This window comes from Stegodyphus dumicola, chromosome 11 (assembly GCF_044657685.1).
Source record: "Stegodyphus dumicola isolate Sdum_Otavi_A_Nest chromosome 11, ASM4465768v1".
Lineage (NCBI taxonomy): Eukaryota > Metazoa > Arthropoda > Arachnida > Araneae > Eresidae > Stegodyphus > Stegodyphus dumicola.
The window spans coordinates 26839295-26911383 of NC_140778.1; positions in this window are offsets into that span (position 1 = coordinate 26839295).

The following is a 72089-nucleotide window of genomic DNA, read 5'->3' on the forward strand; positions in this document are numbered from 1 at the left end:
AAAATGTTTTTCTGCACAACGTTGCCATTGCTCGTTTTGAAATCCTTGAGCTTGTTAATCAAAAATTCGTCAAAGTTTTAAAAAATAGGAAATCGATCATAAAAAAAATTTCAAATTTGTTCTTCCACATGCTCATATTCGTTGGAGGATTACGTTATTCAAAATTCGATGACTCTATGTACCGTTATTTTATGACAATGGGAGAAATATACATACATTTACGCAGATTTTCATTATTTAATTTCTTCAAATACAATGCAGGAGTCTAACATTTTATGGCAACAGTTTGAAAAGTGAACCGACATTTATGAGTCGAACGCAAAATGGCAAAACGAAACTAATAGTCCTTCGGGATTCAAATCTTTTTGGACCTAAAAAAAAAAAAAAAATCTGAAATGTTTCAGATTTTAAATTACATCCAAAGGGGCGTTATTTAACATTTTGTGTGTTACCTTTCTTTATTAAATATCATGTTCCTCGCACTTAAGCCATAAGATACAGTGCAACAGCAATATCGCAAAATAGTTTTAAAACGAGCATATCTTTAGAATTTCCGATACAGAGACTCAAGCGCTGGAGATAAAAATGTTTTTCTGCACAACGTTGCCATTGCTCGATTTGAAATCCTTGAGCTTGTTAATCAAAAATTCGTCAAAGTTTTAAAAAATAGGAAATCGATCATAAAAAAAATTTCAAATTTGGTCTTCCACATGCTCATATTCGTTGGAGGATTACGTTATTCAAAATTCGATGACTCTATGTACCGTTATTTTATGACAATGGGAGAAATATACTTACATTTACGCAGATTTTCATTATTTATTTTCTTCAAATATATTGCAGGACTCTAACATTTTATGGCAACAGTTTCAAAAGTGAACCGACATTTATCCGTCCGACGCAAAATGCCAAAACGAAACTAATAATCTTTCGGGATTAAAATCCCTTTGGACTAAAAAAAAAAAAAAAAAAAATCTGAAATGTTTCAGATTTTAAATTATGTCCAAAGGGGCGTTTTTTAACATTTTGTATATTACCTTTCTTTATTAAATATCATGTTCCTCGCACTTAAACCATAAGATCCAGTGCAACAGCAATACGGCAAAATAGTTTTAAAACGAGCATACCTTTAGAATTTCCGATACAGAGACTCACGCGCTGGAGATAAAAATTATTTTTCTGCACAACGTTGCCATTGCTCGCTTTGAAATCCTTGAGTTTGTTAATCAAAAATTCGTCAAAGTTTTAAAAAATAGGAAATCGATCATAAAACAAATTTCAAATTTCAAATTTGGTCTTCCACATGCTCATATTCGTTGGCGGATTACGTTATTCAAAATTCGATGACTCTATGTACCGTTGTTTTATGACAATACGATAAATATACATACATTTATGCAGATTTTTCATTATTTAATTTCTTCAAATATAATGCAGGACTCTAACATTTTATGGCAACATTTTGAAAAGTGAACCGACATTTATCCGTCCGACGCAAAATGCCAAAACGAAACTAATAGTCCTTCGGGATTCAAATCCCTTTGGACTAAAAAAAAAAAAAAAAAAAAAAAAAAAAAATCTGAAATGTTTCAGATTTTAAATTATGTCCAAAGGGCCGTTTTTTAACATTTTGTATGTTACCTTTCTTTATTAAATATCATGTTCCTCGCACTTAAACCATAAGATCCAGTGCAACAGCAAAATCGCAAAATAGTTTTAAAACGAGCATATCTTTAGAATTTCCGATACAGAGACTCACGCGTTGGAGATAAAAATGTTTTTCTGCGCAACGCTGCCATTGCTCGCTTTGAAATCCTTGAGTTTGTTAATCAAAAATTCGTCAAAGTTTTAAAAAATAGGAAATCGATCATAAAACAAATTTCAAATTTCAAATTTGGTCTTCCACATGCTCATATTCGTTGGCGCATTACGTTATTCAAAATTCGATGACTCTATGTACCGTTGTTTTATGACAATACGAGAAATATACATACATTTATGCAGATTTTTCATTATTTAATTTCTTCAAATATAATGCAGGACTCTAACATTTTATGGCAACATTTTGAAAAGTGAACCGACATTTATCCGTCCGACGCAAAATGCGAAAACGAAACTAATAGTCCTTCGGGATTCAAATCTCTTTGGACTAAAAAAAAAAAAAAATCTGAAATGTTTCAGATTTTAAATTACGTCCAAAGGGGCGTTCTTTAACATTTTGTATGTTACTTTCTTTATTAAATATCATGTTCCTCGCACTTAAAACATAAGATTCAGTGCAACAGCAATATTGCAAAATAGTTTTAAAACGAGCATATCTTTAGAATTTCCGATACGGAGACTCACGCGCTGGAGATAAAAATATTTTTTCTGCACAACGTTGCCATTGCTCGCATGGAAATCCTTGAGCTTTTTAATCAAAAATTCGTCAAAGTTTTAAAAAATAGGAAATCGATCATAAAACAAATTTCAAATTTGGTCTTCTACATGCTCATATTCGTTGGAGGATTACGTTATTCAAAATTCGATGACTCTATGTACCGTTTTTTTATCACAATACGAGAAATATACATGCATTTATGCAGATTTTTCATTATTTAATTTCTTCAAATATAATGCAGGACTCTAAGCTTTTGTGGGAACAGTTTGAAAAGTGAACCGACATTTATGAGTCCGACGCAAAACGCCAAAACGAAACTAATAGTCCTTCGGGATTCAAATCCCTTTGGACTAAAAAAAAAAAAAAAAAAAAATCTGAAATGTTTCAGATTTTAAATTATGTCCAAAGGGGCGTTTTTTAACATTTTGTACGTTACCTTTCTTTATTAAATATCATGTTCCTCGCACTTAAACCATAAGATCCAGTGCAACAGCAATATCGCAAAATAGTTTTAAAACGAGAATATCTTTAGAATTTCCGATACAGAGACTCACGCGCTGGAGATAAAAATGTTTTTTTCTGCACAACGTTGCCATTGCTCGCTTTGTAATCCTTGAGTTTGTTAATCAAAAATTCGTCAAAGTTTTAAAAAATAGGAAATCGACCATAAAACAAATTTCAAATTTCAAATTTGGTTTTCCACATGCTCATATTCGTTGGCGGATTACGTTATTCAAAATTCGATGACTCTATGTACCGTTGTTTTATGACAATACGAGAAATATACATACATTTATGCAGATTTTTCATTATTTAATTTCTTCAAATATAAAGCAGGACTCTAACATTTTATGGCAACATTTTGAAAAGTGAACCGACATTTATCCGTCCGAAGCAAAATGCGAAAACGAAACTAATAGTCCTTCGGGATTCAAATCTCTTTGGACTAAAAAAAAAAAAAAAAATCTGAAATGTTTCAGATTTTAAATTACGTCCAAAGGGGCGTTCTTTAACATTTTGTATGTTACTTTCTTTATTAAATATCATGTTCCTCGCACTTAAACCATAAGATCCAGTGCAACAGCAATATCGCAAAATAGTTTTAAAACGAGCATATCTTTAGAATTTCCGATACAGAGACTCACGCGTTGGAGATAAAAATGTTTTTCTGCACAACGTTGCCATTGCTCGCTTTGAAATCTTTGAGTTTGTTAATCAAAAATTCGTCAAAGTTTTAAAAAATAGGAAATCGATCATAAAACAAATTTCAAATTTCAAATTTGGTCTTCCACATGCTCATATTCGTTGGAGGATTACGTTATTCAAAATTCGATGACTCTATGTACAGTTATTTTATGACAATGCGAGAAATATACATACATTTACGCAGATTTTCATTATTTAATTTCTTCAAATATAATGCAGGACTCTAACATTTTATGGCAACAGTTTGAAAAGTGAACCGACATTTATGAGTCCGACGCAAAATGCCAAAACGAAACTAATAATCCTTCGGGATTCAAATCCTTTGGACTAAAAAAAAAAAAATTTGAAATGTTTCAGATTTTAAATTACATCCAAAGGGGCGTTATTTAACATTTTGTGTGTTACCTTTCTTTATTAAATATCATGTTCCTCGCACTTAAACCATAAGATCCAGTGCAACAGCAATATCGCAAAATAGTTTTAAAACGAGCATATCTTTAGAATTTCCGATACAGAGACTCACGCGTTGGAGATAAAAATGTTTTTCTGCACAACGTTGCCATTGCTCGCTTTGAAATCTTTGAGTTTGTTAATCAAAAATTCGTCAAAGTTTTAAAAAATAGGAAATCGATCATAAAACAAATTTCAAATTTCAAATTTGGTCTTCCACATGCTCATATTCGTTGGAGGATTACGTTATTCAAAATTCGATGACTCTATGTACAGTTATTTTATGACAATGCGAGAAATATACATACATTTACGCAGATTTTCATTATTTAATTTCTTCAAATATAATGCAGGACTCTAACATTTTATGGCAACAGTTTGAAAAGTGAACCGACATTTATGAGTCCGACGCAAAATGCCAAAACGAAACTAATAATCCTTCGGGATTCAAATCCTTTGGACTAAAAAAAAAAAAATCTGAAATGTTTCAGATTTTAAATTATGTCCAAAGGGCCGTTTTTTAACATTTTGTATGTTACCTTTCTTAATTAAATATCATGTTCCTCGCACTTAAAACATAAGATTCAGTGCAACAGCAATATTGCAAAATAGTTTTAAAACGAGCATATCTTTAGAATTTCCGATACAGAGACTCACGCGCTGGAGATAAAAATGTTTTTTCTGCACAACCTTGCCATTGCTCGCTTTGAAATCCTTGAGCTTTTTAATCAAAAATTCGTCAAAGTTTTAAAAAATAGGAAATCGATCATAAAACAAATTTCAAATTTGGTCTTCCACATGCTCATATTCGTTGGAGGATTACGTTATTCAAAATTCCATAACTCTATGTACCGTTGTTTTATCACAATACGAGAAATATACATACATTTATGCAGATTTTTCATTATTTAATTTCTTCAAATATAATGCAGGACTCTAACATTTTATGGCAACAGTTTGAAAAGTGAACCGACATTTATGAGTCCGACGCAAAACGCCAAAACGAAACTAATAGTCCTTCGGGATTCAAATCCCTTTGGACTAAAAAAAATAAAATCTGAAATGTTTCAGATTTTAAATTATGTCCAAAGGGGCGTTTTTTAACATTTTGTGTCTTACCTTTCTTTATTAAATATCATGTGCCTCGCACTTAAACCATAAGATCCAGTGCAACAGCAATAGCGCAAAATAATTTTAAAACCAGCATATCTTTAGAATTTCCGATACAGAGACTCACGTGCTGGAGATAAAAATGTTTTTTCTGCACAACGTTGCCATTGCTCGCTTTGAAATCATTGAGTTTGTTAATCAAAAATTCGTCAAAGTTTTAAAAAATAGGAAATCGATCATAAAACAAATTTCAAATTTGGTCTTCCACATGCTCATATTCGTTGGAGGATTACGTTATTCAAAATTCGATGACTCTATGTACCGTTATTTTATGACAATGCGAGAAATATACATAAATTTACGCAGATTTTCATTATTTAATTTCTTTAAATATATTGCAGGACTCTAACATTTTATGGCAACAGTTTGAAAAGTGAACCGACATTTATGAGTCCGACGCAAAATGCCAAAACGAAACTAATAATCCTTCGGGATTCAAATCCCTTTGGACTAAAAAAAAAAAAAAAAAAAAAAAAAAAATCTGAAATTTTTCAGATTTTAACTTACGTCCAAAGGGGCGTTTTTTAACATTTTGTGTGTTACCTTTCTTTATTAAATATCATGTTCCTCGCACTTAAACCATAAGATCCAGTGCAACAGCAATATCGCAAAATAGTTTTAAAACGAGAATATCTTTAGAATTTCCGATACAGAGACTCACGCGCTGGAGATAAAAATGTTTTTTCTGCACAACGTTGCCATTGCTCGCTTTGAAATCCTTGAGTTTGTTAATCAAAAATTCGTCAAAGGTTTAAAAAATAGGAAATCGATCATAAAACGAATTTCAAATTTCAAATTTGGTTTTCCACATGCTCATATTCGTTGGAGGATGACGTTATTCAAAATTCGATGACTCTATGTACCGTTGTTTTATCACAATACGAGAAATATACATACATTTACGCAGATTTTCATTATTTAATTTCTTCAAATACAATGCAGGACTCTAACATTTTATGGCAACAGTTTGAAAAGTGAACCGACATTTATGAGTCCAACGCAAAATGCCAAAACGAAACTAATAGTTCTTCGGGATTCAAATCTTTTTGCACTAAAAAAAAAAAAAAAATCTGAAATGTTTCAGATTTTAAATTACATCCAAAGGGGCGTTTTTTAACATTTTGTATGTTACTTTTCTTTATTAAATATCATGTTCCTCGCACTTAAACCATAAGATCCAGTGCAACAGCAATATCGCAAAATAGTTTTAAAACGAGCATATCTTTAGAATTTCCGATACAGAGAATCACGCGCTGGAGATAAAAATGTTTTTTTCTGCACAACGTTGCCATTGCTCGCTTTGTAATCCTTGAGTTTGTTAATCAAAAATTCGTCAAAGTTTTAAAAAATAGGAAATCGATCATAAAACAAATTTCAAATTTCAAATTTGGTCTTCCACATGCTCATATTCGTTGCAGGATTACGTTATTCAAAATTCGATGACTCTATGTACCGTTATTTTATGACAATGCGAGAAATATACATACATTTACGCAGATTTTCATTATTTAATTTCTTCAAATACAATGCAGGACTCTAACATTTTATGGCAACAGTTTGAAAAGTGAACCGACATTTATGAGTCCAACGCAAAATGCCAAAACGAAACTAATAGTCCTTCGGGATTCAAATCTTTTTGGACCTAAAAAAAAAAAAAAAAAAACCTGAAATGTTTCAGATTTTAAATTACATCCAAAGGGGCGTTATTTAACATTTTGTGTGTTACCTTTCTTTATTAAATATCATGTTCCTCGCACTTAAGCCATAAGATACAGTGCAACAGCAATATCGCAAAATAGTTTTAAAACGAGCATATCTTTAGAATTTCCGATACAGAGACTCAAGCGCTGGAGATAAAAATGTTTTTCTGCACAACGTTGCCATTGCTCGTTTTGAAATCCTTGAGCTTGTTAATCAAAAATTCGTCAAAGTTTTAAAAAATAGGAAATCGATCATAAAAAAAATTTCAAATTTGGTCTTCCACATGCTCATATTCGTTGGAGGATTACGTTATTCAAAATTCGATGACTCTATGTACCGTTATTTTATGACAATGGGAGAAATATACATACATTTACGCAGATTTTCATTATTTATTTTCTTCAAATATATTGCAGGACTCTAACATTTTATGGCAACAGTTTGAAAAGTGAACCGACATTTATCCGTCCGACGCAAAATGCCAAAACGAAACTAATAGTCCTTCGGGATTCAAATCCCTTTGGACTAAAAAAAAAAAAAAAAAAAAAAAAAAAAAAAAAAAAAAAAATCTGAAATGTTTCAGATTTTAAATTATGTCCAAAGGGCCGTTTTTTAACATTTTGTATGTTACCTTTCTTTATTAAATATCATTTTCCTCGCACTTAAACCGTAAGATCCAGTGCAACAGCAAAATCGCAAAATAGTTTTAAAACGAGCATATCTTTAGAATTTCCGATACAGAGACTCACGCGCTGGAGATAAAAATGTTTTTTCTGCACAACGTTGCCATTGCTCGCTTTGAAATCCTTGAGTTTGTTAATCAAAAATTCGTAAAAGGTTTAAAAAATAGGAAATCGATCATAAAACGAATTTCAAATTTCAAATTTGGTTTTCCACATGCTCATATTCGTTGGAGGATGACGTTATTCAAAATTCGATGACTCTATGTACCGTTGTTTTATCACAATACGAGAAATATACATACATTTACGCAGATTTTCATTATTTAATTTCTTCAAATACAATGCAGGACTCTAACATTTTATGGCAACAGTTTGAAAAGTGAACCGACATTTATGAGTCCAACGCAAAATGCCAAAACGAAACTAATAGTCCTTCGGGATTCAAATCTTTTTGGACCTAAAAAAAAAAAAAAAAAACCTGAAATGTTTCAGATTTTAAATTACATCCAAAGGGGCGTTATTTAACATTTTGTGTGTTACCTTTCTTTATTAAATATCATGTTCCTCGCACTTAAGCCATAAGATACAGTGCAACAGCAATATCGCAAAATAGTTTTAAAACGAGCATATCTTTAGAATTTCCGATACAGAGACTCAAGCGCTGGAGATAAAAATGTTTTTCTGCACAACGTTGCCATTGCTCGTTTTGAAATCCTTGAGCTTGTTAATCAAAAATTCGTCAAAGTTTTAAAAAATAGGAAATCGATCATAAAAAAAATTTCAAATTTGGTCTTCCACATGCTCATATTCGTTGGAAGATTACGTTATTCAAAATTCGATGACTCTATGTACCGTTATTTTATGACAATGGGAGAAATATACATACATTTACGCAGATTTTCATTATTTATTTTCTTCAAATATATTGCAGGACTCTAACATTTTATGGCAACAGTTTGAAAAGTGAACCGACATTTATCCGTCCGACGCAAAATGCCAAAACGAAACTAATAGTCCTTCGGGATTCAAATCCCTTTGGACTAAAAAAAAAAAAAAAAAAAAAAAAAAAAAAAAAAAAAAAAAAAAAATCTGAAATGTTTCAGATTTTAAATTATGTCCAAAGGGCCGTTTTTTAACATTTTGTATGTTACCTTTCTTTATTAAATATCATGTTCCTCGCACTTAAACCATAAGATCCAGTGCAACAGCAAAATCGCAAAATAGTTTTAAAACGAGCATATCTTTAGAATTTCCGATACAGCGACTCACGCGTTGGAGATAAAAATGTTTTTCTGCGCAACGTTGCCATTGCTCGCTTTGAAATCCTTGAGTTTGTTAATCAAAAATTCGTCAAAGTTTTAAAAAATAGGAAATCGATCATAAAACAAATTTCAAATTTCAAATTTGGTCTTCCACATGCTCATATTCGTTGGCGCATTACGTTATTCAAAATTCGATGACTCTATGTACCGTTGTTTTATGACAATACGAGAAATATACATACATTTATGCAGATTTTTCATTATTTAATTTCTTCAAATATAATGCAGGACTCTAACATTTTATGGCAACATTTTGAAAAGTGAACCGACATTTATCCGTCCGACGCAAAATGCGAAAACGAAACTAATAGTCCTTCGGGATTCAAATCTCTTTGGACTAAAAAAAAAAAAAATCTGAAATGTTTCAGATTTTAAATTACGTCCAAATGGGCGTTCTTTAACATTTTGTATGTTACTTTCTTTATTAAATATCATGTTCCTCGCACTTAAAACATAAGATTCAGTGCAACAGCAATATTGCAAAATAGTTTTAAAACGAGCATATCTTTAGAATTTCCGATACGGAGACTCACGCGCTGGAGATAAAAATGTTTTTTCTGCACAACGTTGCCATTGCTCGCTTTGAAATCCTTGAGCTTTTTAATCAAAAATTCGTCAAAGTTTTAAAAAATAGGAAATCGATCATAAAAGAAATTTCAAATTTGGTCTTCTACATGCTCATATTCGTTGGAGGATTACGTTATTCAAAATTCGATGACTCTATGTACCGTTGTTTTATCACAATACGAGAAATATTCATGCATTTATGCAGATTTTTCATTATTTAATTTCTTCAAATATAATGCAGGACTCTAACATTTTGTGGCAACAGTTTGAAAAGTGAACCGACATTTATGAGTCCGACGCGAAACGCCAAAACGAAACTAATAGTCCTTCGGGATTCAAATCCCTTTGGACTAAAAAAAAAAAAAAATCTGAAATGTTTCAGATTTTAAATTATGTCCAAAGGGGCGTTTTTTAACATTTTGTACGTTACCTTTCTTTATTAAATATCATTTTCCTCGCACTTAAACCATAAGATCCAGTGCAACAGCAATATCGCAAAATAGATTTAAAACGAGCATATCTTTAGAATTTCCGATACAGAGACTCACGCGTTGGAGATAAAAATGTTTTTCTGCACAACGTTGCCATTGCTCGCTTTGAAATCTTTGAGTTTGTTAATCAAAAATTCGTCAAAGTTTTAAAAAATAGGAAATCGATCATAAAACAAATTTCAAATTTCAAATTTGGTCTTCCACATGCTCATATTCGTTGGAGGATTACGTTATTCAAAATTCGATGACTCTATGTACCGTTATTTTATGACAATGCGAGAAATATACATACATTTACGCAGATTTTCATTATTTAATTTCTTCAAATATAATGCAGGTCTCTAACATTTTATGGCAACAGTTTGAAAAGTGAACCGACATTTATGAGTCCGACGCAAAATGCCAAAACGAAACTAATAATCCTTCGGGATTCAAATCCCTTTGGACTAAAAAAGAAAATTGAAATGTTTCAGATTTTAAATTACGTCCAAAGGGGCGTTTTTTTAACATTTTGTGTGTTACCTTTGTTTATTAAATATCATGTGCCTCGCACTTAAACCATAAGATCCAGTGCAACAGCAATTTCGCAAAATAATTTTAAAACCAGAATATCTTTAGAATTTCCGATACAGAGACTCACGTGCTGGAGATAAAAATGTTTTTTCTGCACAACGTTGCCATTGCTCGCTTTGAAATCATTGAGTTTGTTAATCAAAAATTCGTCAAAGTTTTAAAAAATAGGAAATCGATCATAAAAGAAATTTCAAATTTCAAATTTGGTCTTCCACATGCTCATATTTGTTGGAGGATTACGTTATTCAAAATTCGATGACTCTATGTACCGTTATTTTATGACAATGCAAGAAATATACATACATTTACGCAGATTTTCATTATTTAATTTCTTTAAATATATTGCAGGACTCTAACATTTTATGGCAACAGTTTCAAAAGTGAACCGACATTTATCCGTCTGACGCAAAATGCGAAAACGAAACTAATAATCCTTCGGGATTCAAATCCCTTTGGACTAAAAAAAAAAAAAAAAAAAAAAAAAAATCTGAAATTTTTCAGATTTTAACTTACGTCCAAAGGGGCGTTTTTTAACATTTTGTGTGTTACCCTTCTTTATTAAATATGATGTTCCTCGCACTTAAACCATAAGATCCAGTGCAACAGCAATATCGCAAAATAGTTTTAAAACGAGAATATCTTTAGAATTTCCGATACAGAGACTCACGCGCTGGAGATAAAAATGTTTTTTCTGCACAACGTTGCCATTGCTCGCTTTGAAATCCTTGAGTTTGTTAATCAAAAATTCGTCAAAGGTTTAAAAAATAGGAAATCGATCATAAAACGAATTTCAAATTTCAAATTTGGTTTTCCACATGCTCATATTCGTTGGAGGATGACGTTATTCAAAATTCGATGACTCTATGTACCGTTGTTTTATCACAATACGAGAAATATACATACATTTACGCAGATTTTCATTATTTAATTTCTTCAAATACAATGCAGGACTCTAACATTTTATGGCAACAGTTTGAAAAGTGAACCGACATTTATGAGTCCAACGCAAAATGCCAAAACGAAACTAATAGTTCTTCGGGATTCAAATCTTTTTGCACTAAAAAAAAAAAAAATCTGAAATGTTTCAGATTTTAAATTACATCCAAAGGGGCGTTTTTTAACATTTTGTATGTTACTTTTCTTTATTAAATATCATGTTCCTCGCACTTAAACCATAAGATCCAGTGCAACAGCAAAATCGCAAAATAGTTTTAAAACGAGCATATCTTTAGAATTTCCGATACAGAGACTCACGCGTTGGAGATAAAAATGTTTTTCTGCGCAACGTTGCCATTGCTCGCTTTGAAATCCTTGAGTTTGTTAATCAAAAATTCGTCAAAGTTTTAAAAAATAGGAAATCGATCATAAAACAAATTTCAAATTTCAAATTTGGTCTTCCACATGCTCATATTCGTTGGCGCATTACGTTATTCAAAATTCGATGACTCTATGTACCGTTGTTTTATGACAATACGAGAAATATACATACATTTATGCAGATTTTTCATTATTTAATTTCTTCAAATATAATGCAGGACTCTAACATTTTATGGCAACATTTTGAAAAGTGAACCGACATTTATCCGTCCGACGCAAAATGCGAAAACGAAACTAATAGTCCTTCGGGATTCAAATCTCTTTGGACTAAAAAAAAAAAAAATCTGAAATGTTTCAGATTTTAAATTACGTCCAAAGGGGCGTTCTTTAACATTTTGTATGTTACTTTCTTTATTAAATATCATGTTCCTCGCACTTAAAACATAAGATTCAGTGCAACAGCAATATTGCAAAATAGTTTTAAAACGAGCATATCTTTAGAATTTCCGATACGGAGACTCACGCGCTGGAGATAAAAATGTTTTTTCTGCACAACGTTGCCATTGCTCGCTTTGAAATCCTTGAGCTTTTTAATCAAAAATTCGTCAAAGTTTTAAAAAATAGGAAATCGATCATAAAAGAAATTTCAAATTTGGTCTTCTACATGCTCATATTCGTTGGAGGATTACGTTATTCAAAATTCGATGACTCTATGTACCGTTGTTTTATCACAATACGAGAAATATACATACATTTATGCAGATTTTTCATTATTTAATTTCTTCAAATATAATGCAGGACTCTAACATTTTATGGCAACAGTTTGAAAAGTGAACCGACATTTATGAGTCCGACGCAAAACGCCAAAACGAAACTAATAGTCCTTCGGGATTCAAATCCCTTTGGACTAAAAAAAATAAAATCTGAAATGTTTCAGATTTTAAATTATGTCCAAAGGGGCGTTTTTTAACATTTTGTGTCTTACCTTTCTTTATTAAATATCATGTGCCTCGCACTTAAACCATAAGATCCAGTGCAACAGCAATAGCGCAAAATAATTTTAAAACCAGCATATCTTTAGAATTTCCGATACAGAGACTCACGTGCTGGAGATAAAAATGTTTTTTCTGCACAACGTTGCCATTGCTCGCTTTGAAATCATTGAGTTTGTTAATCAAAAGTTCGTCAAAGTTTTAAAAAATAGGAAATCGATCATAAAACAAATTTCAAATTTGGTCTTCCACATGCTCATATTCGTTGGAGGATTACGTTATTCAAAATTCGATGACTCTATGTACCGTTATTTTATGACAATGCGAGAAATATACATAAATTTACGCAGATTTTCATTATTTAATTTCTTTAAATATATTGCAGGACTCTAACATTTTATGGCAACAGTTTGAAAAGTGAACCGACATTTATGAGTCCGACGCAAAATGCCAAAACGAAACTAATAATCCTTCGGGATTCAAATCCCTTTGGACTAAAAAAAAAAAAAAAAAAAAAAAAAAAATCTGAAATTTTTCAGATTTTAACTTACGTCCAAAGGGGCGTTTTTTAACATTTTGTGTGTTACCTTTCTTTATTAAATATCATGTTCCTCGCACTTAAACCATAAGATCCAGTGCAACAGCAATATCGCAAAATAGTTTTAAAACGAGAATATCTTTAGAATTTCCGATACAGAGACTCACGCGCTGGAGATAAAAATGTTTTTTCTGCACAACGTTGCCATTGCTCGCTTTGAAATCCTTGAGTTTGTTAATCAAAAATTCGTCAAAGGTTTAAAAAATAGGAAATCGATCATAAAACGAATTTCAAATTTCAAATTTGGTTTTCCACATGCTCATATTCGTTGGAGGATGACGTTATTCAAAATTCGATGACTCTATGTACCGTTGTTTTATCACAATACGAGAAATATACATACATTTACGCAGATTTTCATTATTTAATTTCTTCAAATACAATGCAGGACTCTAACATTTTATGGCAACAGTTTGAAAAGTGAACCGACATTTATGAGTCCAACGCAAAATGCCAAAACGAAACTAATAGTTCTTCGGGATTCAAATCTTTTTGCACTAAAAAAAAAAAAAAAATCTGAAATGTTTCAGATTTTAAATTACATCCAAAGGGGCGTTTTTTAACATTTTGTATGTTACTTTTCTTTATTAAATATCATGTTCCTCGCACTTAAACCATAAGATCCAGTGCAACAGCAATATCGCAAAATAGTTTTAAAACGAGCATATCTTTAGAATTTCCGATACAGAGAATCACGCGCTGGAGATAAAAATGTTTTTTTCTGCACAACGTTGCCATTGCTCGCTTTGTAATCCTTGAGTTTGTTAATCAAAAATTCGTCAAAGTTTTAAAAAATAGGAAATCGATCATAAAACAAATTTCAAATTTCAAATTTGGTCTTCCACATGCTCATATTCGTTGCAGGATTACGTTATTCAAAATTCGATGACTCTATGTACCGTTATTTTATGACAATGCGAGAAATATACATACATTTACGCAGATTTTCATTATTTAATTTCTTCAAATACAATGCAGGACTCTAACATTTTATGGCAACAGTTTGAAAAGTGAACCGACATTTATGAGTCCAACGCAAAATGCCAAAACGAAACTAATAGTCCTTCGGGATTCAAATCTTTTTGGACCTAAAAAAAAAAAAAAAAAAACCTGAAATGTTTCAGATTTTAAATTACATCCAAAGGGGCGTTATTTAACATTTTGTGTGTTACCTTTCTTTATTAAATATCATGTTCCTCGCACTTAAGCCATAAGATACAGTGCAACAGCAATATCGCAAAATAGTTTTAAAACGAGCATATCTTTAGAATTTCCGATACAGAGACTCAAGCGCTGGAGATAAAAATGTTTTTCTGCACAACGTTGCCATTGCTCGTTTTGAAATCCTTGAGCTTGTTAATCAAAAATTCGTCAAAGTTTTAAAAAATAGGAAATCGATCATAAAAAAAATTTCAAATTTGGTCTTCCACATGCTCATATTCGTTGGAGGATTACGTTATTCAAAATTCGATGACTCTATGTACCGTTATTTTATGACAATGGGAGAAATATACATACATTTACGCAGATTTTCATTATTTATTTTCTTCAAATATATTGCAGGACTCTAACATTTTATGGCAACAGTTTGAAAAGTGAACCGACATTTATCCGTCCGACGCAAAATGCCAAAACGAAACTAATAGTCCTTCGGGATTCAAATCCCTTTGGACTAAAAAAAAAAAAAAAAAAAAAAAAAAAAAAAAAAAAAAAAAAAATCTGAAATGTTTCAGATTTTAAATTATGTCCAAAGGGCCGTTTTTTAACATTTTGTATGTTACCTTTCTTTATTAAATATCATGTTCCTCGCACTTAAACCATAAGATCCAGTGCAACAGCAAAATCGCAAAATAGTTTTAAAACGAGCATATCTTTAGAATTTCCGATACAGCGACTCACGCGTTGGAGATAAAAATGTTTTTCTGCGCAACGTTGCCATTGCTCGCTTTGAAATCCTTGAGTTTGTTAATCAAAAATTCGTCAAAGTTTTAAAAAATAGGAAATCGATCATAAAACAAATTTCAAATTTCAAATTTGGTCTTCCACATGCTCATATTCGTTGGCGCATTACGTTATTCAAAATTCGATGACTCTATGTACCGTTGTTTTATGACAATACGAGAAATATACATACATTTATGCAGATTTTTCATTATTTAATTTCTTCAAATATAATGCAGGACTCTAACATTTTATGGCAACATTTTGAAAAGTGAACCGACATTTATCCGTCCGACGCAAAATGCGAAAACGAAACTAATAGTCCTTCGGGATTCAAATCTCTTTGGACTAAAAAAAAAAAAAATCTGAAATGTTTCAGATTTTAAATTACGTCCAAAGGGGCGTTCTTTAACATTTTGTATGTTACTTTCTTTATTAAATATCATGTTCCTCGCACTTAAAACATAAGATTCAGTGCAACAGCAATATTGCAAAATAGTTTTAAAACGAGCATATCTTTAGAATTTCCGATACGGAGACTCACGCGCTGGAGATAAAAATGTTTTTTCTGCACAACGTTGCCATTGCTCGCTTTGAAATCCTTGAGCTTTTTAATCAAAAATTCGTCAAAGTTTTAAAAAATAGGAAATCGATCATAAAAGAAATTTCAAATTTGGTCTTCTACATGCTCATATTCGTTGGAGGATTACGTTATTCAAAATTCGATGACTCTATGTACCGTTGTTTTATCACAATACGAGAAATATTCATGCATTTATGCAGATTTTTCATTATTTAATTTCTTCAAATATAATGCAGGACTCTAACATTTTGTGGCAACAGTTTGAAAAGTGAACCGACATTTATGAGTCCGACGCGAAACGCCAAAACGAAACTAATAGTCCTTCGGGATTCAAATCCCTTTGGACTAAAAAAAAAAAAAATCTGAAATGTTTCAGATTTTAAATTATGTCCAAAGGGGCGTTTTTTAACATTTTGTACGTTACCTTTCTTTATTAAATATCATTTTCCTCGCACTTAAACCATAAGATCCAGTGCAACAGCAATATCGCAAAATAGATTTAAAACGAGCATATCTTTAGAATTTCCGATACAGAGACTCACGCGTTGGAGATAAAAATGTTTTTCTGCACAACGTTGCCATTGCTCGCTTTGAAATCTTTGAGTTTGTTAATCAAAAATTCGTCAAAGTTTTAAAAAATAGGAAATCGATCATAAAACAAATTTCAAATTTCAAATTTGGTCTTCCACATGCTCATATTCGTTGGAGGATTACGTTATTCAAAATTCGATGACTCTATGTACCGTTATTTTATGACAATGCGAGAAATATACATACATTTACGCAGATTTTCATTATTTAATTTCTTCAAATATAATGCAGGTCTCTAACATTTTATGGCAACAGTTTGAAAAGTGAACCGACATTTATGAGTCCGACGCAAAATGCCAAAACGAAACTAATAATCCTTCGGGATTCAAATCCCTTTGGACTAAAAAAGAAAATTGAAATGTTTCAGATTTTAAATTACGTCCAAAGGGGCGTTTTTTTAACATTTTGTGTGTTACCTTTGTTTATTAAATATCATGTGCCTCGCACTTAAACCATAAGATCCAGTGCAACAGCAATATCGCAAAATAATTTTAAAACCAGAATATCTTTAGAATTTCCGATACAGAGACTCACGTGCTGGAGATAAAAATGTTTTTTCTGCACAACGTTGCCATTGCTCGCTTTGAAATCATTGAGTTTGTTAATCAAAAATTCGTCAAAGTTTTAAAAAATAGGAAATCGATCATAAAAGAAATTTCAAATTTCAAATTTGGTCTTCCACATGCTCATATTTGTTGGAGGATTACGTTATTCAAAATTCGATGACTCTATGTACCGTTATTTTATGACAATGCAAGAAATATACATACATTTACGCAGATTTTCATTATTTAATTTCTTTAAATATATTGCAGGACTCTAACATTTTATGGCAACAGTTTCAAAAGTGAACCGACATTTATCCGTCTGACGCAAAATGCGAAAACGAAACTAATAATCCTTCGGGATTCAAATCCCTTTGGACTAAAAAAAAAAAAAAAAAAAAAAAAAAATCTGAAATTTTTCAGATTTTAACTTACGTCCAAAGGGGCGTTTTTTAACATTTTGTGTGTTACCCTTCTTTATTAAATATGATGTTCCTCGCACTTAAACCATAAGATCCAGTGCAACAGCAATATCGCAAAATAGTTTTAAAACGAGAATATCTTTAGAATTTCCGATACAGAGACTCACGCGCTGGAGATAAAAATGTTTTTTCTGCACAACGTTGCCATTGCTCGCTTTGAAATCCTTGAGTTTGTTAATCAAAAATTCGTCAAAGGTTTAAAAAATAGGAAATCGATCATAAAACGAATTTCAAATTTCAAATTTGGTTTTCCACATGCTCATATTCGTTGGAGGATGACGTTATTCAAAATTCGATGACTCTATGTACCGTTGTTTTATCACAATACGAGAAATATACATACATTTACGCAGATTTTCATTATTTAATTTCTTCAAATACAATGCAGGACTCTAACATTTTATGGCAACAGTTTGAAAAGTGAACCGACATTTATGAGTCCAACGCAAAATGCCAAAACGAAACTAATAGTTCTTCGGGATTCAAATCTTTTTGCACTAAAAAAAAAAAAAATCTGAAATGTTTCAGATTTTAAATTACATCCAAAGGGGCGTTTTTTAACATTTTGTATGTTACTTTTCTTTATTAAATATCATGTTCCTCGCACTTAAACCATAAGATCCAGTGCAACAGCAATATCGCAAAATAGTTTTAAAACGAGCATATCTTTAGAATTTCCGATACAGAGACTCACGCGCTGGAGATAAAAATGTTTTTTTCTGCACAACGTTGCCATTGCTCGCTTTGTAATCCTTGAGTTTGTTAATCAAAAATTCGTCAAAGTTTTAAAAAATAGGAAATCGATCATAAAACACATTTCAAATTTCAAATTTGGTCTTCCACATGCTCATATTCGTTGCAGGATTACGTTATTCAAAATTCGATGACTCTATGTACCGTTATTTTATGACAATGCGAGAAATATACATACATTTACGCAGATTTTCATTATTTAATTTCTTCAAATACAATGCAGGACTCTAACATTTTATGGCAACAGTTTGAAAAGTGAACCGACATTTATGAGTCCAACGCAAAATGCCAAAACGAAACTAATAGTCCTTCGGGATTCAAATCTTTTTGGACCTAAAAAAAAAAAAAAAAAACCTGAAATGTTTCAGATTTTAAATTACATCCAAAGGGGCGTTATTTAACATTTTGTGTGTTACCTTTCTTTATTAAATATCATGTTCCTCGCACTTAAGCCATAAGATACAGTGCAACAGCAATATCGCAAAATAGTTTTAAAACGAGCATATCTTTAGAATTTCCGATACAGAGACTCAAGCGCTGGAGATAAAAATGTTTTTCTGCACAACGTTGCCATTGCTCGTTTTGAAATCCTTGAGCTTGTTAATCAAAAATTCGTCAAAGTTTTAAAAAATAGGAAATCGATCATAAAAAAAATTTCAAATTTGGTCTTCCACATGCTCATATTCGTTGGAGGATTACGTTATTCAAAATTCGATGACTCTATGTACCGTTATTTTATGACAATGGGAGAAATATACATACATTTACGCAGATTTTCATTATTTATTTTCTTCAAATATATTGCAGGACTCTAACATTTTATGGCAACAGTTTGAAAAGTGAACCGACATTTATCCGTCCGACGCAAAATGCCAAAACGAAACTAATAGTCCTTCGGGATTCAAATCCCTTTGGACTAAAAAAAAAAAAAAAAAAAAAAAAAAAAAAAAAAAAAAAAAAAAAAAAAAATCTGAAATGTTTCAGATTTTAAATTATGTCCAAAGGGCCGTTTTTTAACATTTTGTATGTTACCTTTCTTTATTAAATATCATGTTCCTCGCACTTAAACCATAAGATCCAGTGCAACAGCAAAATCGCAAAATAGTTTTAAAACGAGCATATCTTTAGAATTTCCGATACAGAGACTCACGCGTTGGAGATAAAAATGTTTTTCTGCGCAACGTTGCCATTGCTCGCTTTGAAATCCTTGAGTTTGTTAATCAAAAATTCGTCAAAGTTTTAAAAAATAGGAAATCGATCATAAAACAAATTTCAAATTTCAAATTTGGTCTTCCACATGCTCATATTCGTTGGCGCATTACGTTATTCAAAATTCGATGACTCTATGTACCGTTGTTTTATGACAATACGAGAAATATACATACATTTATGCAGATTTTTCATTATTTAATTTCTTCAAATATAATGCAGGACTCTAACATTTTATGGCAACATTTTGAAAAGTGAACCGACATTTATCCGTCCGACGCAAAATGCGAAAACGAAACTAATAGTCCTTCGGGATTCAAATCTCTTTGGACTAAAAAAAAAAAAAATCTGAAATGTTTCAGATTTTAAATTACGTCCAAAGGGGCGTTCTTTAACATTTTGTATGTTACTTTCTTTATTAAATATCATGTTCCTCGCACTTAAAACATAAGATTCAGTGCAACAGCAATATTGCAAAATAGTTTTAAAACGAGCATATCTTTAGAATTTCCGATACGGAGACTCACGCGCTGGAGATAAAAATGTTTTTTCTGCACAACGTTGCCATTGCTCGCTTTGAAATCCTTGAGCTTTTTAATCAAAAATTCGTCAAAGTTTTAAAAAATAGGAAATCGATCATAAAAGAAATTTCAAATTTGGTCTTCTACATGCTCATATTCGTTGGAGGATTACGTTATTCAAAATTCGATGACTCTATGTACCGTTGTTTTATCACAATACGAGAAATATTCATGCATTTATGCAGATTTTTCATTATTTAATTTCTTCAAATATAATGCAGGACTCTAACATTTTGTGGCAACAGTTTGAAAAGTGAACCGACATTTATGAGTCCGACGCAAAACGCCAAAACGAAACTAATAGTCCTTCGGGATTCAAATCCCTTTGGACTAAAAAAAAAAAAATCTGAAATGTTTCAGATTTTAAATTACGTCCAAAGGGGCGTTTTTTTAACATTTTGTGTGTTACCTTTGTTTATTAAATATCATGTGCCTCGCACTTAAACCATAAGATCCAGTGCAACAGCAATATCGCAAAATAATTTTAAAACCAGAATATCTTTAGAATTTCCGATACAGAGACTCACGTGCTGGAGATAAAAATGTTTTTTCTGCACAACGTTGCCATTGCTCGCTTTGAAATCATTGAGTTTGTTAATCAAAAATTCGTCAAAGTTTTAAAAAATAGGAAATCGATCATAAAACAAATTTCAAATTTCAAATTTGGTCTTCCACATGCTCATATTTGTTGGAGGATTACGTTATTCAAAATTCGATGACTCTATGTACCGTTATTTTATGACAATGCAAGAAATATACATACATTTACGCAGATTTTCATTATTTAATTTCTTTAAATATATTGCAGGACTCTAACATTTTATGGCAACAGTTTGAAAAGTGAACCGACATTTATCCGTCCGACGCAAAATGCCAAAACGAAACTAATAGTCCTTCGGGATTCAAATCCCTTTGGACTAAAAAAAAAAAAAAAAAAAAAAAAAAAAAAAAAAAAATCTGAAATGTTTCAGATTTTAAATTATGTCCAAAGGGCCGTTTTTTAACATTTTGTATGTTACCTTTCTTTATTAAATATCATTTTCCTCGCACTTAAACCATAAGATCCAGTGCAACAGCAAAATCGCAAAATAATTTTAAAACCAGAATATCTTTAGAATTTCCGATACAGAGACTCACGTGCTGGAGATAAAAATGTTTTTTCTGCACGACGTTGCCATTGCTCCCTTTGAAATCCTTGAGTTTGTTAATCAAAAATTCGTCAAAGTTTTAAAAAATAGGAAATCGATCATAAAACAAATTTCAAGTTTCAAATTTGGTCTTCCACATGCTCATATTCGTTGGAGGATTACGTTATTCAAAATTCGATGACTCTATGTACCGTTATTTTATGACAATGCAAGAAATATACATACATTTACGCAGATTTTCATTATTTAATTTCTTCAAATATAATGCAGGACTCTAACATTTTATGGCAACAGTTTGAAAAGTGAACCGACATTTATCCGTCCGACGCAAAATGCGAAAACGAAACTAATAATCCTTCGGGATTCAAATCCCTTTGGACTAAAAGAAAAAAAAAAAAAAATCTGAAATTTTTCAGATTTTAACTTACGTCCAAAGGGGTGTTTTTTAACATTTTGTGTGTTACCTTTCTTTATTAAAGATCATGTTCCTCGCACTTAAACCATAAGATCCAGTGCAACAGCAATATCGCAAAATAGTTTTAAAACGAGAATATCTTTAGAATTTCCGATACAGAGACTCACGCGCTGGAGATAAAAATGTTTTTTCTGCACAACGTTGCCATTGCTCGCTTTGAAATCCTTGAGTTTGTTAATCAAAAATTCGTCAAAGGTTTAAAAAATAGGAAATCGATCATAAAACGAATTTCAAATTTCAAATTTGGTTTTCCACATGCTCATATTCGTTGGAGGATGACGTTATTCAAAATTCGATGACTCTATGTACCGTTGATTTATCACAATACGAGAAATATACATACATTTATGCAGATTTTCATTATTTAATTTCTTCAAATACAATGCAGGACTCTAACATTTTATGGCAACAGTTTGAAAAGTGAACCGACATTTATGAGTCCAACGCAAAATGCCAAAACGAAACTAATAGTTCTTCGGGATTCAAATCTTTTTGCACTAAAAAAAAAAAAAAAAAAATCTGAAATGTTTCAGATTTTAAATTACATCCAAAGGGGCGTTTTTTAACATTTTGTATGTTACTTTTCTTTATGAAATATCATGTTCCTCGCACTTAAACCATAAGATCCAGTGCAACAGCAATATCGCAAAATAGTTTTAAAACGAGCATATCTTTAGAATTTCCGATACAGAGACTCACGTGCTGGAGATAAAAATGTTTTTTCTGCACGACGTTGCCATTGCTCCCTTTGAAATCCTTGAGTTTGTTAATCAAAAATTCGTCAAAGTTTTAAAAAATAGGAAATCGATCATAAAACAAATTTCAAATTTCAAATTTGGTCTTCCACATGCTCATATTCGTTGGAGGATTACGTTATTCAAAATTCGATGACTCTATATACCGTTATTTTATGACAATGCGAGAAATATACATACATTTACGCAGATTTTCATTATTTAATTTCTTCAAATACAATGCAGGATTCTAACATTTTATGGCAACACTTTGAAAAGTGAACCGACATTTATGAGTCCAACGCAAAATGGCAAAACGAAACTAATAGTCCTTCGGGATTCAAATCTTTTTGGACCTAAAAAAAAAAAAAAATCTGAAATGTTTCAGATTTTAAATTACATCCAAAGGGGCGTTATTTAACATTTTGTGTGTTACCTTTCTTTATTAAATATCATGTTCCTCGCACTTAAGCCATAAGATACAGTGCAACAGCAATATCGCAAAATAGTTTTAAAACGAGCATATCTTTAGAATTTCCGATACAGAGACTCAAGCGCTGGAGATAAAAATGTTTTTCTGCACAACGTTGCCATTGCTCGCTTTGAAATCCTTGAGCTTGTTAATCAAAAATTCGTCAAAGTTTTAAAAAATAGGAAATCGATCATAAAAAAAATTTCAAATTTGGTCTTCTACATGCTCATATTCGTTGGAGGATTACGTTATTCAAAATTCGATTACTCTATGTACCGTTATTTTATGACAATGGGAGAAATATACTTACATTTACGCAGATTTTCATTATTTATTTTCTTCAAATATATTGCAGGACTCTAACATTTTATGGCAACAGTTTCAAAAGTGAACCGACATTTATCCGTCCGACGCAAAATGCCAAAACGAAACTAATAATCTTTCGGGATTCAAATCCCTTTGGACTAAAAAAAAAAAAAAAAAAAATCTGAAATGTTTCAGATTTTAAATTATGTCCAAAGGGGCGTTTTTTAACATTTTGTATATTACCTTTCTTTATTAAATATCATGTTCCTCGCACTTAAACCATAAGATCCAGTGCAACAGCAATACGGCAAAATAGTTTTAAAACGAGCATACCTTTAGAATTTCCGATACAGAGACTCACGCGCTGGAGATAAAAATGATTTTTCTGCACAACGTTGCCATTGCTCGCTTTGAAATCCTTGAGTTTGTTAATCAAAAATTCGTCAAAGTTTTAAAAAATAGGAAATCGATCATAAAAAAAATTTCAAATTTCAAATTTGGTCTTCCACATGCTCATATTCGTTGGCGGATTACGTTATTCAAAATTCGATGACTCTATGTACCGTTGTTTTATGACAATACGATAAATATACATACATTTATGCAGATTTTTCATTATTTAATTTCTTCAAATATAATGCAGGACTCTAACATTTTATGGCAACATTTTGAAAAGTGAACCGACATTTATCCGTCCGACGCAAAATGCGAAAACGAAACTAATAGTCCTTCGGGATTCAAATCTCTTTGAACTAAAAAAAAAAAAAAAAAATCTGAAATGTTTCAGATTTTAAATTACGTCCAAAGGGGCGTTCTTTAACATTTTGTATGTTACTTTCTTTATTAAATATCATGTTCCTCGCACTTAAAACATAAGATTCAGTGCAACAGCAATATTGCAAAATAGTTTTAAAACGAGCATATCTTTAGAATTTCCGATACGGAGACTCACGCGCTGGAGATAAAAATATTTTTTCTGCACAACGTTGCCATTGCTCGCATGGAAATCCTTGAGCTTTTTAATCAAAAATTCGTCAAAGTTTTAAAAAATAGGAAATCGATCATAAAACAAATTTCAAATTTGGTCTTCTACATGCTCATATTCGTTGGAGGATTACGTTATTCAAAATTCGATGACTCATATTCGTTGGAGGATGACGTTATTCAAAATTCGATGACTCTATGTACCGTTGTTTTATCACAATACGAGAAATATACATACATTTACGCAGATTTTCATTATTTAATTTCTTCAAATACAATGCAGGACTCTAACATTTTATGGCAACAGTTTGAAAAGTGAACCGACATTTATGAGTCCAACGCAAAATGCCAAAACGAAACTAATAGTTCTTCGGGATTCAAATCTTTTTGCACTAAAAAAAAAAAAAAAATCTGAAATGTTTCAGATTTTAAATTACATCCAAAGGGGCGTTTTTTAACATTTTGTGTAACATGTACCGTTTTTTTATCACAATACGAGAAATATACATGCATTTATGCAGATTTTTCATTATTTAATTTCTTCAAATATAATGCAGGACTCTAACATTTTGTGGCAACAGTTTGAAAAGTGAACCGACATTTATGAGTCCGACGCAAAACGCCAAAACGAAACTAATAGTCCTTCGGGATTCAAATCCCTTTGGACTAAAAAAAAAAAAAAAAAAATCTGAAATGTTTCAGATTTTAAATTATGTCCAAAGGGGCGTTTTTTAACATTTTGTACGTTACCTTTCTTTATTAAATATCATGTTCCTCGCACTTAAACCATAAGATCCAGTGCAACAGCAATATCGCAAAATAGTTTTAAAACGAGAATATCTTTAGAATTTCCGATACAGAGACTCACGCGCTGGAGATAAAAATGTTTTTTTCTGCACAACGTTGCCATTGCTCGCTTTGTAATCCTTGAGTTTGTTAATCAAAAATTCGTCAAAGTTTTAAAAAATAGGAAATCGACCATAAAACAAATTTCAAATTTCAAATTTGGTTTTCCACATGCTCATATTCGTTGGAGGATGACGTTATTCAAAATTCGATGACTCTATGTACCGTTGTTTTATCACAATACGAGAAATATACATACATTTACGCAGATTTTCATTATTTAATTTCTTCAAATACAATGCAGGACTCTAACATTTTATGGCAACAGTTTGAAAAGTGAACCGACATTTATGAGTCCAACGCAAAATGCCAAAACGAAACTAATAGTTCTTCGGGATTCAAATATTTTTGCACTAAAAAAAAAAAAAAAAAAATCTGAAATGTTTCAGATTTTAAATTACATCCAAAGGGGCGTTTTTTAACATTTTGTATGTTACTTTTCTTTATTAAATATCATGTTCCTCGCACTTAAACCATAAGATCCAGTGCAACAGCAATATCGCAAAATAGTTTTAAAACGAGCATATCTTTAGAATTTCCGATACAGAGACTCACGCGCTGGAGATAAAAATGTTTTTTTCTGCACAACGTTGCCATTGCTCGCTTTGTAATCCTTGAGTTTGTTAATCAAAAATTCGTCAAAGTTTTAAAAAATAGGAAATCGATCATAAAACAAATTTCAAATTTCAAATTTGGTCTTCCACATGCTCATATTCGTTGGAGGATTACGTTATTCAAAATTCGATGACTCTATGTACCGTTATTTTATGACAATGCAAGAAATATACATACATTTACGCAGATTTTCATTATTTAATTTCTTCAAATATAATGCAGGACTCTAACATTTTATGGCAACAGTTTGAAAAGTGAACCGACATTTATCCGTCCGACGCAAAATGCGAAAACGAAACTAATAATCCTTCGGGATTCAAATCCCTTTGGACTAAAAGAAAAAAAAAAAAAAAATCTGAAATTTTTCAGATTTTAACTTACGTCCAAAGGGGTGTTTTTTAACATTTTGTGTGTTACCTTTCTTTATTAAATATCATGTTCCTCGCACTTAAACCATAAGATCCAGTGCAACAGCAATATCGCAAAATAGTTTTAAAACGAGAATATCTTTAGAATTTCCGATACAGAGACTCACGCGCTGGAGATAAAAATGTTTTTTCTGCACAACGTTGCCATTGCTCGCTTTGAAATCCTTGAGTTTGTTAATCAAAAATTCGTCAAAGGTTTAAAAAATAGGAAATCGATCATAAAACGAATTTCAAATTTCAAATTTGGTTTTCCACATGCTCATATTCGTTGGAGGATGACGTTATTCAAAATTCGATGACTCTATGTACCGTTGATTTATCACAATACGAGAAATATACATACATTTACGCAGATTTTCATTATTTAATTTCTTCAAATACAATGCAGGACTCTAACATTTTATGGCAACAGTTTGAAAAGTGAACCGACATTTATGAGTCCAACGCAAAATGCCAAAACGAAACTAATAGTTCTTCGGGATTCAAATCTTTTTGCACTAAAAAAAAAAAAAAAAAAATCTGAAATGTTTCAGATTTTAAATTACATCCAAAGGGGCGTTTTTTAACATTTTGTATGTTACTTTTCTTTATGAAATATCATGTTCCTCGCACTTAAACCATAAGATCCAGTGCAACAGCAATATCGCAAAATAGTTTTAAAACGAGCATATCTTTAGAATTTCCGATACAGAGACTCACGTGCTGGAGATAAAAATGTTTTTTCTGCACGACGTTGCCATTGCTCCCTTTGAAATCCTTGAGTTTGTTAATCAAAAATTCGTCAAAGTTTTAAAAAATAGGAAATCGATCATAAAACAAATTTCAAATTTCAAATTTGGTCTTCCACATGCTCATATTCGTTGGAGGATTACGTTATTCAAAATTCGATGACTCTATATACCGTTATTTTATGACAATGCGAGAAATATACATACATTTACGCAGATTTTCATTATTTAATTTCTTCAAATACAATGCAGGATTCTAACATTTTATGGCAACACTTTGAAAAGTGAACCGACATTTATGAGTCCAACGCAAAATGGCAAAACGAAACTAATAGTCCTTCGGGATTCAAATCTTTTTGGACCTAAAAAAAAAAAAAAATCTGAAATGTTTCAGATTTTAAATTACATCCAAAGGGGCGTTATTTAACATTTTGTGTGTTACCTTTCTTTATTAAATATCATGTTCCTCGCACTTAAGCCATAAGATACAGTGCAACAGCAATATCGCAAAATAGTTTTAAAACGAGCATATCTTTAGAATTTCCGATACAGAGACTCAAGCGCTGGAGATAAAAATGTTTTTCTGCACAACGTTGCCATTGCTCGCTTTGAAATCCTTGAGCTTGTTAATCAAAAATTCGTCAAAGTTTTAAAAAATAGGAAATCGATCATAAAAAAAATTTCAAATTTGGTCTTCTACATGCTCATATTCGTTGGAGGATTACGTTATTCAAAATTCGATTACTCTATGTACCGTTATTTTATGACAATGGGAGAAATATACTTACATTTACGCAGATTTTCATTATTTATTTTCTTCAAATATATTGCAGGACTCTAACATTTTATGGCAACAGTTTCAAAAGTGAACCGACATTTATCCGTCCGACGCAAAATGCCAAAACGAAACTAATAATCTTTCGGGATTCAAATCCCTTTGGACTAAAAAAAAAAAAAAAAAAAAATCTGAAATGTTTCAGATTTTAAATTATGTCCAAAGGGGCGTTTTTTAACATTTTGTATATTACCTTTCTTTATTAAATATCATGTTCCTCGCACTTAAACCATAAGATCCAGTGCAACAGCAATACGGCAAAATAGTTTTAAAACGAGCATACCTTTAGAATTTCCGATACAGAGACTCACGCGCTGGAGATAAAAATGATTTTTCTGCACAACGTTGCCATTGCTCGCTTTGAAATCCTTGAGTTTGTTAATCAAAAATTCGTCAAAGTTTTAAAAAATAGGAAATCGATCATAAAACAAATTTCAAATTTCAAATTTGGTCTTCCACATGCTCATATTCGTTGGCGGATTACGTTATTCAAAATTCGATGACTCTATGTACCGTTGTTTTATGACAATACGATAAATATACATACATTTATGCAGATTTTTCATTATTTAATTTCTTCAAATATAATGCAGGACTCTAACATTTTATGGCAACATTTTGAAAAGTGAACCGACATTTATCCGTCCGACGCAAAATGCGAAAACGAAACTAATAGTCCTTCGGGATTCAAATCTCTTTGGACTAAAAAAAAAAAAAAAAAATCTGAAATGTTTCAGATTTTAAATTACGTCCAAAGGGGCGTTCTTTAACATTTTGTATGTTAATTTCTTTATTAAATATCATGTTCCTCGCACTTAAAACATAAGATTCAGTGCAACAGCAATACTGCAAAATAGTTTTAAAACGAGCATATCTTTAGAATTTCCGATACGGAGACTCACGCGCTGGAGATAAAAATATTTTTTCTGCACAACGTTGCCATTGCTCGCATGGAAATCCTTGAGCTTTTTAATCAAAAATTCGTCAAAGTTTTAAAAAATAGGAAATCGATCATAAAACAAATTTCAAATTTGGTCTTCTACATGCTCATATTCGTTGGAGGATTACGTTATTCAAAATTCGATGACTCATATTCGTTGGAGGATGACGTTATTCAAAATTCGATGACTCTATGTACCGTTGTTTTATCACAATACGAGAAATATACATACATTTACGCAGATTTTCATTATTTAATTTCTTCAAATACAATGCAGGACTCTAACATTTTATGGCAACAGTTTGAAAAGTGAACCGACATTTATGAGTCCAACGCAAAATGCCAAAACGAAACTAATAGTTCTTCGGGATTCAAATCTTTTTGCACTAAAAAAAAAAAAAAATCTGAAATGTTTCAGATTTTAAATTACATCCAAAGGGGCGTTTTTTAACATTTTGTGTAACATGTACCGTTTTTTTATCACAATACGAGAAATATACATGCATTTATGCAGATTTTTCATTATTTAATTTCTTCAAATATAATGCAGGACTCTAACATTTTGTGGCAACAGTTTGAAAAGTGAACCGACATTTATGAGTCCGACGCAAAACGCCAAAACGAAACTAATAGTCCTTCGGGATTCAAATCCCTTTGGACTAAAAAAAAAAAAAAAAAAAAATCTGAAATGTTTCAGATTTTAAATTATGTCCAAAGGGGCGTTTTTTAACATTTTGTACGTTACCTTTCTTTATTAAATATCATGTTCCTCGCACTTAAACCATAAGATCCAGTGCAACAGCAATATCGCAAAATAGTTTTAAAACGAGAATATCTTTAGAATTTCCGATACAGAGACTCACGCGCTGGAGATAAAAATGTTTTTTTCTGCACAACGTTGCCATTGCTCGCTTTGTAATCCTTGAGTTTGTTAATCAAAAATTCGTCAAAGTTTTAAAAAATAGGAAATCGACCATAAAACAAATTTCAAATTTCAAATTTGGTTTTCCACATGCTCATATTCGTTGGAGGATGACGTTATTCAAAATTCGATGACTCTATGTACCGTTGTTTTATCACAATACGAGAAATATACATACATTTACGCAGATTTTCATTATTTAATTTCTTCAAATACAATGCAGGACTCTAACATTTTATGGCAACAGTTTGAAAAGTGAACCGACATTTATGAGTCCAACGCAAAATGCCAAAACGAAACTAATAGTTCTTCGGGATTCAAATCTTTTTGCACTAAAAAAAAAAAAAAAAAAATCTGAAATGTTTCAGATTTTAAATTACATCCAAAGGGGCGTTTTTTAACATTTTGTATGTTACTTTTCTTTATTAAATATCATGTTCCTCGCACTTAAACCATAAGATCCAGTGCAACAGCAATATCGCAAAATAGTTTTAAAACGAGCATATCTTTAGAATTTCCGATACAGAGACTCACGCGCTGGAGATAAAAATGTTTTTTTCTGCACAACGTTGCCATTGCTCGCTTTGTAATCCTTGAGTTTGTTAATCAAAAATTCGTCAAAGTTTTAAAAAATAGGAAATCGATCATAAAACAAATTTCAAATTTCAAATTTGGTCTTCCACATGCTCATATTCGTTGCAGGATTACGTTATTCAAAATTCGATGACTCTATGTACCGTTATTTTATGACAATGCGAGAAATATACATACATTTACGCAGATTTTCATTATTTAATTTCTTCAAATACAATGCAGGACTCTAACATTTTATGGCAACAGTTTGAAAAGTGAACCGACATTTATGAGTCCAACGCAAAATGCCAAAACGAAACTAATAGTCCTTCGGGATTCAAATCTTTTTGGACCTAAAAAAAAAAAAAAAAAAAACCTGAAATGTTTCAGATTTTAAATTACATCCAAAGGGGCGTTATTTAACATTTTGTGTGTTACCTTTCTTTATTAAATATCATGTTCCTCGCACTTAAGCCATAAGATACAGTGCAACAGCAATATCGCAAAATAGTTTTAAAACGAGCATATCTTTAGAATTTCCGATACAGAGACTCAAGCGCTGGAGATAAAAATGTTTTTCTGCACAACGTTGCCATTGCTCGTTTTGAAATCCTTGAGCTTGTTAATCAAAAATTCGTCAAAGTTTTAAAAAATAGGAAATCGATCATAAAAAAAATTTCAAATTTGTTCTTCCACATGCTCATATTCGTTGGAGGATTACGTTATTCAAAATTCGATGACTCTATGTACCGTTATTTTATGACAATGGGAGAAATATACATACATTTACGCAGATTTTCATTATTTAATTTCTTCAAATACAATGCAGGAGTCTAACATTTTATGGCAACAGTTTGAAAAGTGAACCGACATTTATGAGTCGAACGCAAAATGGCAAAACGAAACTAATAGTCCTTCGGGATTCAAATCTTTTTGGACCTAAAAAAAAAAAAAAATCTGAAATGTTTCAGATTTTAAATTACATCCAAAGGGGCGTTATTTAACATTTTGTGTGTTACCTTTCTTTATTAAATATCATGTTCCTCGCACTTAAGCCATAAGATACAGTGCAACAGCAATATCGCAAAATAGTTTTAAAACGAGCATATCTTTAGAATTTCCGATACAGAGACTCAAGCGCTGGAGATAAAAATGTTTTTCTGCACAACGTTGCCATTGCTCGATTTGAAATCCTTGAGCTTGTTAATCAAAAATTCGTCAAAGTTTTAAAAAATAGGAAATCGATCATAAAAAAAATTTCAAATTTGGTCTTCCACATGCTCATATTCGTTGGAGGATTACGTTATTCAAAATTCGATGACTCTATGTACCGTTATTTTATGACAATGGGAGAAATATACTTACATTTACGCAGATTTTCATTATTTATTTTCTTCAAATATATTGCAGGACTCTAACATTTTATGGCAACATTTTGAAAAGTGAACCGACATTTATCCGTCCGACGCAAAATGCCAAAACGAAACTAATAGTCCTTCGGGATTCAAATCCCTTTGGACTAAAAAAAAAAAAAAAAAAAAAAAAAAAATCTGAAATGTTTCAGATTTTAAATTATGTCCAAAGGGCCGTTTTTTAACATTTTGTATGTTACCTTTCTTTATTAAATATCATGTTCCTCGCACTTAAACCATAAGATCCAGTGCAACAGCAAAATCGCAAAATAGTTTTAAAACGAGCATATCTTTAGAATTTCCGATACAGAGACTCACGCGTTGGAGATAAAAATGTTTTTCTGCGCAACGCTGCCATTGCTCGCTTTGAAATCCTTGAGTTTGTTAATCAAAAATTCGTCAAAGTTTTAAAAAATAGGAAATCGATCATAAAACAAATTTCAAATTTCAAATTTGGTCTTCCACATGCTCATATTCGTTGGCGCATTACGTTATTCAAAATTCGATGACTCTATGTACCGTTGTTTTATGACAATACGAGAAATATACATACATTTATGCAGATTTTTCATTATTTAATTTCTTCAAATATAATGCAGGACTCTAACATTTTATGGCAACATTTTGAAAAGTGAACCGACATTTATCCGTCCGACGCAAAATGCGAAAACGAAACTAATAGTCCTTCGGGATTCAAATCTCTTTGGACTAAAAAAAAAAAAAAATCTGAAATGTTTCAGATTTTAAATTACGTCCAAAGGGGCGTTCTTTAACATTTTGTATGTTACTTTCTTTATTAAATATCATGTTCCTCGCACTTAAAACATAAGATTCAGTGCAACAGCAATATTGCAAAATAGTTTTAAAACGAGCATATCTTTAGAATTTCCGATACGGAGACTCACGCGCTGGAGATAAAAATGTTTTTTCTGCACAACGTTGCCATTGCTCGCTTTGAAATCCTTGAGCTTTTTAATCAAAAATTCGTCAAAGTTTTAAAAAATAGGAAATCGATCATAAAAGAAATTTCAAATTTGGTCTTCTACATGCTCATATTCGTTGGAGGATTACGTTATTCAAAATTCGATGACTCTATGTACCGTTGTTTTATCACAATACGAGAAATATTCATGCATTTATGCAGATTTTTCATTATTTAATTTCTTCAAATATAATGCAGGACTCTAACATTTTGTGGCAACAGTTTGAAAAGTGAACCGACATTTATGAGTCCGACGCAAAACGCCAAAACGAAACTAATAGTCCTTCGGGATTCAAATCCCTTTGGACTAAAAAAAAAAAAATCTGAAATGTTTCAGATTTTAAATTATGTCCAAAGGGGCGTTTTTTAACATTTTGTACGTTACCTTTCTTTATTAAATATCATTTTCCTCGCACTTAAACCATAAGATCCAGTGCAACAGCAATATCGCAAAATAGATTTAAAACGAGCATATCTTTAGAATTTCCGATACAGAGACTCACGCGTTGGAGATAAAAATGTTTTTCTGCACAACGTTGCCATTGCTCGCTTTGAAATCTTTGAGTTTGTTAATCAAAAATTCGTCAAAGTTTTAAAAAATAGGAAATCGATCATAAAACAAATTTCAAATTTCAAATTTGGTCTTCCACATGCTCATATTCGTTGGAGGATTACGTTATTCAAAATTCGATGACTCTATGTACCGTTATTTTATGACAATGCGAGAAATATACATACATTTACGCAGATTTTCATTATTTAATTTCTTCAAATATAATGCAGGACTCTAACATTTTATGGCAACAGTTTGAAAAGTGAACCGACATTTATCCGTCCGACGCAAAATGCGAAAACGAAACTAATAATCCTTCGGGATTCAAATCCCTTTGGACTAAAAGAAAAAAAAAAAAAAATCTGAAATTTTTCAGATTTTAACTTACGTCCAAAGGGGCGTTTTTTAACATTTTGTGTGTTACCTTTCTTTATTAAATATCATGTTCCTCGCACTTAAACCTTAAGATCTAGTGCAACAGCAATATCGCAAAATAGTTTTAAAACGAGAATATCTTTAGAATTTCCGATACAGAGACTCACGCGCTGGAGATAAAAATGTTTTTTCTGCACAACGTTGCCATTGCTCGCTTTGAAATCCTTGAGTTTGTTAATCAAAAATTCGTCAAAGGTTTAAAAAATAGGAAATCGATCATAAAACGAATTTCAAATTTCAAATTTGGTTTTCCACATGCTCATATTCGTTGGAGGATGACGTTATTCAAAATTCGATGACTCTATGTACCGTTGTTTTATGACAATACGATAAATATACATACATTTATGCAGATTTTCATTATTTAATTTCTTCAAATATAATGCAGGACTCTAACATTTTATGGCAACATTTTGAAAAGCGAACCGACATTTATCCGTCCGACGCAAAATGCGAAAACGAAACTAATAGTCCTTCGGGATTCAAATCTCTTTGGACTAAAAAAAAAAAAAAAATCTGAAATGTTTCAGATTTTAAATTACGTCCAAAGGGGCGTTCTTTAACATTTTGTATGTTACTTTCTTTATTAAATATCATGTTCCTCGCACTTAAAACATAAGATTCAGTGCAACAGCAATATTGCAAAATAGTTTTAAAACGAGCATATCTTTAGAATTTCCGATACGGAGACTCAGGCGCTGGAGATAAAAATATTTTTTCTGCACAACGTTGCCATTGCTCGCATGGAAATCCTTGAGCTTTTTAATCAAAAATTCGTCAAAGTTTTAAAAAATAGGAAATCGGTCATAAAACAAATTTCAAATTTGGTCTTCTACATGCTCATATTCGTTGGAGGATTACGTTATTCAAAATTCGATGACTCTATGTACCGTTTTTTTATCACAATACGAGAAATATACATGCATTTATGCAGATTTTTCATTATTTAATTTCTTCAAATATAATGCAGGACTCTAACATTTTGTGGCAACAGTTTGAAAAGTGAACCGACATTTATGAGTCCGACGCAAAACGCCAAAACGAAACTAATAGTCCTTCGGGATTCAAATCCCTTTGGACTAAAAAAAAAAAAAAAAAAAAATCTGAAATGTTTCAGATTTTAAATTATGTCCAAAGGGGCGTTTTTTAACATTTTGTACGTTACCTTTCTTTATTAAATATCATGTTCCTCGCACTTAAACCATAAGATCCAGTGCAACAGCAATATCGCAAAATAGTTTTAAAACGAGAATATCTTTAGAATTTCCGATACAGAGACTCACGCGCTGGAGATAAAAATGTTTTTTTCTGCACAACGTTGCCATTGCTCGCTTTGTAATCCTTGAGTTTGTTAATCAAAAATTCGTCAAAGTTTTAAAAAATAGGAAATCGACCATAAAACAAATTTCAAATTTCAAATTTGGTCTTCCACATGCTCATATTCGTTGGAGGATTACGTTATTCAAAATTCGATGACTCTATGCACCGTTATTTTATGACAATGCGAGAAATATACATACATTTACGCAGATATTCATTATTTAATTTCTTCAAATACAGTGCAGGACTCTAACATTTTATGGCAACAGTTTGAAAAGTGAACCGACATTTATGAGTCCAACGCAAAATGCCAAAACGAAACTAATAGTTCTTCGGGATTCAAATCTTTTTGCACTAAAAAAAAAAAAAAAAATCTGAAATGTTTCAGATTTTAAATTACATCCAAAGGGGCGTTTTTTAACATTTTGTATGTTACTTTTCTTTATTAAATATCATGTTCCTCGCAGTTAAACCATAAGATCCAGTGCAACAGCAATATCGCAAAATAGTTTTAAAACGAGCATATCTTTAGAATTTCCGATACAGAGACTCACGCGCTGGAGATAAAAATGTTTTTTCTGCACAACGTTGCCATTGCTCGCTTTGTAATCCTTGAGTTTGTTAATCAAAAATTCGTCAAAGTTTTAAAAAATAGGAAATCGACCATAAAACAAATTTCAAATTTCAAATTTGGTCTTCCACATGCTCATATTCGTTGGAGGATTACGTTATTCAAAATTCGATGACTCTATGTACCGTTGTTTTATGACAATACGAGAAATATACATACATTTATGCAGATTTTTCATTATTTAATTTCTTCAAATATAATGCAGGACTCTAACATTTTATGGCAACATTTTGAAAAGTGAACCGACATTTATCCGTCCGACGCAAAATGCGAAAACGAAACTAATAGTCCTTCGGGATTCAAATCTCTTTGGACTAAAAAAAAAAAAAATCTGAAATGTTTCAGATTTTAAATTACGTCCAAAGGGGCGTTCTTTAACATTTTGTATGTTACTTTCTTTATTAAATATCATGTTCCTCGCACTTAAAACATAAGATTCAGTGCAACAGCAATATTGCAAAATAGTTTTAAAACGAGCATATCTTTAGAATTTCCGATACGGAGACTCACGCGCTGGAGATAAAAATGTTTTTTCTGCACAACGTTGCCATTGCTCGCTTTGAAATCCTTGAGCTTTTTAATCAAAAATTCGTCAAAGTTTTAAAAAATAGGAAATCGATCATAAAAGAAATTTCAAATTTGGTCTTCTACATGCTCATATTCGTTGGAGGATTACGTTATTCAAAATTCGATGACTCTATGTACCGTTGTTTTATCACAATACGAGAAATATTCATGCATTTATGCAGATTTTTCATTATTTAATTTCTTCAAATATAATGCAGGACTCTAACATTTTGTGGCAACAGTTTGAAAAGTGAACCGACATTTATGAGTCCGACGCAAAACGCCAAAACGAAACTAATAGTCCTTCGGGATTCAAATCCCTTTGGACTAAAAAAAAAAAAATCTGAAATGTTTCAGATTTTAAATTATGTCCAAAGGGGCGTTTTTTAACATTTTGTACGTTACCTTTCTTTATTAAATATCATTTTCCTCGCACTTAAACCATAAGATCCAGTGCAACAGCAATATCGCAAAATAGATTTAAAACGAGCATATCTTTAGAATTTCCGATACAGAGACTCACGCGTTGGAGATAAAAATGTTTTTCTGCACAACGTTGCCATTGCTCGCTTTGAAATCTTTGAGTTTGTTAATCAAAAATTCGTCAAAGTTTTAAAAAATAGGAAATCGATCATAAAACAAATTTCAAATTTCAAATTTGGTCTTCCACATGCTCATATTCGTTGGAGGATTACGTTATTCAAAATTCGATGACTCTATGTACCGTTATTTTATGACAATGCGAGAAATATACATACATTTACGCAGATTTTCATTATTTAATTTCTTCAAATATAATGCAGGTCTCTAACATTTTATGGCAACAGTTTGAAAAGTGAACCGACATTTATGAGTCCGACGCAAAATGCCAAAACGAAACTAATAATCCTTCGGGATTCAAATCCCTTTGGACTAAAAAAAAAAAAAATTGAAATGTTTCAGATTTTAAATTACGTCCAAAGGGGCGTTTTTTTAACATTTTGTGTGTTACCTTTCTTTATTAAATATCATGTTCCTCGCACTTAAACCATAAGATCCAGTGCAACAGCAATATCGCAAAATAGTTTTAAAACGAGAATATCTTTAGAATTTCCGATACAGAGACTCACGCGCTGGAGATAAAAATGTTTTTTCTGCACAACGTTGCCATTGCTCGCTTTGAAATCCTTGAGTTTGTTAATCAAAAATTCGTCAAAGGTTTAAAAAATAGGAAATCGATCATAAAACGAATTTCAAATTTCAAATTTGGTTTTCCACATGCTCATATTCGTTGGAGGATGACGTTATTCAAAATTCGATGACTCTATGTACCGTTGATTTATCACAATACGAGAAATACACATACATTTACGCAGATTTTCATTATTTAATTTCTTCAAATACAATGCAGGACTCTAACATTTTATGGCAACAGTTTGAAAAGTGAACCGACATTTATGAGTCCAACGCAAAATGCCAAAACGAAACTAATAGTTCTTCGGGATTCAAATCTTTTTGCACTAAAAAAAAAAAAAAAACTGAAATGTTTCAGATTTTAAATTACATCCAAAGGGGCGTTTTTTAACATTTTGTAGGTTACTTTTCTTTATTAAATATCATGTTCCTCGCACTTAAACCATAAGATCCAGTGCAACAGCAGTATCGCAAAATAGTTTTAAAACGAGCATATCTTTAGAATTTCCGATACAGAGACTCAAGCGCTGGAGATAAAAATGTTTTTTTCTGCACAACGTTGCCATTGCTCGCTTTGTAATCCTTGAGTTTGTTAATCAAAAATTCGTCAAAGTTTTAAAAAATAGGAAATCGATCATAAAACAAATTTCAAATTTCAAATTTGGTCTTCCACATGCTCATATTCGTTGGAGGATTACGTTATTCAAAATTCGGTGACTCTATATACCGTTATTTTATGACAATGCGAGAAATATACATACATTTACGCAGATTTTCATTATTTAATTTCTTCAAATACAATGCAGGATTCTAACATTTTATGGCAACACTTTGAAAAGTGAACCGACATTTATGAGTCCAACGCAAAATGGCAAAACGAAACTAATAGTCCTTCGGGATTCAAATCTTTTTGGACCTAAAAAAAAAAAAAAATCTGAAATGTTTCAGATTTTAAATTACATCCAAAGGGGCGTTATTTAACATTTTGTGTGTTACCTTTCTTTATTAAATATCATGTTCCTCGCACTTAAGCCATAAGATACAGTGCAACAGCAATATCGCAAAATAGTTTTAAAACGAGCATATCTTTAGAATTTCCGATACAGAGACTCACGCGCTGGAGATAAAAATGTTTTTCTGCACAACGTTGCCATTGCTCGCTTTGAAATCCTTGAGCTTGTTAATCAAAAATTCGTCAAAGTTTTAAAAAATAGGAAATCGATCATAAAAAAAATTTCAAATTTGGTCTTCCACATGCTCATATTCGTTGGAGGATTACGTTATTCAAAATTCGATGACTCTATGTACCGTTATTTTATGACAATGGGAGAAATATACATACATTTACGCAGATTTTCATTATTTAATTTCTTCAAATACAATGCAGGATTCTAACATTTTATGGCAACAGTTTCAAAAGTGAACCGACATTTATCCGTCCGACGCAAAATGCCAAAACGAAACTAATAATCTTTCGGGATTCAAATCCCTTTGGACTAAAAAAAAAAAAAAAAATCTGAAATGTTTCAGATTTTAAATTATGTCTAAAGGGGCGTTTTTTAACATTTTGTATATTACCTTTCTTTATTAAATATCATGTTCCTCGCACTTAAACCATAAGATCCAGTGCAACAGCAATACGGCAAAATAGTTTTAAAACGAGCATACCTTTAGAATTTCCGATACAGAGACTCACGCGCTGGAGATAAAAATGATTTTTCTGCACAACGTTGCCATTGCTCGCTTTGAAATCCTTGAGTTTGTTAATCAAAAATTCGTCAAAGTTTTAAAAAATAGGAAATCGATCATAAAACAAATTTCAAATTTCAAATTTGGTCTTCCACATGCTCATATTCGTTGGCGGATTACGTTATTCAAAATTCGATGACTCTATGTACCGTTGTTTTATGACAATACGATAAATATACATACATTTATGCAGATTTTTCATTATTTAATTTCTTCAAATATAATGCAGGACTCTAACATTTTATGGCAACATTTTGAAAAGTGAACCGACATTTATCCGTCCGACGCAAAATGCGAAAACGAAACTAATAGTCCTTCGGGATTCAAATCTCTTTGGACTAAAAAAAAAAAAAAAAATCTGAAATGTTTCAGATTTTAAATTACGTCCAAAGGGGCGTTCTTTAACATTTTGTATGTTACTTTCTTTATTAAATATCATGTTCCTCGCACTTAAGCCATAAGATACAGTGCAACAGCAATATTGCAAAATAGTTTTAAAACGAGCATATCTTTAGAATTTCCGATACGGAGACTCACGCGCTGGAGATAAAAATATTTTTTCTGCACAACGTTGCCATTGCTCGCATGGAAATCCTTGAGCTTTTTAATCAAAAATTCGTCAAAGTTTTAAAAAATAGGAAATCGATCATAAAACAAATTTCAAATTTGGTCTTCTACATGCTCATATTCGTTGGAGGATTACGTTATTCAAAATTCGATGACTCTATGTACCGTTTTTTTATCACAATACGAGAAATATACATGCATTTATGCAGATTTTTCATTATTTAATTTCTTCAAATATAATGCAGGACTCTAACATTTTGTGGCAACAGTTTGAAAAGTGAACCGACATTTATGAGTCCGACGCAAAACGCCAAAACGAAACTAATAGTCCTTCGGGATTCAAATCCCTTTGGACTAAAAAAAAAAAAAAAAAAAAAATCTGAAATGTTTCAGATTTTAAATTATGTCCAAAGGGGCGTTTTTTAACATTTTGTACGTTACCTTTCTTTATTAAATATCATGTTCCTCGCACTTAAACCATAAGATCCAGTGCAACAGCAATATCGCAAAATAGTTTTAAAACGAGAATATCTTTAGAATTTCCGATACAGAGACTCACGCGCTGGAGATAAAAATGTTTTTTTCTGCACAACGTTGCTATTGCTCGCTTTGTAATCCTTGAGTTTGTTAATCAAAAATTCGTCAAAGTTTTAAAAAATAGGATATCGACCATAAAACAAATTTCAAATTTCAAATTTGGTCTTCCACATGCTCATATTCGTTGGAGGATTACGTTATTCAAAATTCGATGACTCTATGTACCGTTATTTTATGACAATGCGAGAAATATACATACATTTACGCAGATTTTCATTATTTAATTTCTTCAAATACAGTGCAGGACTCTAACATTTTATGGCAACAGTTTGAAAAGTGAACCGACATTTATGAGTCCAACGCAAAATGCCAAAACGAAACTAATAGTTCTTCGGGATTCAAATCTTTTTGCACTAAAAAAAAAAAAAAATCTGAAATGTTTCAGATTTTAAATTACATCCAAAGGGGCGTTTTTTAACATTTTGTATGTTACTTTTCTTTATTAAATATCATGTTCCTCGCAGTTAAACCATAAGATCCAGTGCAACAGCAATATCGCAAAATAGTTTTAAAACGAGCATATCTTTAGAATTTCCGATACAGAGACTCACGCGCTGGAGATAAAAATGTTTTTTCTGCACAACGTTGCCATTGCTCGCTTTGTAATCCTTGAGTTTGTTAATCAAAAATTCGTCAAAGTTTTAAAAAATAGGAAATCGACCATAAAACAAATTTCAAATTTCAAATTTGGTCTTCCACATGCTCATATTCGTTGGAGGATTACGTTATTCAAAATTCGATGACTCTATGTACCGTTATTTTATGACAATGCGAGAAATATACATACATTTAACGCAGATTTTCATTATTTAATTTCTTCAAATACAATGCAGGACTCTAACATTTTATGGCAACACTTTGAAAAGTGAACCGACATTTATGAGTCCAACGCAAAATGGCAAAACGAAACTAATAGTCCTTCGGGATTCAAATCTTTTTGGACCTAAAAAAAAAAAAAAATCTGAAATGTTTCAGATTTTAAATTACATCCAAAGGGGCGTTATTTAACATTTTGTGTGTTACCTTTCTTTATTAAATATCATGTTCCTCGCACTTAAGCCATAAGATACAGTGCAACAGCAATATCGCAAAATAGTTTTAAAACGAGCATATCTTTAGAATTTCCGATACAGAGACTCACGCGCTGGAGATAAAAATGTTTTTCTGCACAACGTTGCCATTGCTCGCTTTGAAATCCTTGAGCTTGTTAATCAAAAATTCGTCAAAGTTTTAAAAAATAGGAAATCGATCATAAAAAAAATTTCAAATTTGGTCTTCCACATGCTCATATTCGTTGGAGGATTACGTTATTCAAAATTCGATGACTCTATGTACCGTTATTTTATGACAATGGGAGAAATATACATACATTTACGCAGATTTTCATTATTTAATTTCTTCAAATACAATGCAGGATTCTAACATTTTATGGCAACAGTTTCAAAAGTGAACCGACATTTATCCGTCCGACGCAAAATGCCAAAACGAAACTAATAATCTTTCGGGATTCAAATCCCTTTGGACTAAAAAAAAAAAAAAAAATCTGAAATGTTTCAGATTTTAAATTATGTCCAAAGGGGCGTTTTTTAACATTTTGTATATTACCTTTCTTTATTAAATATCATGTTCCTCGCACTTAAACCATAAGATCCAGTGCAACAGCAATACGGCAAAATAGTTTTAAAACGAGCATACCTTTAGAATTTCCGATACAGAGACTCACGCGCTGGAGATAAAAATGATTTTTCTGCACAACGTTGCCATTGCTCGCTTTGAAATCCTTGAGTTTGTTAATCAAAAATTCGTCAAAGTTTTAAAAAATAGGAAATCGATCATAAAACAAATTTCAAATTTCAAATTTGGTCTTCCACATGCTCATATTCGTTGGCGGATTACGTTATTCAAAATTCGATGACTCTATGTACCGTTGTTTTATGACAATACGATAAATATACATACATTTATGCAGATTTTTCATTATTTAATTTCTTCAAATATAATGCAGGACTCTAACATTTTGTGGCAACAGTTTGAAAAGTGAACCGACATTTATGAGTCCGACGCAAAACGCCAAAACGAAACTAATAGTCCTTCGGGATTCAAATCCCTTTGGACTAAAAAAAAAAAAATCTGAAATGTTTCAGATTTTAAATTATGTCCAAAGGGGCGTTTTTTAACATTTTGTACGTTACCTTTCTTTATTAAATATCATTTTCCTCGCACTTAAACCATAAGATCCAGTGCAACAGCAATATCGCAAAATAGATTTAAAACGAGCATATCTTTAGAATTTCCGATACAGAGACTCACGCGTTGGAGATAAAAATGTTTTTCTGCACAACGTTGCCATTGCTCGCTTTGAAATCTTTGAGTTTGTTAATCAAAAATTCGTCAAAGTTTTAAAAAATAGGAAATCGATCATAAAACAAATTTCAAATTTCAAATTTGGTCTTCCACATGCTCATATTCGTTGGAGGATTACGTTATTCAAAATTCGATGACTCTATGTACCGTTATTTTATGACAATGCGAGAAATATACATACATTTACGCAGATTTTCATTATTTAATTTCTTCAAATATAATGCAGGACTCTAACATTTTATGGCAACAGTTTGAAAAGTGAACCGACATTTATCCGTCCGACGCAAAATGCGAAAACGAAACTAATAATCCTTCGGGATTCAAATCCCTTTGGACTAAAAGAAAAAAAAAAAAAAATCTGAAATTTTTCAGATTTTAACTTACGTCCAAAGGGGCGTTTTTTAACATTTTGTGTGTTACCTTTCTTTATTAAATATCATGTTCCTCGCACTTAAACCTTAAGATCTAGTGCAACAGCAATATCGCAAAATAGTTTTAAAACGAGAATATCTTTAGAATTTCCGATACAGAGACTCACGCGCTGGAGATAAAAATGTTTTTTCTGCACAACGTTGCCATTGCTCGCTTTGAAATCCTTGAGTTTGTTAATCAAAAATTCGTCAAAGGTTTAAAAAATAGGAAATCGATCATAAAACGAATTTCAAATTTCAAATTTGGTTTTCCACATGCTCATATTCGTTGGAGGATGACGTTATTCAAAATTCGATGACTCTATGTACCGTTGATTTATCACAATACGAGAAATATACATACATTTACGCAGATTTTCATTATTTAATTTCTTCAAATACAATGCAGGACTCTAACATTTTATGGCAACAGTTTGAAAAGTGAACCGACATTTATGAGTCCAACGCAAAATGCCAAAACGAAACTAATAGTTCTTCGGGATTCAAATCTTTTTGCACTAAAAAAAAAAAAAAAAATCTGAAATGTTTCAGATTTTAAATTACATCCAAAGGGGCGTTTTTTAACATTTTGTATGTTACTTTTCTTTATTAAATATCATGTTCCTCGCACTTAAGCCATAAGATACAGTGCAACAGCAATATCGCAAAATAGTTTTAAAACGAGCATATCTTTAGAATTTCCGATACAGAGACTCAAGCGCTGGAGATAAAAATGTTTTTCTGCACAACGTTGCCATTGCTCGCTTTGAAATCCTTGAGCTTGTTAATCAAAAATTCGTCAAAGTTTTAAAAAATAGGAAATCGATCATAAAAAAAATTTCAAATTTGGTCTTCCACATGCTCATATTCGTTGGAGGATTACGTTATTCAAAATTCGATGACTCTATGTACCGTTATTTTATGACAATGGGAGAAATATACTTACATTTACGCAGATTTTCATTATTTATTTTCTTCAAATATATTGCAGGACTCTAACATTTTATGGCAACAGTTTCAAAAGTGAACCGACATTTATCCGTCCGACGCAAAATGCCAAAACGAAACTAATAATCTTTCGGGATTCAAATCCCTTTGGACTAAAAAAAAAAAAAAAAAAATCTGAAATGTTTCAGATTTTAAATTATGTCCAAAGGGGCGTTTTTTAACATTTTGTATATTACCTTTCTTTATTAAATATCATGTTCCTCGCACTTAAACCATAAGATCCAGTGCAACAGCAATACGGCAAAATAGTTTTAAAACGAGCATACCTTTAGAATTTCCGATACAGAGACTCACGCGCTGGAGATAAAAATGATTTTTCTGCACAACGTTGCCATTGCTCGCTTTGAAATCCTTGAGTTTGTTAATCAAAAATTCGTCAAAGTTTTAAAAAATAGGAAATCGATCATAAAACAAATTTCAAATTTCAAATTTGGTCTTCCACATGCTCATATTCGTTGGCGGATTACGTTATTCAAAATTCGATGACTCTATGTACCGTTGTTTTATGACAATACGATAAATATACATACATTTATGCAGATTTTTCATTATTTAATTTCTTCAAATATAATGCAGGACTCTAACATTTTATGGCAACATTTTGAAAAGCGAACCGACATTTATCCGTCCGACGCAAAATGCGAAAACGAAACTAATAGTCCTTCGGGATTCAAATCTCTTTGGACTAAAAAAAAAAAAAAAATCTGAAATGTTTCAGATTTTAAATTACGTCCAAAGGGGCGTTCTTTAACATTTTGTATGTTACTTTCTTTATTAAATATCATGTTCCTCGCACTTAAAACATAAGATTCAGTGCAACAGCAATATTGCAAAATAGTTTTAAAACGAGCATATCTTTAGAATTTCCGATACGGAGACTCAGGCGCTGGAGATAAAAATATTTTTTCTGCACAACGTTGCCATTGCTCGCATGGAAATCCTTGAGCTTTTTAATCAAAAATTCGTCAAAGTTTTAAAAAATAGGAAATCGGTCATAAAACAAATTTCAAATTTGGTCTTCTACATGCTCATATTCGTTGGAGGATTACGTTATTCAAAATTCGATGACTCTATGTACCGTTTTTTTATCACAATACGAGAAATATACATGCATTTATGCAGATTTTTCATTATTTAATTTCTTCAAATATAATGCAGGACTCTAACATTTTGTGGCAACAGTTTGAAAAGTGAACCGACATTTATGAGTCCGACGCAAAACGCCAAAACGAAACTAATAGTCCTTCGGGATTCAAATCCCTTTGGACTAAAAAAAAAAAAAAAAAAAAATCTGAAATGTTTCAGATTTTAAATTATGTCCAAAGGGGCGTTTTTTAACATTTTGTACGTTACCTTTCTTTATTAAATATCATGTTCCTCGCACTTAAACCATAAGATCCAGTGCAACAGCAATATCGCAAAATAGTTTTAAAACGAGAATATCTTTAGAATTTCCGATACAGAGACTCACGCGCTGGAGATAAAAATGTTTTTTTCTGCACAACGTTGCCATTGCTCGCTTTGTAATCCTTGAGTTTGTTAATCAAAAATTCGTCAAAGTTTTAAAAAATAGGAAATCGACCATAAAACAAATTTCAAATTTCAAATTTGGTCTTCCACATGCTCATATTCGTTGGAGGATTACGTTATTCAAAATTCGATGACTCTATGCACCGTTATTTTATGACAATGCGAGAAATATACATACATTTACGCAGATATTCATTATTTAATTTCTTCAAATACAGTGCAGGACTCTAACATTTTATGGCAACAGTTTGAAAAGTGAACCGACATTTATGAGTCCAACGCAAAATGCCAAAACGAAACTAATAGTTCTTCGGGATTCAAATCTTTTTGCACTAAAAAAAAAAAAAAAATCTGAAATGTTTCAGATTTTAAATTACATCCAAAGGGGCGTTTTTTAACATTTTGTATGTTACTTTTCTTTATTAAATATCATGTTCCTCGCAGTTAAACCATAAGATCCAGTGCAACAGCAATATCGCAAAATAGTTTTAAAACGAGCATATCTTTAGAATTTCCGATACAGAGACTCACGCGCTGGAGATAAAAATGTTTTTTCTGCACAACGTTGCCATTGCTCGCTTTGTAATCCTTGAGTTTGTTAATCAAAAATTCGTCAAAGTTTTAAAAAATACGAAATCGACCATAAAACAAATTTCAAATTTCAAATTTGGTCTTCCACATGCTCATATTCGTTGGAGGATTACGTTATTCAAAATTCGATGACTCTATGTACCGTTGTTTTATGACAATACGAGAAATATACATACATTTATGCAGATTTTTCATTATTTAATTTCTTCAAATATAATGCAGGACTCTAACATTTTATGGCAACATTTTGAAAAGTGAACCGACATTTATCCGTCCGACGCAAAATGCGAAAACGAAACTAATAGTCCTTCGGGATTCAAATCTCTTTGGACTAAAAAAAAAAAAAATCTGAAATGTTTCAGATTTTAAATTACGTCCAAAGGGGCGTTCTTTAACATTTTGTATGTTACTTTCTTTATTAAATATCATGTTCCTCGCACTTAAAACATAAGATTCAGTGCAACAGCAATATTGCAAAATAGTTTTAAAACGAGCATATCTTTAGAATTTCCGATACGGAGACTCACGCGCTGGAGATAAAAATGTTTTTTCTGCACAACGTTGCCATTGCTCGCTTTGAAATCCTTGAGCTTTTTAATCAAAAATTCGTCAAAGTTTTAAAAAATAGGAAATCGATCATAAAAGAAATTTCAAATTTGGTCTTCTACATGCTCATATTCGTTGGAGGATTACGTTATTCAAAATTCGATGACTCTATGTACCGTTGTTTTATCACAATACGAGAAATATTCATGCATTTATGCAGATTTTTCATTATTTAATTTCTTCAAATATAATGCAGGACTCTAACATTTTGTGGCAACAGTTTGAAAAGTGAACCGACATTTATGAGTCCGACGCAAAACGCCAAAACGAAACTAATAGTCCTTCGGGATTCAAATCCCTTTGGACTAAAAAAAAAAAAATCTGAAATGTTTCAGATTTTAAATTATGTCCAAAGGGGCGTTTTTTAACATTTTGTACGTTACCTTTCTTTATTAAATATCATTTTCCTCGCACTTAAACCATAAGATCCAGTGCAACAGCAATATCGCAAAATAGATTTAAAACGAGCATATCTTTAGAATTTCCGATACAGAGACTCACGCGTTGGAGATAAAAATGTTTTTCTGCACAACGTTGCCATTGCTCGCTTTGAAATCTTTGAGTTTGTTAATCAAAAATTCGTCAAAGTTTTAAAAAATAGGAAATCGATCATAAAACAAATTTCAAATTTCAAATTTGGTCTTCCACATGCTCATATTCGTTGGAGGATTACGTTATTCAAAATTCGATGACTCTATGTACCGTTATTTTATGACAATGCGAGAAATATACATACATTTACGCAGATTTTCATTATTTAATTTCTTCAAATATAATGCAGGTCTCTAACATTTTATGGCAACAGTTTGAAAAGTGAACCGACATTTATGAGTCCGACGCAAAATGCCAAAACGAAACTAATAATCCTTCGGGATTCAAATCCCTTTGGACTAAAAAAAAAAAAAATTGAAATGTTTCAGATTTTAAATTACGTCCAAAGGGGCGTTTTTTTAACATTTTGTGTGTTACCTTTCTTTATTAAATATCATGTTCCTCGCACTTAAACCATAAGATCCAGTGCAACAGCAATATCGCAAAATAGTTTTAAAACGAGAATATCTTTAGAATTTCCGATACAGAGACTCACGCGCTGGAGATAAAAATGTTTTTTCTGCACAACGTTGCCATTGCTCGCTTTGAAATCCTTGAGTTTGTTAATCAAAAATTCGTCAAAGGTTTAAAAAATAGGAAATCGATCATAAAACGAATTTCAAATTTCAAATTTGGTTTTCCACATGCTCATATTCGTTGGAGGATGACGTTATTCAAAATTCGATGACTCTATGTACCGTTGATTTATCACAATACGAGAAATACACATACATTTACGCAGATTTTCATTATTTAATTTCTTCAAATACAATGCAGGACTCTAACATTTTATGGCAACAGTTTGAAAAGTGAACCGACATTTATGAGTCCAACGCAAAATGCCAAAACGAAACTAATAGTTCTTCGGGATTCAAATCTTTTTGCACTAAAAAAAAAAAAAAAACTGAAATGTTTCAGATTTTAAATTACATCCAAAGGGGCGTTTTTTAACATTTTGTAGGTTACTTTTCTTTATTAAATATCATGTTCCTCGCACTTAAACCATAAGATCCAGTGCAACAGCAGTATCGCAAAATAGTTTTAAAACGAGCATATCTTTAGAATTTCCGATACAGAGACTCAAGCGCTGGAGATAAAAATGTTTTTTTCTGCACAACGTTGCCATTGCTCGCTTTGTAATCCTTGAGTTTGTTAATCAAAAATTCGTCAAAGTTTTAAAAAATAGGAAATCGATCATAAAACAAATTTCAAATTTCAAATTTGGTCTTCCACATGCTCATATTCGTTGGAGGATTACGTTATTCAAAATTCGGTGACTCTATATACCGTTATTTTATGACAATGCGAGAAATATACATACATTTACGCAGATTTTCATTATTTAATTTCTTCAAATACAATGCAGGATTCTAACATTTTATGGCAACACTTTGAAAAGTGAACCGACATTTATGAGTCCAACGCAAAATGGCAAAACGAAACTAATAGTCCTTCGGGATTCAAATCTTTTTGGACCTAAAAAAAAAAAAAATCTGAAATGTTTCAGATTTTAAATTACATCCAAAGGGGCGTTATTTAACATTTTGTGTGTTACCTTTCTTTATTAAATATCATGTTCCTCGCACTTAAGCCATAAGATACAGTGCAACAGCAATATCGCAAAATAGTTTTAAAACGAGCATATCTTTAGAATTTCCGATACAGAGACTCACGCGCTGGAGATAAAAATGTTTTTCTGCACAACGTTGCCATTGCTCGCTTTGAAATCCTTGAGCTTGTTAATCAAAAATTCGTCAAAGTTTTAAAAAATAGGAAATCGATCATAAAAAAAATTTCAAATTTGGTCTTCCACATGCTCATATTCGTTGGAGGATTACGTTATTCAAAATTCGATGACTCTATGTACCGTTATTTTATGACAATGGGAGAAATATACATACATTTACGCAGATTTTCATTATTTAATTTCTTCAAATACAATGCAGGATTCTAACATTTTATGGCAACAGTTTCAAAAGTGAACCGACATTTATCCGTCCGACGCAAAATGCCAAAACGAAACTAATAATCTTTCGGGATTCAAATCCCTTTGGACTAAAAAAAAAAAAAAAAATCTGAAATGTTTCAGATTTTAAATTATGTCTAAAGGGGCGTTTTTTAACATTTTGTATATTACCTTTCTTTATTAAATATCATGTTCCTCGCACTTAAACCATAAGATCCAGTGCAACAGCAATACGGCAAAATAGTTTTAAAACGAGCATACCTTTAGAATTTCCGATACAGAGACTCACGCGCTGGAGATAAAAATGATTTTTCTGCACAACGTTGCCATTGCTCGCTTTGAAATCCTTGAGTTTGTTAATCAAAAATTCGTCAAAGTTTTAAAAAATAGGAAATCGATCATAAAACAAATTTCAAATTTCAAATTTGGTCTTCCACATGCTCATATTCGTTGGCGGATTACGTTATTCAAAATTCGATGACTCTATGTACCGTTGTTTTATGACAATACGATAAATATACATACATTTATGCAGATTTTTCATTATTTAATTTCTTCAAATATAATGCAGGACTCTAACATTTTATGGCAACATTTTGAAAAGTGAACCGACATTTATCCGTCCGACGCAAAATGCGAAAACGAAACTAATAGTCCTTCGGGATTCAAATCTCTTTGGACTAAAAAAAAAAAAAAAAAATCTGAAATGTTTCAGATTTTAAATTACGTCCAAAGGGGCGTTCTTTAACATTTTGTATGTTACTTTCTTTATTAAATATCATGTTCCTCGCACTTAAGCCATAAGATACAGTGCAACAGCAATATTGCAAAATAGTTTTAAAACGAGCATATCTTTAGAATTTCCGATACGGAGACTCACGCGCTGGAGATAAAAATATTTTTTCTGCACAACGTTGCCATTGCTCGCATGGAAATCCTTGAGCTTTTTAATCAAAAATTCGTCAAAGTTTTAAAAAATAGGAAATCGATCATAAAACAAATTTCAAATTTGGTCTTCTACATGCTCATATTCGTTGGAGGATTACGTTATTCAAAATTCGATGACTCTATGTACCGTTTTTTTATCACAATACGAGAAATATACATGCATTTATGCAGATTTTTCATTATTTAATTTCTTCAAATATAATGCAGGACTCTAACATTTTGTGGCAACAGTTTGAAAAGTGAACCGACATTTATGAGTCCGACGCAAAACGCCAAAACGAAACTAATAGTCCTTCGGGATTCAAATCCCTTTGGACTAAAAAAAAAAAAAAAAAAAAATCTGAAATGTTTCAGATTTTAAATTATGTCCAAAGGGGCGTTTTTTAACATTTTGTACGTTACCTTTCTTTATTAAATATCATGTTCCTCGCACTTAAACCATAAGATCCAGTGCAACAGCAATATCGCAAAATAGTTTTAAAACGAGAATATCTTTAGAATTTCCGATACAGAGACTCACGCGCTGGAGATAAAAATGTTTTTTTCTGCACAACGTTGCTATTGCTCGCTTTGTAATCCTTGAGTTTGTTAATCAAAAATTCGTCAAAGTTTTAAAAAATAGGAAATCGACCATAAAACAAATTTCAAATTTCAAATTTGGTCTTCCACATGCTCATATTCGTTGGAGGATTACGTTATTCAAAATTCGATGACTCTATGTACCGTTATTTTATGACAATGCGAGAAATATACATACATTTACGCAGATTTTCATTATTTAATTTCTTCAAATACAGTGCAGGACTCTAACATTTTATGGCAACAGTTTGAAAAGTGAACCGACATTTATGAGTCCAACGCAAAATGCCAAAACGAAACTAATAGTTCTTCGGGATTCAAATCTTTTTGCACTAAAAAAAAAAAAAAAAATCTGAAATGTTTCAGATTTTAAATTACATCCAAAGGGGCGTTTTTTAACATTTTGTATGTTACTTTTCTTTATTAAATATCATGTTCCTCGCAGTTAAACCATAAGATCCAGTGCAACAGCAATATCGCAAAATAGTTTTAAAACGAGCATATCTTTAGAATTTCCGATACAGAGACTCACGCGCTGGAGATAAAAATGTTTTTTCTGCACAACGTTGCCATTGCTCGCTTTGTAATCCTTGAGTTTGTTAATCAAAAATTCGTCAAAGTTTTAAAAAATAGGAAATCGACCATAAAACAAATTTCAAATTTCAAATTTGGTCTTCCACATGCTCATATTCGTTGGAGGATTACGTTATTCAAAATTCGATGACTCTATGTACCGTTATTTTATGACAATGCGAGAAATATACATACATTTAACGCAGATTTTCATTATTTAATTTCTTCAAATACAATGCAGGACTCTAACATTTTATGGCAACACTTTGAAAAGTGAACCGACATTTATGAGTCCAACGCAAAATGGCAAAACGAAACTAATAGTCCTTCGGGATTCAAATCTTTTTGGACCTAAAAAAAAAAAAAAATCTGAAATGTTTCAGATTTTAAATTACATCCAAAGGGGCGTTATTTAACATTTTGTGTGTTACCTTTCTTTATTAAATATCATGTTCCTCGCACTTAAGCCATAAGATACAGTGCAACAGCAATATCGCAAAATAGTTTTAAAACGAGCATATCTTTAGAATTTCCGATACAGAGACTCACGCGCTGGAGATAAAAATGTTTTTCTGCACAACGTTGCCATTGCTCGCTTTGAAATCCTTGAGCTTGTTAATCAAAAATTCGTCAAAGTTTTAAAAAATAGGAAATCGATCATAAAAAAAATTTCAAATTTGGTCTTCCACATGCTCATATTCGTTGGAGGATTACGTTATTCAAAATTCGATGACTCTATGTACCGTTTTTTTATCACAATACGAGAAATATACATGCATTTATGCAGATTTTTCATTATTTAATTTCTTCAAATATAATGCAGGACTCTAACATTTTGTGGCAACAGTTTGAAAAGTGAACCGACATTTATGAGTCCGACGCAAAACGCCAAAACGAAACTAATAGTCCTTCGGGATTCAAATCCCTTTGGACTAAAAAAAAAAAAAAAAAAAAAATCTGAAATGTTTCAGATTTTAAATTATGTCCAAAGGGGCGTTTTTTAACATTTTGTACGTTACCTTTCTTTATTAAATATCATGTTCCTCGCACTTAAACCATAAGATCCAGTGCAACAGCAATATCGCAAAATAGTTTTAAAACGAGAATATCTTTAGAATTTCCGATACAGAGACTCACGGGCTGGAGATAAAAATGTTTTTTTCTGCACAACGTTGCCATTGCTCGCTTTGTAATCCTTGAGTTTGTTAATCAAAAATTCGTCAAAGTTTTAAAAAATAGGAAATCGACCATAAAACAAATTTCAAATTTCAAATTTGGTCTTCCACATGCTCATATTCGTTGGAGGATTACGTTATTCAAAATTCGATGACTCTATGTACCGTTATTTTATGACAATGCGAGAAATATACATACATTTACGCAGATTTTCATTATTTAATTTCTTCAAATACAGTGCAGGACTCTAACATTTTATGGCAACAGTTTGAAAAGTGAACCGACATTTATGAGTCCAACGCAAAATGCCAAAACGAAACTAATAGTTCTTCGGGATTCAAATCTTTTTGCACTAAAAAAAAAAAAAAAATCTGAAATGTTTCAGATTTTAAATTACATCCAAAGGGGCGTTTTTTAACATTTTGTATGTTACTTTTCTTTATTAAATATCATGTTCCTCGCAGTTAAACCATAAGATCCAGTGCAACAGCAATATCGCAAAATAGTTTTAAAACGAGCATATCTTTAGAATTTCCGATACAGAGACTCACGCGCTGGAGATAAAAATGTTTTTTTCTGCACAACGTTGCCATTGCTCGCTTTGTAATCCTTGAGTTTGTTAATCAAAAATTCGTCAAAGTTTTAAAAAATAGGAAATCGACCATAAAACAAATTTCAAATTTCAAATTTGGTCTTCCACATGCTCATATTCGTTGGAGGATTACGTTATTCAAAATTCGATGACTCTATGTACCGTTATTTTATGACAATGCGAGAAATATACATACATTTAACGCAGATTTTCATTATTTAATTTCTTCAAATACAATGCAGGACTCTAACATTTTATGGCAACAGTTTGAAAAGTGAACCGACATTTATGAGTCCAACGCAAAATGCCAAAACGAAACTAATAGTCCTTCGGGATTCAAATCTTTTTGGACAAAAAAAAAAAAAAATCTGAAATGTTTCAGATTTTAAATTACATCCAAAGGGGCGTTATTTAACATTTTGTGTGTTACCTTTCTTTATTAAATATCATGTTCCTCGCACTTAAGCCATAAGATACAGTGCAACAGCAATATCGCAAAATAGTTTTAAAACGAGCATATCTTTAGAATTTCCGATACAGAGACTCACGCGCTGGAGATAAAAATGTTTTTCTGCACAACGTTGCCATTGCTCGCTTTGAAATCCTTGAGCTTGTTAATCAAAAATTCGTCAAAGTTTTAAAAAATAGGAAACCGATCATAAAAAAAATTTCAAATTTGGTCTTCCACATGCTCATATTCGTTGGAGGATTACGTTATTCAAAATTCGATGACTCTATGTACCGTTATTTTATGACAATGGGAGAAATATACATACATTTACGCAGATTTTCATTATTTAATTTCTTCAAATATAATGCAGGAATCTAACATTTTATGGCAACACTTTCAAAAGTGAACCGACATTTATCCGTCCGACGCAAAATGCCAAAACGAAACTAATAATCTTTCGGGATTCAAATCCCTTTGGACTAAAAAAAAAAAAAAAAAAAATCTGAAATGTTTCAGATTTTAAATTATGTCCAAAGGGGCGTTTTTTAACATTTTGTATATTACCTTTCTTTATTAAATATCATGTTCCTCGCACTTAAACCATAAGATCCAGTGCAACAGCAATACGGCAAAATAGTTTTAAAACGAGCATACCTTTAGAATTTCCGATACAGAGACTCACGCGCTGGAGATAAAAATTATTTTTCTGCACAACGTTGCCATTGCTCGCTTTGAAATCCTTGAGTTTGTTAATCAAAAATTCGTCAAAGTTTTAAAAAATAGGAAATCGATCATAAAACAAATTTCAAATTTCAAATTTGGTCTTCCACATGCTCATATTCGTTGGCGGATTACGTTATTCAAAATTCGATGACTCTATGTACCGTTGTTTTATGACAATACGATAAATATACATACATTTATGCAGATTTTTCATTATTTAATTTCTTCAAATATAATGCAGGACTCTAACATTTTATGGCAACATTTTGAAAAGTGAACCGACATTTATCCGTCCGACGCAAAATGCCAAAACGAAACTAATAGTCCTTCGGGATTCAAATCCCTTTGGACTAAAAAAAAAAAAAAAAAAAAAAAAAATCTGAAATGTTTCAGATTTTAAATTATGTCCAAAGGGCCGTTTTTTAACATTTTGTATGTTACCTTTCTTTATTAAATATCATGTTCCTCGCACTTAAACCATAAGATCCAGTGCAACAGCAAAATCGCAAAATAGTTTTAAAACGAGCATATCTTTAGAATTTCCGATACAGAGACTCACGCGTTGGAGATAAAAATGTTTTTCTGCACAACGTTGCCATTGCTCGCTTTGAAATCTTTGAGTTTGTTAATCAAAAATTCGTCAAAGTTTTAAAAAATAGGAAATCGATCATAAAACAAATTTCAAATTTCAAATTTGGTCTTCCACATGCTCATATTCGTTGGAGGATTACGTTATTCAAAATTCGATGACTCTATGTACCGTTATTTTATGACAATGCGAGAAATATACATACATTTACGCAGATTTTCATTATTTAATTTCTTCAAATATAATGCAGGACTCTAACATTTTATGGCAACAGTTTGAAAAGTGAACCGACATTTATCCGTCCGACGCAAAATGCGAAAACGAAACTAATAATCCTTCGGGATTCAAATCCCTTTGGACTAAAAGAAAAAAAAAAAAAAATCTGAAATTTTTCAGATTTTAACTTACGTCCAAAGGGGCGTTTTTTAACATTTTGTGTGTTACCTTTCTTTATTAAATATCATGTTCCTCGCACTTAAACCATAAGATCTAGTGCAACAGCAATATCGCAAAATAGTTTTAAAACGAGAATATCTTTAGAATTTCCGATACAGAGACTCACGCGCTGGAGATAAAAATGTTTTTTCTGCACAACGTTGCCATTGCTCGCTTTGAAATCCTTGAGTTTGTTAATCAAAAATTCGTCAAAGGTTTAAAAAATAGGAAATCGATCATAAAACGAATTTCAAATTTCAAATTTGGTTTTCCACATGCTCATATTCGTTGGAGGATGACGTTATTCAAAATTCGATGACTCTATGTACCGTTGATTTATCACAATACGAGAAATATACATACATTTACGCAGATTTTCATTATTTAATTTCTTCAAATACAATGCAGGACTCTAACATTTTATGGCAACAGTTTGAAAAGTGAACCGACATTTATGAGTCCAACGCAAAATGCCAAAACGAAACTAATAGTTCTTCGGGATTCAAAACTTTTTGCACTAAAAAAAAAAAAAAAAATCTGAAATGTTTCAGATTTTAAATTACATCCAAAGGGGCGTTTTTTAACATTTTGTATGTTACTTTTCTTTATTAAATATCATGTTCCTCGCACTTAAGCCATAAGATACAGTGCAACAGCAATATCGCAAAATAGTTTTAAAACGAGCATATCTTTAGAATTTCCGATACAGAGACTCAAGCGCTGGAGATAAAAATGTTTTTCTGCACAACGTTGCCATTGCTCGCTTTGAAATCCTTGAGCTTGTTAATCAAAAATTCGTCAAAGTTTTAAAAAATAGGAAATCGATCATAAAAAAAATTTCAAATTTGGTCTTCCACATGCTCATATTCGTTGGAGGATTACGTTATTCAAAATTCGATGACTCTATGTACCGTTATTTTATGACAATGGGAGAAATATACTTACATTTACGCAGATTTTCATTATTTATTTTCTTCAAATATATTGCAGGACTCTAACATTTTATGGCGACAGTTTCAAAAGTGAACCGACATTTATCCGTCCGACGCAAAATGCCAAAACGAAACTAATAATCTTTCGGGATTCAAATCCCTTTGGACTAAAAAAAAAAAAAAAAAAAATCTGAAATATTTCAGATTTTAAATTATGTCCAAAGGGGCGTTTTTGAACATTTTGTATATTACCTTTCTTTATTAAATATCATGTTCCTCGCACTTAAACCATAAGATCCAGTGCAACAGCAATACGGCAAAATAGTTTTAAAACGAGCATACCTTTAGAATTTCCGATACAGAGACTCACGCGCTGGAGATAAAAATGATTTTTCTGCACAACGTTGCCATTGCTCGCTTTGAAATCCTTGAGTTTGTTAATCAAAAATTCGTCAAAGTTTTAAAAAATAGGAAATCGATCATAAAACAAATTTCAAATTTCAAATTTGGTCTTCCACATGCTCATATTCGTTCGCGGATTACGTTATTCAAAATTCGATGACTCTATGTACCGTTGTTTTATGACAATACGATAAATATACATACATTTATGCAGATTTTTCATTATTTAATTTCTTCAAATATAATGCAGGACTCTAACATTTTATGGCAACATTTTCAAAAGTGAACCGACATTTATCCGTCGGACGCAAAATGCCAAAACGAAACTAATAATCTTTCGGGATTCAAATCCCTTTGGACTAAAAAAAAAAAAAAAAAAAAATCTGAAATGTTTCAGATTTTAAATTATGTCCAAAGGGGCGTTTTTTAACATTTTGTATATTACCTTTCTTTATTAAATATCATGTTCCTCGCACTTAAACCATAAGATCCAGTGCAACAGCAATACGGCAAAATAGTTTTAAAACGAGCATACCTTTAGAATTTCCGATACAGAGACTCACGCGCTGGAGATAAAAATGATTTTTCTGCACAACGTTGCCATTGCTCGCTTTGAAATCCTTGAGTTTGTTAATCAAAAATTCGTCAAAGTTTTAAAAAATAGGAAATCGATCATAAAACAAATTTCAAATTTCAAATTTGGTCTTCCACATGCTCATATTCGTTGGCGGATTACGTTATTCAAAATTCGATGACTCTATGTACCGTTGTTTTATGACAATACGATAAATATACATACATTTATGCAGATTTTTCATTATTTAATTTCTTCAAATATAATGCAGGACTCTAACATTTTATGGCAACATTTTGAAAAGTGAACCGACATTTATCCGTCCGACGCAAAATGCGAAAACGAAACTAATAGTCCTTCGGGATTCAAATCTCTTTGGACTAAAAAAAAAAAAAAAAATCTGAAATGTTTCAGATTTTAAATTACGTCCAAAGGGGCGTTCTTTAACATTTTGTATGTTACTTTCTTTATTAAATAACATGTTCCTCGCACTTAAAACATAAGATTCAGTGCAACAGCAATATTGCAAAATAGTTTTAAAACGAGCATATCTTTAGAATTTCCGATACGGAGACTCAGGCGCTGGAGATAAAAATATTTTTTCTGCACAACGTTGCCATTGCTCGCATGGAAATCCTTGAGCTTTTTAATCAAAAATTCGTCAAAGTTTTAAAAAATAGGAAATCGGTCATAAAACAAATTTCAAATTTGGTCTTCTACATGCTCATATTCGTTGGAGGATTACGTTATTCAAAATTCGATGACTCTATGTTCCGTTTTTTTATCACAATACGAGAAATATACATGCATTTATGCAGATTTTTCATTATTTAATTTCTTCAAATATAATGCAGGACTCTAACATTTTGTGGCAACAGTTTGAAAAGTGAACCGACATTTATGAGTCCGACGCAAAACGCCAAAACGAAACTAATAGTCCTTCGGGATTCAAATCACTTTGGACTAAAAAAAAAAAAAAAAAAAAATCTGAAATGTTTCAGATTTTAAATTATGTCCAAAGAAGCGTTTTTTAACATTTTGTACGTTACCTTTCTTTATTAAATATCATGTTCCTCGCACTTAAACCATAAGATCCAGTGCAACAGCAATATCGCAAAATAGTTTTAAAACGAGAATATCTTTAGAATTTCCGATACAGAGACTCACGCGCTGGAGATAAAAATGTTTTTTTCTGCACAACGTTGCCATTGCTCGCTTTGTAATCCTTGAGTTTGTTAATCAAAAATTCGTCAAAGTTTTAAAAAATAGGAAATCGACCATAAAACAAATTTCAAATTTCAAATTTGGTCTTCCACATGCTCATATTCGTTGGAGGATTACGTTATTCAAAATTCGATGACTCTATGCACCGTTATTTTATGACAATGCGAGAAATATACATACATTTACGCAGATTTTCATTATTTAATTTCTTCAAATACAGTGCAGGACTCTAACATTTTATGGCAACAGTTTGAAAAGTGAACCGACATTTATCCGTCCAACGCAAAATGCCAAAACGAAACTAATAGTTCTTCGGGATTCAAATCTTTTTGCACTAAAAAAAAAAAAAAAAATCTGAAATGTTTCAGATTTTAAATTACATCCAAAGGGGCGTTTTTTAACATTTTGTATGTTACTTTTCTTTATTAAATATCATGTTCCTCGCAGTTAAACCATAAGATCCAGTGCAACAGCAATATCGCAAAATAGTTTTAAAACGAGAATATCTTTAGAATTTCCGATACAGAGACTCACGCGCTGGAGATAAAAATGATTTTTCTGCACAACGTTGCCATTGCTCGCTTTGAAATCCTTGAGTTTGTTAATTAAAAATTCGTCAAAGTTTTAAAAAATAGGAAATCGATCATAAAACTAATTTCAAATTTCAAATTTGGTTTTCCACATGCTCATATTCGTTGGAGGATGACGTTATTCAAAATTCGATGACTCTATGTACCGTTGTTTTATCACAATACGAGAAATATACATACATTTACGCAGATTTTCATTATTTAATTTCTTCAAATACAATGCAGGACTCTAACATTTTATGGCAACTGTTTGAAAAGTGAACCGACATTTATGAGTCCAACGCAAAATGCCAAAACGAAACTAATAGTTCTTCGGGATTCAAATCTTTTTGCACTAAAAAAAAAAAAAAAATCTGAAATGTTTCAGATTTTAAATTACATCCAAAGGGGCGTTTTTTAACATTTTGTATGTTACTTTTCTTTATTAAATATCATGTTCCTCGCAGTTAAACCATAAGATCCAGTGCAACAGCAATATCGCAAAATAGTTTTAAAACGAGCATATCTTTAGAATTTCCGATACAGAGACTCACGCGCTGGAGATAAAAATGCTTTTTCTGCACAACGTTGCCATTGCTCGCTTTGTAATCCTTGAGTTTGTTAATCAAAAATTCGTCAAAGTTTTAAAAAATAGGAAATCGACCATAAAACAAATTTCAAATTTCAAATTTGGTCTTCCACATGCTCATATTCGTTGGAGGATTACGTTATTCAAAATTCGATGACTCTATGTACCGTTGTTTTATGACAATACGATAAATATACATACATTTATGCAGATTTTTCATTATTTAATTTCTTCAAATATAATGCAGGACTCTAACATTTTATGGCAACATTTTGAAAAGTGAACCGACATTTATCCGTCCGACGCAAAATGCGAAAACGAAACTAATAGTCCTTCGGGATTCAAATCTCTTTGGACTAAAAAAAAAAAAAATCTGAAATGTTTCAGATTTTAAATTACGTCCAAAGGGGCGTTCTTTAACATTTTGTATGTTACTTTCTTTATTAAATATCATGTTCCTCGCAATTAAAACATAAGATTCAGTGCAACAGCAATATTGCAAAATAGTTTTAAAACGAGCATATCTTTAGAATTTCCGATACGGAGACTCACGCGCTGGAGATAAAAATGTTTTTTCTGCACAACGTTGCCATTGCTCGCTTTGAAATCCTTGAGCTTTTTAATCAAAAATTCGTCAAAGTTTTAAAAAATAGGAAATCGATCATAAAAGAAATTTCAAATTTGGTCTTCTACATGCTCATATTCGTTGGAGGATTACGTTATTCAAAATTCGATGACTCTATGTACCGTTTTTTTATCACAATACGAGAAATATACATGCATTTATGCAGATTTTTCATTATTTAATTTCTTCAAATATAATGCAGGACTCTAACATTTTGTGGCAACAGTTTGAAAAGTGAACCGACATTTATGAGTCCGACGCAAAACGCCAAAACGAAACTAATAGTCCTTCGGGATTCAAATCCCTTTGGACTAAAAAAAAAAAAAAAAAAAATCTGAAATGTTTCAGATTTTAAATTATGTCCAAAGGGGCGTTTTTTAACATTTTGTACGTTACCTTTCTTTATTAAATATCATGTTCCTCGCACTTAAACCATAAGATCCAGTGCAACAGCAATATCGCAAAATAGTTTTAAAACGAGAATATCTTTAGAATTTCCGATACAGAGACTCACGCGCTGGAGATAAAAATGTTTTTTTCTGCACAACGTTGCCATTGCTCGCTTTGTAATCCTTGAGTTTGTTAATCAAAAATTCGTCAAAGTTTTAAAAAATAGGAAATCGACCATAAAACAAATTTCAAATTTCAAATTTGGTCTTCCACATGCTCATATTCGTTGGAGGATTACGTTATTCAAAATTCGATGACTCTATGCACCGTTATTTTATGACAATGCGAGAAATATACATACATTTACGCAGATTTTCATTATTTAATTTCTTCAAATACAGTGCAGGACTCTAACATTTTATGGCAACAGTTTGAAAAGTGAACCGACATTTATCCGTCCAACGCAAAATGCCAAAACGAAACTAATAGTTCTTCGGGATTCAAATCTTTTTGCACTAAAAAAAAAAAAAAATCTGAAATGTTTCAGATTTTAAATTACATCCAAAGGGGCGTTTTTTAACATTTTGTATGTTACTTTTCTTTATTAAATATCATGTTCCTCGCAGTTAAACCATAAGATCCAGTGCAACAGCAATATCGCAAAATAGTTTTAAAACGAGAATATCTTTAGAATTTCCGATACAGAGACTCACGCGCTGGAGATAAAAATGATTTTTCTGCACAACGTTGCCATTGCTCGCTTTGAAATCCTTGAGTTTGTTAATTAAAAATTCGTCAAAGTTTTAAAAAATAGGAAATCGATCATAAAACTAATTTCAAATTTCAAATTTGGTTTTCCACATGCTCATATTCGTTGGAGGATGACGTTATTCAAAATTCGATGACTCTATGTACCGTTGTTTTATCACAATACGAGAAATATACATACATTTTCGCAGATTTTCATTATTTAATTTCTTCAAATACAATGCAGGACTCTAACATTTTATGGCGACAGTTTCAAAAGTGAACCGACATTTATCCGTCCGACGCAAAATGCCAAAACGAAACTAATAATCTTTCGGGATTCAAATCCCTTTGGACTAAAAAAAAAAAAAAAAAAAATCTGAAATGTTTCAGATTTTAAATTATGTCCAAAGGGGCGTTTTTTAACATTTTGTATGTTACTTTTCTTTATTAAATATCATGTTCCTCGCAGTTAAACCATAAGATCCAGTGCAACAGCAATATCGCAAAATAGTTTTAAAACGAGCATATCTTTAGAATTTCCGATACAGAGACTCACGCGCTGGAGATAAAAATGTTTTTTCTGCACAACGTTGCCATTGCTCGCTTTGTAATCCTTGAGTTTGTTAATCAAAAATTCGTCAAAGTTTTAAAAAATAGGAAATCGACCATAAAACAAATTTCAAATTTCAAATTTGGTCTTCCACATGCTCATATTCGTTGGAGGATTACGTTATTCAAAATTCGATGACTCTATGTACCGTTGTTTTATGACAATACGAGAAATATACATACATTTATGCAGATTTTTCATTATTTAATTTCTTCAAATATAATGCAGGACTCTAACATTTTATGGCAACATTTTGAAAAGTGAACCGACATTTATCCGTCCGACGCAAAATGCGAAAACGAAACTAATAGTCCTTCGGGATTCAAATCTCTTTGGACTAGAAAAAAAAAAAATCTGAAATGTTTCAGATTTTAAATTACGTCCAAAGGGGCGTTCTTTAACATTTTGTATGTTACTTTCTTTATTAAATATCATGTTCCTCGCACTTAAAACATAAGATTCAGTGCAACAGCAATATTGCAAAATAGTTTTAAAACGAGCATATCTTTAGAATTTCCGATACGGAGACTCACGCGCTGGAGATAAAAATGTTTTTTCTGCACAACGTTGCCATTGCTCGCTTTGAAATCCTTGAGCTTTTTAATCAAAAATTCGTCAAAGTTTTAAAAAATAGGAAATCGATCATAAAAGAAATTTCAAATTTGGTCTTCTACATGCTCATATTCGTTGGAGGATTACGTTATTCAAAATTCGATGACTCTATGTACCGTTGTTTTATCACAATACGAGAAATATTCATGCATTTATGCAGATTTTTCATTATTTAATTTCTTCAAATATAATGCAGGACTCTAACATTTTGTGGCAACAGTTTGAAAAGTGAACCGACATTTATGAGTCCGACGCAAAACGCCAAAACGAAACTAATAGTCCTTCGGGATTCAAATCCCTTTGGACTAAAAAAAAAAAAATCTGAAATGTTTCAGATTTTAAATTATGTCCAAAGGGGCGTTTTTTAACATTTTGTACGTTACCTTTCTTTATTAAATATCATTTTCCTCGCACTTAAACCATAAGATCCAGTGCAACAGCAATATCGCAAAATAGATTTAAAACGAGCATATCTTTAGAATTTCCGATACAGAGACTCACGCGTTGGAGATAAAAATGTTTTTCTGCACAACGTTGCCATTGCTCGCTTTGAAATCTTTGAGTTTGTTAATCAAAAATTCGTCAAAGTTTTAAAAAATAGGAAATCGATCATAAAACAAATTTCAAATTTCAAATTTGGTCTTCCACATGCTCATATTCGTTGGAGGATTACGTTATTCAAAATTCGATGACTCTATGTACCGTTATTTTATGACAATGCGAGAAATATACATACATTTACGCAGATTTTCATTATTTAATTTCTTCAAATATAATGCAGGTCTCTAACATTTTATGGCAACAGTTTGAAAAGTGAACCGACATTTATGAGTCCGACGCAAAATGCCAAAACGAAACTAATAATCCTTCGGGATTCAAATCCCTTTGGACTAAAAAAAAAAAAAATTGAAATGTTTCAGATTTTAAATTACGTCCAAAGCGGCGTTTTTTAAAATTTTGCATGTTACCTTTCTTTATTAAATATCATGTTCCTCGCACTTAAACCATAAGATCCAGTGCAACAGCAATATCGCAAAATAGTTTTAAAACGAGAATATCTTTAGAATTTCCGATACAGAGACTCACGCGCTGGAGATAAAAATGTTTTTTCTGCACAACGTTGCCATTGCTCGCTTTGAAATCCTTGAGTTTGTTAATCAAAAATTCGTCAAAGGTTTAAAAAATAGGAAATCGATCATAAAACGAATTTCAAATTTCAAATTTGGTTTTCCACATGCTCATATTCGTTGGAGGATGACGTTATTCAAAATTCGATGACTCTATGTACCGTTGATTTATCACAATACGAGAAATACACATACATTTACGCAGATTTTCATTATTTAATTTCTTCAAATACAATGCAGGACTCTAACATTTTATGGCAACAGTTTGAAAAGTGAACCGACATTTATGAGTCCAACGCAAAATTCCAAAACGAAACTAATAGTTCTTCGGGATTCAAATCTTTTTGCACTAAAAAAAAAAAAAAAAAAATCTGAAATGTTTCAGATTTTAAATTACATCCAAAGGGGCGTTTTTTAACATTTTGTAGGTTACTTTTCTTTATTAAATATCATGTTCCTCGCACTTAAACCATAAGATCCAGTGCAACAGCAGTATCGCAAAATAGTTTTAAAACGAGCATATCTTTAGAATTTCCGATACAGAGACTCAAGCGCTGGAGATAAAAATGTTTTTTTCTGCACAACGTTGCCATTGCTCGCTTTGAAATCCTTGAGTTTGTTAATCAAAAATTCGTCAAAGTTCTAAAAAATAGGAAATCGATCATAAAACAAATTTCAAATTTCAAATTTGGTCTTCCACATGCTCATATTCGTTGGCGCATTACGTTATTCAAAATTCGATGACTCTATGTACCGTTGTTTTATGACAATACGAGAAATATACATACATTTATGCAGATTTTTCATTATTTAATTTCTTCAAATATAATGCAGGACTCTAACATTTTATGGCAACATTTTGAAAAGTGAACCGACATTTATCCGTCCGACGCAAAATGCGAAAACGAAACTAATAGTCCTTCGGGATTCAAATCCCTTTGGACTAAAAAAAAAAAAATCTGAAATGTTTCAGATTTTAAATTACGTCCAAAGGGGCGTTCTTTAACATTTTGTATGTTACTTTCTTTATTAAATATCATGTTCCTCGCACTTAAAACATAAGATTCAGTGCAACAGCAATATTGCAAAATAGTTTTAAAACGAGCATATCTTTAGAATTTCCGATACGGAGACTCACGCGCTGGAGATAAAAATGTTTTTTCTGCACAACGTTGCCATTGCTCGCTTTGAAATCCTTGAGCTTTTTAATCAAAAATTCGTCAAAGTTTTAAAAAATAGGAAATCGATCATAAAAGAAATTTCAAATTTGGTCTTCTACATGCTCATATTCGTTGGAGGATTACGTTATTCAAAATTCGATGACTCTATGTACCGTTGTTTTATCACAATACGAGAAATATTCATGCATTTATGCAGATTTTTCATTATTTAATTTCTTCAAATATAATGCAGGACTCTAACATTTTGTGGCAACAGTTTGAAAAGTGAACCGACATTTATGAGTCCGACGCAAAACGCCAAAACGAAACTAATAGTCCTTCGGGATTCAAATCCCTTTGGACTAAAAAAAAAAAAATCTGAAATGTTTCAGATTTTAAATTATGTCCAAAGGGGCGTTTTTTAACATTTTGTACGTTACCTTTCTTTATTAAATATCATTTTCCTCGCACTTAAACCATAAGATCCAGTGCAACAGCAATATCGCAAAATAGATTTAAAACGAGCATATCTTTAGAATTTCCGATACAGAGACTCACGCGTTGGAGATAAAAATGTTTTTCTGCACAACGTTGCCATTGCTCGCTTTGAAATCTTTGAGTTTGTTAATCAAAAATTCGTCAAAGTTTTAAAAAATAGGAAATCGATCATAAAACAAATTTCAAATTTCAAATTTGGTCTTCCACATGCTCATATTCGTTGGAGGATTACGTTATTCAAAATTCGATGACTCTATGTACCGTTATTTTATGACAATGCGAGAAATATACATACATTTACGCAGATTTTCATTATTTAATTTCTTCAAATATAATGCAGGACTCTAACATTTTATGGCAACAGTTTGAAAAGTGAACCGACATTTATCCGTCCGACGCAAAATGCGAAAACGAAACTAATAATCCTTCGGGATTCAAATCCCTTTGGACTAAAAGAAAAAAAAAAAAAAATCTGAAATTTTTCAGATTTTAACTTACGTCCAAAGGGGCGTTTTTTAACATTTTGTGTGTTACCTTTCTTTATTAAATATCATGTTCCTCGCACTTAAACCATAAGATCTAGTGCAACAGCAATATCGCAAAATAGTTTTAAAACGAGAATATCTTTAGAATTTCCGATACAGAGACTCACGCGCTGGAGATAAAAATGTTTTTTCTGCACAACGTTGCCATTGCTCGCTTTGAAATCCTTGAGTTTGTTAATCAAAAATTCGTCAAAGGTTTAAAAAATAGGAAATCGATCATAAAACGAATTTCAAATTTCAAATTTGGTTTTCCACATGCTCATATTCGTTGGAGGATGACGTTATTCAAAATTCGATGACTCTATGTACCGTTGATTTATCACAATACGAGAAATATACATACATTTACGCAGATTTTCATTATTTAATTTCTTCAAATACAATGCAGGACTCTAACATTTTATGGCAACAGTTTGAAAAGTGAACCGACATTTATGAGTCCAACGCAAAATGCCAAAACGAAACTAATAGTTCTTCGGGATTCAAATCTTTTTGCACTAAAAAAAAAAAAAAAAATCTGAAATGTTTCAGATTTTAAATTACATCCAAAGGGGCGTTTTTTAACATTTTGTATGTTACTTTTCTTTATTAAATATCATGTTCCTCGCACTTAAGCCATAAGATCCAGTGCAACAGCAATACGGCAAAATAGTTTTAAAACGAGCATACCTTTAGAATTTCCGATACAGAGACTCACGCGTTGGAGATAAAAATGTTTTTCTGCACAACGTTGCCATTGCTCGCTTTGAAATCTTTGAGTTTGTTAATCAAAAATTCGTCAAAGTTTTAAAAAATAGGAAATCGATCATAAAACAAATTTCAAATTTCAAATTTGGTCTTCCACATGCTCATATTCGTTGGAGGATTACGTTATTCAAAATTCGATGACTCTATGTACCGTTATTTTATGACAATGCGAGAAATATACATACATTTACGCAGATTTTCATTATTTAATTTCTTCAAATATAATGCAGGTCTCTAACATTTTATGGCAACAGTTTGAAAAGTGAACCGACATTTATGAGTCCGACGCAAAATGCCAAAACGAAACTAATAATCCTTCGGGATTCAAATCCCTTTGGACTAAAAAAAAAAAAAATTGAAATGTTTCAGATTTTAAATTACGTCCAAAGCGGCGTTTTTTAAAATTTTGCATGTTACCTTTCTTTATTAAATATCATGTTCCTCGCACTTAAACCATAAGATCCAGTGCAACAGCAATATCGCAAAATAGTTTTAAAACGAGAATATCTTTAGAATTTCCGATACAGAGACTCACGCGCTGGAGATAAAAATGTTTTTTCTGCACAACGTTGCCATTGCTCGCTTTGAAATCCTTGAGTTTGTTAATCAAAAATTCGTCAAAGGTTTAAAAAATAGGAAATCGATCATAAAACGAATTTCAAATTTCAAATTTGATTTCCACATGCTCATATTCGTTGGAGGATGACGTTATTCAAAATTCGATGACTCTATGTACCGTTGATTTATCACAATACGAGAAATACACATACATTTACGCAGATTTTCATTATTTAATTTCTTCAAATACAATGCAGGACTCTAACATTTTATGGCAACAGTTTGAAAAGTGAACCGACATTTATGAGTCCAACGCAAAATTCCAAAACGAAACTAATAGTTCTTCGGGATTCAAATCTTTTTGCACTAAAAAAAAAAAAAAAAAATCTGAAATGTTTCAGATTTTAAATTACATCCAAAGGGGCGTTTTTTAACATTTTGTAGGTTACTTTTCTTTGTTAAATATCATGTTCCTCGCACTTAAACCATAAGATCCAGTGCAACAGCAGTATCGCAAAATAGTTTTAAAACGAGCATATCTTTAGAATTTCCGATACAGAGACTCAAGCGCTGGAGATAAAAATGTTTTTTTCTGCACAACGTTGCCATTGCTCGCTTTGAAATCCTTGAGTTTGTTAATCAAAAATTCGTCAAAGTTCTAAAAAATAGGAAATCGATCATAAAACAAATTTCAAATTTCAAATTTGGTCTTCCACATGCTCATATTCGTTGGCGCATTACGTTATTCAAAATTCGATGACTCTATGTACCGTTGTTTTATGACAATACGATAAATATACATACATTTATGCAGATTTTTCATTATTTAATTTCTTCAAATATAATGCAGGACTCTAACATTTTATGGCAACATTTTGAAAAGTGAACCGACATTTATCCGTCCGACCCAAAATGCGAAAACGAAACTAATAGTCCTTCGGGATTCAAATCCCTTTGGACTAAAAAAAAAAAAATCTGAAATGTTTCAGATTTTAAATTACGTCCAAAGGGGCGTTCTTTAACATTTTGTATGTTACTTTCTTTATTAAATATCATGTTCCTCGCACTTAAAACATAAGATTCAGTGCAACAGCAATATTGCAAAATAGTTTTAAAACGAGCATATCTTTAGAATTTCCGATACGGAGACTCACGCGCTGGAGATAAAAATGTTTTTTCTGCACAACGTTGCCATTGCTCGCTTTGAAATCCTTGAGCTTTTTAATCAAAAATTCGTCAAAGTTTTAAAAAATAGGAAATCGATCATAAAAGAAATTTCAAATTTGGTCTTCTACATGCTCATATTCGTTGGAGGATTACGTTATTCAAAATTCGATGACTCTATGTACCGTTGTTTTATCACAATACGAGAAATATTCATGCATTTATGCAGATTTTTCATTATTTAATTTCTTCAAATATAATGCAGGACTCTAACATTTTGTGGCAACAGTTTGAAAAGTGAACCGACATTTATGAGTCCGACGCAAAACGCCAAAACGAAACTAATAGTCCTTCGGGATTCAAATCCCTTTGGACTAAAAAAAAAAAAATCTGAAATGTTTCAGATTTTAAATTATGTCCAAAGGGGCGTTTTTTAACATTTTGTACGTTACCTTTCTTTATTAAATATCATTTTCCTCGCACTTAAACCATAAGATCCAGTGCAACAGCAATATCGCAAAATAGATTTAAAACGAGCATATCTTTAGAATTTCCGATACAGAGACTCACGCGTTGGAGATAAAAATGTTTTTCTGCACAACGTTGCCATTGCTCGCTTTGAAATCTTTGAGTTTGTTAATCAAAAATTCGTCAAAGTTTTAAAAAATAGGAAATCGATCATAAAACAAATTTCAAATTTCAAATTTGGTCTTCCACATGCTCATATTCGTTGGAGGATTACGTTATTCAAAATTCGATGACTCTATGTACCGTTATTTTATGACAATGCGAGAAATATACATACATTTACGCAGATTTTCATTATTTAATTTCTTCAAATATAATGCAGGACTCTAACATTTTATGGCAACAGTTTGAAAAGTGAACCGACATTTATCCGTCCGACGCAAAATGCGAAAACGAAACTAATAATCCTTCGGGATTCAAATCCCTTTGGACTAAAAGAAAAAAAAAAAAAATCTGAAATTTTTCAGATTTTAACTTACGTCCAAAGGGGCGTTTTTTAACATTTTGTGTGTTACCTTTCTTTATTAAATATCATGTTCCTCGCACTTAAACCATAAGATCTAGTGCAACAGCAATATCGCAAAATAGTTTTAAAACGAGAATATCTTTAGAATTTCCGATACAGAGACTCACGCGCTGGAGATAAAAATGTTTTTTCTGCACAACGTTGCCATTGCTCGCTTTGAAATCCTTGAGTTTGTTAATCAAAAATTCGTCAAAGGTTTAAAAAATAGGAAATCGATCATAAAACGAATTTCAAATTTCAAATTTGGTTTTCCACATGCTCATATTCGTTGGAGGATGACGTTATTCAAAATTCGATGACTCTATGTACCGTTGATTTATCACAATACGAGAAATATACATACATTTACGCAGATTTTCATTATTTAATTTCTTCAAATACAATGCAGGACTCTAACATTTTATGGCAACAGTTTGAAAAGTGAACCGACATTTATGAGTCCAACGCAAAATGCCAAAACGAAACTAATAGTTCTTCGGGATTCAAATCTTTTTGCACTAAAAAAAAAAAAAAAAATCTGAAATGTTTCAGATTTTAAATTACATCCAAAGGGGCGTTTTTTAACATTTTGTATGTTACTTTTCTTTATTAAATATCATGTTCCTCGCACTTAAGCCATAAGATCCAGTGCAACAGCAATACGGCAAAATAGTTTTAAAACGAGCATACCTTTAGAATTTCCGATACAGAGACTCACGCGCTGGAGATAAAAATGATTTTTCTGCACAACGTTGCCATTGCTCGCTTTGAAATCCTTGAGTTTGTTAATCAAAAATTCGTCAAAGTTTTAAAAAATAGGAAATCGATCATAAAACAAATTTCAAATTTCAAATTTGGTCTTCCACATGCTCATATTCGTTGGCGGATTACGTTATTCAAAATTCGATGACTCTATGTACCGTTGTTTTATGACAATACGATAAATATACATACATTTATGCAGATTTTTCATTATTTAATTTCTTCAAATATAATGCAGGACTCTAACATTTTATGGCAACATTTTGAAAAGTGAACCGACATTTATCCGTCCGACGCAAAATGCGAAAACGAAACTAATAGTCCTTCGGGATTCAAATCTCTTTGGACTAAAAAAAAAAAAAAAATCTGAAATGTTTCAGATTTTAAATTATGTCCAAAGGGGCGTTTTTTAACATTTTGTACGTTACCTTTCTTTATTAAATATCATGTTCCTCGCACTTAAACCATAAGATCCAGTGCAACAGCAATATCGCAAAATAGTTTTAAAACGAGAATATCTTTAGAATTTCCGATACAGAGACTCACGCGCTGGAGATAAAAATATTTTTTCTGCACAACGTTGCCATTGCTCGCATGGAAATCCTTGAGCTTTTTAATCAAAAATTCGTCAAAGTTTTAAAAAATAGGAAATCGGTCATAAAACAAATTTCAAATTTGGTCTTCTACATGCTCATATTCGTTGGAGGATTACGTTATTCAAAATTCGATGACTCTATGTACCGTTTTTTTATCACAATACGAGAAATATACATGCATTTATGCAGATTTTTCATTATTTAATTTCTTCAAATATAATGCAGGACTCTAACATTTTGTGGCAACAGTTTGAAAAGTGAACCGACATTTATGAGTCCGACGCAAAACGCCAAAACGAAACTAATAGTCCTTCGGGATTCAAATCCCTTTGGACTAAAAAAAAAAAAAAAATCTGAAATGTTTCAGATTTTAAATTATGTCCAAAGGGGCGTTTTTTAACATTTTGTACGTTACCTTTCTTTATTAAATATCATGTTCCTCGCACTTAAACCATAAGATCCAGTGCAACAGCAATATCGCAAAATAGTTTTAAAACGAGAATATCTTTAGAATTTCCGATACAGAGACTCACGCGCTGGAGATAAAAATGTTTTTTTCTGCACAACGTTGCCATTGCTCGCTTTGTAATCCTTGAGTTTGTTAATCAAAAATTCGTCAAAGTTTTAAAAAATAGGAAATCGACCATAAAACAAATTTCAAATTTCAAATTTGGTCTTCCACATGCTCATATTCGTTGGAGGATTACGTTATTCAAAATTCGATGACTCTATGCACCGTTATTTTATGACAATGCGAGAAATATACATACATTTACGCAGATTTTCATTATTTAATTTCTTCAAATACAGTGCAGGACTCTAACATTTTATGGCAACAGTTTGAAAAGTGAACCGACATTTATCCGTCCAACGCAAAATGCCAAAACGAAACTAATAGTTCTTCGGGATTCAAATCTTTTTGCACTAAAAAAAAAAAAAATCTGAAATGTTTCAGATTTTAAATTACATCCAAAGGGGCGTTTTTTAACATTTTGTATGTTACTTTTCTTTATTAAATGTCATGTTCCTCGCAGTTAAACCATAAGATCCAGTGCAACAGCAATATCGCAAAATAGTTTTAAAACGAGAATATCTTTAGAATTTCCGATACAGAGACTCACGCGCTGGAGATAAAAATGATTTTTCTGCACAACGTTGCCATTGCTCGCTTTGAAATCCTTGAGTTTGTTAATTAAAAATTCGTCAAAGTTTTAAAAAATAGGAAATCGATCATAAAACTAATTTCAAATTTCAAATTTGGTTTTCCACATGCTCATATTCGTTGGAGGATGACGTTATTCAA